The 72089-nt window shown below is 36.9% G+C and overlaps 1 protein-coding gene across 1 annotated transcript; it reads right to left on the bottom strand.

Annotated features, from left to right (window-relative positions):
• Window positions 1-28303: 28303 nt before the first annotated feature.
• LOC144364965 (uncharacterized) lies at window positions 28304-61814 on the bottom strand. Its single transcript, XM_078015371.1, is given in 5 exon segments — window positions 28304-28609; window positions 28612-30540; window positions 43019-43145; window positions 50381-50451; window positions 61695-61814. Coding segments are annotated over 4 exon segments (2178 nt in total). The 5' UTR covers window positions 50384-50451; window positions 61695-61814; the 3' UTR covers window positions 28304-28490.
• Between the last annotated feature and the right edge of the window lie 10275 nt (window positions 61815-72089).

The raw sequence follows: 72089 nt of genomic DNA, 5'->3' as shown, positions 1-72089 counted from the left end.
CAGCAGCACAGGAGGCTGAGGCAGGAGGATGGTGAGTTCAAAGCCAGCCTCAGCAACTTAGTGAGACCCTGTCTCAAAATGAAAATCTGAAAAGGGCTGAGGATGTGGCTCTGTGGTTAAGCACCCCTGGGATGAAACCCAGGTACAAAAAATAAAAATAAAAAAGTGGGGTTCCATCCTGGTAATGTTTTATATTGCGACAAGTTCTTCCTGATGTATGGTGGGGGTAGAGAGGAAAACATTGTTCCAACACAGGCTGCTCTGCCCACCATGCTCTCCAGGAGTAAGCCCTGCCCCTCCTACCTTCTTTGGCCATGGACCACCTGAGACCACGTCCCTGCATTGAGGATACTGGTAGTGTTTCAAGATATATATTCTTCCTTCCACTTGATCCCTCAATGCAAAACATAAACATCACCCAGTCCTAACTTAAAAACCCTGGCCATGTTGGTTTGTTGGGAGAGACCCAGGGCAGGTAGGGAAGGGGTCTCCAACATGATACCTACCTGAGACATAACAGATGCCTCCTTCGGGGTGTCCATGCCCCCACACTCTCTCTTGCTCTTCTATGACCCTGTCTCATTTGTCATCACTGACTGGATGGTCCCCCGTGAGTCACCCTATGACATAGAGCTTCTGAATATATATATATATATATATATATATATATATATATATATATATATTTTTTTTTAAATTTTATATTGTTTTAGGAGCTACCAGGGATTGAACTCAGGGGCACTTGACCACTGAGCCACATCTGCAGCCCTATTTGGTATTTTATTTAAAGAAAAGTTCTCACCGAGTTGCTTAGCACCTTGGGTTTATTTAAAATTTTTATTCTTTAGTTTTAGGTGGACATAATATCTTTATTTTTTTATGGTGATGAGGATGGAACCCTGTTCCTCACATGTGCTCAGCGAGAGTTCTGTAACTTGAGCCACAGCCCTAACCCTTAGCACCTCGCTTTTGCAGAGACCAGTTTTGAACTCACAATCCTCATGCCTCAACCTCCCGAGCAACTGGTATTTCAGGTGGGCATTACCGTGCCTGGCTTTATCTTATGTTTGAGGCAAGGTCTTGCTTATGTTGACCAGGTTGGCTTCCAACTCCTGGGCTCCAGTGATTCTCGTTGTCTCAGCCCCTTGTACAGCAGGGACGCGGGGACTACAAGGTCATGCCACCATGACTGGCTTCTTATTTTTTAAACAAGGCTGTTCTGGAGCTGGGGCTGGGGTTCAGTGGTAGAGCTGCTTGCCTAGCTTGCGTGAGGCACTGGGTACAATCCTCACCAGTACATAAAAATAAATGAAATGAAGGTTAAAAAAATACAACAACACTATTTAAAAAAACAGACAAACAACCAAGATTGTGCTGATGTCCCAATTTTACAGAAGAAGGCTTGGAGGCTGGGGCTGGGTAACTTGCTGTAGCAGATGCTGTGGGTGCTCCACCCATGACCCTCTTCCATCCCACTCAAGGCCCTGGCTGTGGGGGTGGGGGGGATGACAGAGAGCCGAGTCATGTTATTGGTATATGCTGGGACACATACGCTGGCAGAGACTCAGCCACTTTCCTCAGTTTCCCCACTTGTCCTGGGGTGTCTGTGTCTTGCAGCATGACAGATGAGCCACGTCTCACAGGCATGGTGGACTGTGTGTGGACAGTCAAGGAAGTGGGACTGGAATGAAGGTGAGCAGGAGGAAATAAGGTCCCTGCGGCCCCCAGAGGGAACCTCAGTTTTCCCACTGTCATTACTGGGTTTGGACAGCCTAAGCCATCCTGTGTCACAGAATCAGAGCCCCAGGCCCAGCACCACACTTACCATCCCAAGCAATCCTCCCTGGGAAATCTCCAGTGAGGTGTGCTGGCTGGGATTTTTGTTGTTTTGTTTTGGTTTGGTTTTTCAAACACAAAGCAACTAAAACAAACACATAGCAATTAAAACCTCCAAGTTAGGGCAGCCACTGCCCTCAGGCAAAGAGTGGAGCAGAGTCAGCCCCTGGGAAGCTTGCCCTATTGTTCCTCAGTGGAACATGCTGGTGGCCAGTGGACTTGTCTGTGTGTCAAGTTTCAATGAAAACAAGTTGACTTACAAAGTACTAAATTCCCAGATGCAGTGTCGCATGCCCGCAATCCCAGTGACTCGGAAGGCTGAAACGGGGGGATCGTGAGTTCCAGGCTGTTCTGGACAAAACTCAGTGAGGTCCTGTCTCAAAAACAGAAGGGGCCACACAGGTGTGGGAGGCTGAGATAGGAGAATTGCAAGTTCAAAACCAGCTTCAGACTCCGGGAGGGGCTAAGCAAGTCAGTGAGTCCCTGTCTCCAAATAAAATACAAAAGAGGGTTGGGGAGGTGGCTCAGTGGTGGAGTGGCCCTGAGTTCAATCCCCTCCCCCCCCCAAAAAAAAAACAGAAGGGGATGAGGGTGTGGCTATGTGGTCAAGTGCTTTTCTAGCAGGTGTGGCCCTGGATCCACATCCAGTACCAAAAAAGAAAGAGGGAAGAGAGAGAGAGGAAGGAAGGAAGAAAGCAAAGAGGGAGGGAGGGAAAGAGAAAGTCCTGAAGTGGTGCTGAATGAATAGGTTTGGAATCGTTTCCAACACTGTCCGCAGCACGGTGCGGGAACAGGAGGAAGATGTCTGCATCTGTCACGCGTGTGGCCGAACACACAATTGCCTAGAACCAGGCAGCAGAAACTAGAACGACGGTGGCCTCCAGGAAAGGCAGGTGGGTGGCTGAGGGCTGTTTTTAATTTTATCCAGTATGCATTCATGAGCAGCCAGTGTTTTTAAAAGTGTGTGTGTGTCCTCCTTACAACCCTCTGCCCCATCCCCAGTGTGCCCATGTTCCCTTGGGGACAGGGTATTGTGGTGCTCCATCTCAACCTCCTCACTCCAATCTGTCCCTGCTGGGTGGTGGGGCCCTGGAGACATTCTTGGCCTCTCTGGACTCCCATTTCCCTGTGATACAAGGTGAGACTAGACCAGGTTACCCCCAAGACCCCTCCCATCTTAATGTCCCATGTGCTATGACTTGCTAAATGTCAGGGGCAAGAAGGTAGTTACACTCTTACCGTCGCCTGCCTCAACAACTTATAAATGATGTACAAACTCTATCAGGAACCATTAAAGATTTACAGGACCAAATAGACTCCCTGGTAGAAGTGGTCCTTCAAAACAGATAAGGCTTAGATTTGCTGACAGCTAACCAGGGAGGTATTTGCTTGGCCCTAGGGGAACGATGCTGCTTTTATGCCAATAAATCAGGCATAGTATGCACTAAAATTAAGCAGCTTTAAGAAGATCTAGAAAAGAGATGAAGGGAACTATTTGAAAATCCCCTCTGGACTTGGCTTAATGGATTTCTACCCTACCTTCTAGCCCCTGATAGGTAAACCCAATCCAGGGCCAAAAGTTGCCCTGATGGGCAACAAACCTCTCCACCCAGCCTACCCCACAACCCAGACCTGGGCCTCTGAAGTCTCCCAAGATGGCGGGACAGCACAGCCAAACAGCAGCAGTGCTTGGGCAGGTGTCCCCACCTCCAGGCAGCCTCTGCCCCGCCTGTGCTACCAGCACCCTCACTGTGCCTTAAGACCCCCCTCACACTGTGTGGACCTTGAGGGACTCTCCCTGCTAACCCAGCATAGTGCATATGCTTCCCCAGGCCCTGGTTCCACAGCCCAGGGATGCGGCGACAACAGGACAGGGGCTCTCCCCACGGTGGAGTTCCCTGGAGGGTGGTCCATTCCTTGGTCCCCTAGGGTCTGGAGCACCCAAGCCCTAGTCCTTCTCCCATCCATCCCAGCAGCTCTCCCCCAACCAGGAAATTCCTCTTTGGCCTAAGTTGTCACCTCTGTCGTGTGCAAACCCTGGACCCTGATGGACAGGAGAGCAGCCCTGTTGCTAAGATAGCAGCTGAGACCAAGCGTGTCTCCACCCTCATCCTACACAGGAGCCACCTTGGAAGGGTGATCTCAGCAGGCCTGAGAGTGCACAGCCCTCCACTCTGCCCTGGAGAGTCAGGCCCAGGCCCCATCTGGGGGAAGAAAGCAAGCTCTTCCTTCCTGTAGGTTGGTGGGGCTCACTGAGCACCCACTTTCTTCCCTGGAGCCCAGAGCGCTCAGGAAGCAGCTGGTGCAGGAAGGGCAGCCTGTGCCCAGGGACTGGCTAGAGGCTTCCAGGAGTCCCTGGCTGGGTCCAGGCTCCCCCAGCTGTTGCGAACCCAGGCCTGGAATGGATGAGGCCTTGGAAGCAGTCACAAACCCAGCCATGAGCAGCAGAGAACGTTGGCCAGAGCCTATAACATTAACCTTTTCAGACATCACCTATAAATGGGGGGATTCAGCCCCTTTCCCCAGAGGAGCTGCAGAGGGGGTGAGTTGCAGGGGGAGCCTGGCAGGGGAGGTTACCCTTGTCCTTTCCATCAAAGGGACACAGGCTGGGAGTGGGCATGGACAGGGGTTTTCCTTTCTCAGATAGGAGAACCAAGGCTCAGACAGGACACGCTGGGTCCTGAGAACTACGAGAACTCCCCATTCTCCAGGTTCATCCTAAAAAACCACAGCAGCTGTCCAGGCTGCACAATGTGGCCTATGGAACTCGGTGAGCAATTATTACACCTGCAAAGAACCACAAGGGTCTTTTGGCTGGATGGGCCTTGAGTGCATCTCCCTACCCCATCTGAGGGCACCACACAGCACCACTGACCCTTGCTGTGCAAGAACTCAGTCAAGGGCTGCCAGATCTCCTGATCACCTGGAGCCTGAGAGCACAGCCCGGGTCAGCCCTGGGGGAGGGAAGCCTGGTCCTTAGCACACAGCCAGATGGGGACTTCCCTGATTGTGCCGATGGCCTGAGAAGAGGACTAGTGCAAGAGGTGGCAGGGTCTCCCCAGGGCACTGGCCTCCCCTTTGCCGCAGGCACCTCTCTACACCCACCTCCTCCCAAGCCAACTAAGGGACAGAAACAGTAGTTAGGGCCCCACTGTCTGCAATGACACAAACCCGGGCTCTTGGCCACTCATAGCTATGTGACCTCTGGCAAGTTACTCAACCTCTCAAAACTTCAGTTTCTTTTTCTGTAAAACAGGGGAGGAGAGCCTCTCTTTGTAGGAGAATATTCTGTTCAACAAATCTCATCATTCTTATCAATAAACACATTATGGTTCCAGAAGCCTTGGTGCATGCCTTTAATCCTAGCAGCTCAGGGGGCTGAGGCAGGAAGATCACCAGTTCAAGACCAGCCTCAGCAACTTAGAAGACCTTCTCTTAAAAATAAGGAGGTGGAGGCTGGTGATATAATTCAGCAGTAAAGCACCCTGGGTTCAATCCCCATTACCACAAAAGAAATAAAAATAAAAAGGTCTTGTCCCTTTCCTGTTCTAATACACCTCACGCCCCTGGCTATGTGGTTAACACAAGTAGTTACCCGGGAGTTTTCTAACCCTGGAAAAGCAGGGAGTCACCTAAGCAAAATCTGATTTCCGGGCCTAATTCAAAAAGGAGAGAAGGAATACAAGGCAGCCCACATCTCAGCCTTGTCCTGGCTTAAAGTGGAAAACCACTGATCTAGTCTACTGTCCTCTAGACAGATAGGGAAACTGAAGCACAGAGAAGTGGGAAACTGAAGCACAGAGAAGTGGCGTAACTAGAGCAAAGTCACACAGCAAGCAGGAAGCAGGGCTGGACCAGAAGTTTCATGCTGACTCCTGCGTGCTGCCCCAGATTATCTAACCCTTAGTGTGTTAGCAACACTCAAGGCCTCCAGGGCCAGATACAAAAGGGGAAAAGAGGGCTCACCTGCATTCAGGAGTCATGGAAACTGGCAGAACAGCACCAGAGATCCTTGCTATGTGAGAACTCAGTCTGGAGCTGCCAGGTCTCCTGGTGACTTTGAAGGACAGTTAGAAACCTGAGTTTTTGTGCAAACTTTCCTGAATCTTAAGAATTACGTTCTAGGGTTGGGGTTGTGGCTGAGTGGTAGAGGGCTCACCTAGTATGTGTGAGGAACTGGGATCGATCCTCACCACTACATAAATATAAAATAAAGATATTGTGTCCACCTAAAACTAAAATATAAATATATAAAAAAATTATGTTCTAATTCCAAGCAAATTTTTTAAATATTTATATTTTAGTAGTAGTTGGACACAATACCTTTATTTTATTTATTTATTTATTTATTTATTTATTTATTTATTTATTTATTTATTTATTTTTATGTGGTGCTAAGGATCGATCCCAAGGCCTCGCATATGGTAGATGAGTGCTCTACCGCGGAGTCACAGCCCCAGACCCCAAGCAAATTTTAAACCTGAGCAACCAACCAAAAAATACCTGGAGCCAGGTGCGCTTCTTGGGTTACCAGTTTGCAACCTCGGTTCAGAATTTCAGGGTTGGACTTTGGGATGACTTTTTGGCACCGAGTCAGGATGACATGAGAGGTTCTTGGAAAGTATCTTTCTGTATAAATCAGTGTCTGGTCCTGGTGGCTCAAATTCTTCTGTTAGCTATTTGTTCTCGTGAGCCAAACAGTACTCTCACCAGATATTCTTGCCAAAAGATTTCAAAGAGTTTATTACAAATATCTTTGTCTAGAGGACAGATCTAGGTACTGTCCTGGACCTGGAAGAACAGAAAACAGTAATATAGACAAGAGCAATTGTACGACACGGAGCAGTTCCGATGCCCCAGGTTCCACCCCAAGACCTAGGGACACAGAGTACCGCCAAAGTTTCTGAGAGGTTGAAGCAAGGCACATGTCTATTCTAGATAAGAAGCTGCCAATATCCCCCCAATATACCACCCATGAGAGGCTGAGATCAGAAAGCTGGTGTCTTGCCAACCAGGAAGCATCCGCCACATTTGCCATCTCAAAATAAGTCTGGCATCTTCCAGGAACAAAACTTTTAGCTGTCAAATGAATCACCGGGGCTCAGCAGAGGCTCTGGCCACCTGAAATTCTGCCCAGAGTCCTCACAGTGCCGAGAGGAGGACAGAGGTAGGTGGGCAGGCATGGGAATCTGTGTCTCGACACTTTTCCCTAAAATGCTGATCTTAGGTCTAGACAACAGAAAAGATGCTGCTAAAATTACTACAAAGCCTTTCCCCAAAAGGTATCCGGTTACCTCGGATTTTAAAACTGCACTGATGGAAGCCTCTCCTCTTGGCATGTCCTAGGTTTCCACACGAGGGCTCTGGAAGAGGACTCCAAGATTAGGGACACAATTAAGGAGAGGCAGAGGCTTAGAGGATTTCCCAGGAAACAAATGGGGGTGGAGGGAGAGGACCAGATTCTTTACAAACTTCCTTCTCTCTATTCAAACATGATGAGTTCATCCAGTGTGCCAAGACCTTCCCATCAGGGTGCCTGGGGAGCTTTGGACCATCACCACCAACGCCCCAGCCCCCAAGCCCATCCACATCACCTCTTTACTCCTTAGACCCAGCCCTACAATCCCTTTTTCTCAGGAGTGTTCTGTAGTCTGAAATTCATTTCCCCTGCTCCTAGCAGCACTCAGTCCAACCAAATTGCTCTGTAACATCACACCTACTGAGAGCCACAGCCAAGTCTGTATGGCTCCTGGGCATTTTGCCAACAGTATTGATTGACAGGCGAGGCATTATCCGCCTCTGCTGCTACTTTTGCGTTCTTGCGCTATTTTTGGACTTCTTGCGCTATTTTGAGTTCTCACGGGGATTCCCCTGGCGTTCCCGTTGGTTGGCGAAGTGCAGGAGGAGGGATTTCCCAGGGAGCTATTGCCGGCTGGGGGTTTCTGCAGGAGCCTTGTGGCTTTTCGGGAGAATTCCCCAGGAGCCTGTGTGAGGTTTTTTTCTGCAGTTAAAAAATAAAGTTTGTTCCTGCTTCAGTGGCTCATGATTTGTGCCCAGCCAGACTGCGGCATTTCGCGGCCCGCACGGGGAACGTCTGAGGCTTCTTCGGGATAAGTGAAATTGCTTGCCCCTAAGGGAAGGCAAGAGAATGGGTGACCATTTTAAAAAACAATATGTTCTTGCTTTGATTTGTTTTGTTTTTGTTTCAAGCTGCCTATCCCTAGAATTTTCTCAGGCAGACTGGGAAAAATGGTTGGCTCAAGGTTTGAAGTTGTTTGCCCCTGAGGAAGAGATAGAAATAGACCACAAATGTACATATCAAGAAAATAGGAAAATTGATACAATGATTTTTTGTTCCATTTTTGTTTCATTCTGTTTCGGTTTTGTTTTGTGTTATCTTATTGGGTTGCGTTATCTTTGTAACAGATTAGAAATTAGTAAAAAACAAACCGAAAGAGTGTTAAATAAATTGTTAGAGGTTCAAACCATGGAGAAAGACAATTTAGATCAAGCAAAAGAGAAGGTCTCTCAAGCTAGTCAGACAGAGGAAGAAAATTTAAAGGAAGAAAGCTTAGAGGAGAAACAGCTATTAGGGAAAAAGCTACAACAGGAGGCTGCTACTAACACCGTTCTACCACCAGAGGGCGTAATTCAACCAACAGCTCCACCTATGGAGATAGCTGAGTGGCCCTCAACCCCCTCAACCCCTGTAGTTGATAGATGGGATCCTGAGACAGGACCTCAAAGATTTGCATGCCCTGTACTTGAGCACGCAGGAGGGCAGCGAATTCACTGTGCATTAGAGTTCAAAACAGTGAAGCAGTTAAAGGAGGCTGTAACAACCTATGGTCCTCAAGCACCCTTCACTGTAAGCATGGTTGAATCCATTACCAACTTGGACATGACTCCAGCAGATTGGGATAGCGTGTGTAAATCTGTGCTAAATGGAGGACAATATTTGTTATGGAAGGTTGCAAATGAGGAATTTTGCAGGGAGACAGCTAGGCGAAATGCAGCAGCCGGTTACCCTCAAAGAAATCTAGATAGGTTGTTAGGAAAAGGACCTTATGAGGGTCAACGGCAACAAATTGAATATGATCCTGGCGTATATGCACAAATCGCTGTAGATGCGGTTAGGGCATGGAAAACTTTACAGGGGCATGGAGATTTACAAGGTCAATTATCTAAGGTAATACAAGGAACTAATGAACCTTACACTGAATTTGTAGATAGGCTTATTCAAGCAGCTTCCTGAATTTTTGGGGATACAGAACAAGCAATGCCATTTATAAAACAACTGGCTTATGACCAAGCAAATCGTTGCTGCAGAGAGGTCCTTAGACCATGGAGACATGAAGATTTAAACACATATATTAAATTATGTAGAGACATTAATGAACAAGGACAAGTCTTGGCAGCAGTACAACAGGCTTTAGATGCCATGCCAAAAACATGCTACAATTGTGAACAAACAGGACATTTTAAAAGGAGTTGCCCCATAGGAGGAAGGTTTAACAAAGTTAGGTATCAAAGGAATAGAACACCGAATATTTGCCCACGATGCCGTAGAGGGAGACATTGGGCTAATGAATGCCATTCTCAAACCACCATAGAGGGTACTCCATTATCAAAAAACAGACAAGGACCAGGTGGTTACCCACGATATCATGAAGAAAGGCATCAGGCTCCATTGCCAAAAAACGGACGGGGGGCCCAATGCTCCGGGGCCCACAACCACAAATGTACGGGGCACTGGAGGAACCCAGAAACAGCATGGAGGAACCAAGCAACACCATCAGGGTAGTGCCCAGGACACACTATCCATCAGATCTCTCATCAGACGAATCAGAGGGAGCGCAGGGTTGGACATCTGCGCCTCCGCCAGAGCAGTACTAACACCAGAGATGGGAGTTCAAATCATTCTCACAGGAGTAAAAGGACCTCTTCCCCAAGGAACAGTAGGCTTATTGTTAGGACGCAGTTCTTCTACGCTAAAAGGACTTATGATAAGTCCTGGGGTAATTGATCCCGATTATGAAGGTGAAATAAAAATTATAGCTAGTTCTCCAAAGGGTATATCAGTAATTTCACCAGGAGATAGAATAGCACAATTATTAATAATATCCAGCCTACATGATAAATTTTCCAGTAGTACTATGGAAAGAGGTTCCAGGGGTTTAGGCTCCACAGGTGTAGATTGGGCTATGCTGTCTTTGAATTTAGATTCTCGCCCAATGCTAAAACTAAATATTCAAGGACATGAATTTAATGGGCTACTGGATACAGGTGCAGACCTTAGCATCATATCTCGTCAAGAATGGCTAAAACATTGGCCATTACAACAAGCCACTCAAACGCTTCGAGGCCTAGGAGTGGCAACTAATCCCCATAGAAGTGCAATGGTTTTACATTGGAAGGATCCTGAAGGATGTGAAGGAACTATACAGCCATATGTATTGGATCATCTTCCTATAAATTTATGGGGACGAGATATCCTAGATCAATTAGGTTTGACATTAACAAATAACATCAATCCAAATATGCCCACTATTAGGGCTAGACAAGGTTTCAGGGAAGAAAAAAGATTAGGAGAACAAGGTATAGCAGCACCGATTCAAATAGATCAAGGAATAAATAGACATGGACTGGGTTTTCAGAAGGGGTCACTGAGGCAATAAAAATTACTTGGAAATCAGAAAGACCAGCATGGGATCCTCAGTGGCCCCTGACTAAAGAAAAGACACAAGCAGCCCATGACCTGGTCAAACAACAATTAGCGGAGGGACATATACAACCTTCTGTATCTCACTATAATACTCCCATTTTTGTCATTAAAAAGAAATCTGGTAAATGGAGATTATTACAAGATTTAAGAGCCATTAATAATGAGATGGTTATTATGGGACCTGCTCAATCTGGGATTCCCCAATTGTCTGCTTTACCAAAAACCTGGTATGTTTTAGCTATAGATATTAAAGATTGTTTCTTTTCAATTCCAATTCATCCTGAGGATAGTCCACATTTTGCATTTACTATCCCTGCACTGAATCATGAAGGTCATGATCAGAGATATGAATGGAAAGTGCTCCCTCAAGGGATGGCTAACAGCCCAACTATGTGTCAAATTTATGTTAATAAAGCAATCCAGCCACTTAGAAATCAAAATCCTGAACTACAAATATTTCACTATATGGATGATGTATTGTTAGCACACAAAGATAAAAACACATTGCTGGACTGTTATGCCACACTTACAAATTTACTAAAAAATTATAATCTAGAGATAGCAATAGATAAAGTACAATTAAATTTTCCAATTAATTATTTAGGAGGTCTATTATCCTCAACCATGGTCCGTCCACCTAAAATTCAAATATGAGTAGATCAACTCAGATCACTTAACGACTTTCAAAAGTTATTAGGAGACATAAATTGGATAAGGCCTTATCTAGGCATATCAACAGGAGAGTTGGGACCTTTATTTGATATCCTAAAAGGTCCATCAGATCCAAATTCACCCCGCATATTAACTCCTGAAGCAAGAAAGGCATTAAAAATTATTGAAACATATATGGAAAATATGCATTTGGATAGAATTGATATAAGTTTGCCTTTATTATTTATTGTACTACCAACAAAAAATATTCCTACAGGAGTATTTTGGCAAGAAGGTCCATTATTGTGGATACATTTATCTTATTCTCCTAACACTATTCTTACTAGGTATCCTGAGGCTGTGGGACAATTAATACTCAAAGGAATAAAAGCAGCAAAGGGAGTATTTGGAATTTCTCCCAATAAAATTATTACTCCATATACTATGGATCAAATTGATGAGTTAGCTAATGAGTTAAATACTTGGGCAATAATCATGTGTAAATCTAATGTTTCATTTGATAATCACTTACCATCTAATCCTTTGTTGTCTTTTTGGTCTAAGCATCCTGTAGTTTTTCCAAAAATGACAAGAAAAACCCCTATCATGAATGCTCCAAATATATTCACTGATGGGTCAAATAATGTTACAGCAGAAGTAGTTACCCCTGATTAAACTTTTACATTTTTAGTACCCAAACAATCAGCTCAAAAGGTAGAGCTTAATGCAGTTTTACAAGTTTTTGTGATGTTTAAAGATTCTGTATTTAATTTATTTTCTGATAGTCAGTATATAGTTAATACTGTAGTATCCCTTGAAGATGCTGGTAGGATTTCCCCTTCCTCTACTGTTTTCTCTTTGTTTTCCACTATACAAAGTCTAATCTGGGACAAAAAGGATCCATTATTTATAGGACATATCAGGGCACATACAGGATTGCCTGGAGCCCTTAGTATGGGCAATGATTTAGCAGATAAAACTACACATGACATACATATTTTCTCTACACTAGAAGAAGCTACACATTTTCATAAAAGGTTCCATGTCAATGCTAATACTTTACAAAAGCATTTTAAAATAACTAAGGAACAAGCTAGACAAATAATAAAACAGTGTCAAAATTGTGTGACCTTTTTACCCAAAGTTAATCTTGGAGTCAATCCTAGAGGACTGATACCTAACCATATTTGGCAGATGGACGTCACACACTTGCCAGAATTTGGAAAATTAAAATATTTGCATATTACAGTTGATACCTTTTCTGGATTTTTGATGGGCTCCCTTCATGCCGGAGAAAAAACTAAAGATGTTATAGCTCATTGCTTACAAAATTTTGCCACTCTAGGCATTCCAAAACAGTTAAAAACAGATAATGGTCCTGGTTATACTTCTACCTCTTTTAAATGATTTTGCTCTTCATTTGGCATTACTCATATAACAGGAATCCCATACAATCCTCAGGGACAAGGCATAGTTGAAAGATCTCATCAAACTATTAAAATGTACTTATTAAAGCAAAAAGAGGGAATTGGAAAGGGGTATATATCCCCCAAAGATAAAGTTAAAATAACCCTTTTTACTCTAAACTTTTTAAATTTGGATTCATCAGGGCTTAGTGCTGCGGAAAGGCATATGTGTCCAAAAAATGTACATAAGCCTAAGGTACTTTGGAAGGATATTCTAACAGGACAATGGAAAGGTCCTGACCCAGTGATTGTCTGGAATCGGGGGTCTGTTTGTGTATTTCCACAGGGAGAACAGCAGCCGATTTGGATTCCAGAGAAACTAACCAAAGTGAATTCTATGGACCAACACAAAAACAAAAACAAAAAAAGGTGATTTGACTCAAATCCATAACAGCTGATATCCAGAGCTCCAGTTTGGCTATTCTTACATCTACAACAGTGATTAACCAGGATGCTTTTTTCAATATTTATTTTATTATTGCCTTTTCCCACATCATAAAGTTCTATTTTATTTTTGAGCTCATACAGACCTAGGTTAATGTTTTTCTGATCAGTTTTATTTTTTTTGACTGTGGAGTTTTTAAACATTGCAATGGAGATTTCACCTAGGTAAAGCTACAAGGCCTTTACTATTGTCTTATGTGTTGTATATTATGTGTGCACACTTCTGTTTTGTGTTGTATGTCTGTATGTGAGTATGTCCATATATCTTATATGAGGAGCGCTCATGAATAAATGGATCCGAATTTTTTTTATTATTCACGTGATTTTAATAGTTTAATTTAGATTGGGTAAACAGCTGTTGAAAATTGTTTTAATATGTGAACAAATAAGGAGGTTAACAGATCTGTTTGCTTTCACCTTTTCTTCTCATTATATTTAATAATTCTGTTCAGGATAATGTAAATTGTTCAAAAAATTGTTTTCTTAGTGCCTGTTGGAATGTTACATAATTTTTTTCCTAGCATCATTGCCAGAATTCCTATCTTCATCCCAGTGCCGGTGAAGACAAAGATAAAACCAAACTACAGCTTCTTCAGTAGTTATCACAACAAACTGTATAAACTGATGCATCAGTGAATAATAACTCAACAAGTAATGCTCAATCAAGGAGTCGATTTACTTTGGGAGGAAATGGACATATTGACAGATTCCTCTACTTTGAACTGCTTGCAGAACTTGCCTGGACTATATGTATCACTTGTATGCATTGTGCACTATCTGTTGGTGCAGCAAATTGTGGTAGTGCTGGAGTATTTTTGCTGATGGTGTCACTGGTGGTACAATTTTTCAAAAGAGCCCTCAATTGGCTTGGTGTCATGGCATTTTTCATCCTCCTCCCTTCTATTAGTGATGGTCTAAAGTTTGGGGGCCAACAGAGGTGAGGCAAAAAACCTCACCCCCCCACTGGCACCAAGGCCAAATTTGGGGGCCAACAGAGGTGAGGCAAAGAACTTCACCCCCCCACTGGTGCAAAGGCCTATCCACAAGTATGGCTATATGCTGGACCGGTAGTCAGTGACGGGTATAATCCGATTGCAGTGGTACCAACCTAAGACAGGAGGCTGACGCCTAGAGGTCAGTTCATCCGATGACGGGTAAGGACCATATGTTGAATTGGACTACCTAACAGACACGGTCCCTAAGCCACATTACTTGTTGTTTAATTAAACAGAAGGGGGGAGATGCTGAGAGCCACAGCCGAGTCTGTATGGCTCCTGGGCATTTTGCCAACAGTATTGATTGACAGGCGAGGCATTATCAGCCTCTGCCGCTACTTTTGCGTTCTCGTGCTATTTTTGGACTTCTTGCGCTATTTTGAGTTCTCACGGGGATTCCCCTGGCATTCCCGTTGGTTGGAAGTGCAAGAGGAGGGATTTCCCGGGGAGCTATTGCCGGCTGGGGGTTCCTGCAGGAGCCTCGTGGCTTTTCGGGAGGATTCCCCAGGAGCCTGTGTGAGGTTTTTTTCTGCAGTTAAAAAATAAAGTTTGTTCCTGCTTCAGTGGCTCGTGATTTGTGCCCAGCCAGACTGCGGCACACACCCACTGCCAAGCTAGCCTGAGCAAAGCTGCATAAAAATCACCCGGAGAGACTTTGCAATTTCAGATTCCTGGTCTCCACCCACAGAGATTCTGGCTCAGCAGATCCAGGGGCCTGGGTTCCCAGGTGAGGGTGATATCCGGCCTGCACTATCCATGACAGTAGCCATTAGCCTCCTGTGGCTACTTAAGTGAAAATAAAAGTTAAATCAAATTAAAAATAGTAAGCCAGGTGAGGCAGAGCCCATGTCTATAGTCCCAGCTACTTGGGAGGTGGAGGATGGCTGGATTTCAGGAGTTCAAGGCCAGCCTGCGTAGCACTGATGAGCAAGAGCTCATCTCTAACAAAAGTAGTAACACTGGTCACATTTCAAATGCTCAACAGCCACATGGGGCAGGTGGCAGCCATGCAAGACGGTCCAAATGGAGAACATTCCCCTGTCTGCAAAGGTTCTCTCAGGTAGCACTGGTCTAGACTCCAGAGCACACGTCATGTTGGAAATCGTGGGCTTCCCTGTGAGTTCCTCAAGGCTGTTGTCTCGAGCAATCAGAAGGCAGGATTCCTGAGGACAGGGACTAATGCTGTGTTCAGCTCATAAGAAGAAATATTTTTTGAAGAAAAGGATGGCTAAATACTGGATGGATGGAGGGAGAGACTGATGGTCAGCTGGACACAACTCCAGAAGGGTTACAGAAACTTGGTGGCCTGAATCCTCATGGGGATTGGATCCACACCTCCTTTACTGACTGGGCATGCTCTCTCCATTCAATACCAGAACCCTGTCCCCAGACTCGAGCAGCCAAGGACTGTCCCCCAGGTCCTGGATAGCCATGCCCTGCTTAAAACTTAGAGGAAGCCACTGATGGAAAAGAAAGTCGATTTTAAAATGCCTTTACTATTTTGAGTTCCTGGCTACCGAGCAAAATGGGGCTGACAATCTGCCTTTAATGGCTTCAGCTCTGAGTGTCTTAAAGACATTTATTTCCAACTAAGTAACCCAAATTACTTTAGAGACTTTTTTTAAAATAAGGATTAAAGATGCTAGAGGACCTCAGTTTTCACCCACAATGTGGGGCTCCACCCTCTGGGCCAGCTGAGGGCCCTGCAGTGGGATGTGCATCTGTAGGAGGAAGGAAGAAGGAACAGAGTCCTCTTTGCTCCACGGACTTGTCTTTAAACACTCCTGTGATTGGCTGAAGAGGTGGCTTAGCAGCAGATCATTCGCCCAGCATCGCACACACAGAGTCTTGCGGGGGTGACTGAGGCAGATGAGGTGACCTTTCAGCCCTGACACCAGGGAGGCTACTGTACCCAGACACCTGTCCCCACAGGGTCCGCCCATGCTCTTGCTGGAACTGTCATTGAGCCAGCCACGGTTGCTGGAGCACTCCTCTTGAGTGTCTTCCCTGCAGTGGGTGAGGAGGTGTGGAGATAACTGAACATTCTCTGTTGGAGGCCAAAAAGCCCAACTGGAGGCCTCATATGCATCCACCAGAGGCCCTTCCGTGAGTGTGTGCAACAGACCACATGCCCTTGGAGCTGCAGCCCTTGAGGCTGAAGAGGGACTGGGGCTGGGGGAGGGTGTAATAAATACCTTGATGCTGTTGGAGCCCTAAATGGCCTCCTTCCCTGGGCCTGAGTGACAGCCAGTCTAGGCCTTTGCACTCCCAGGAGCCAGAAGGAGGGAAAGAAAGAGAGCTACAGGGGCAGAAGAGGGGTTGCCAGCCAGGGACAAAGGCAGAGACAGAAACAAAGGAAGAAAAATCCCCTCTTGTTATAACCTGTGATTTAAAGAAAATTGTGGCTTGCTCCCCCAGGAGACCTCGAGTGCAATCTTGAGTCCATCTGATGCAAGGCCAGGCTCTTCTCCTTTGCACACTACACCTCAAGCCCAGGTGTGACACGGTGTCCTGGGCATTCTCCTAGGCCGGAAGCTCCCCAGGCCTATGTTCAGAATCAGATGGAGTCAGAGCCAATCATCTCCAGCCAGATTTGGGAGCAAACAGTTTTCTTTCTGGATTTAAATAATTGCATTGCATCCCCAGTTCTGATTCTCTTCTAAAGCCAGCCCAAAATGACGTTTGGCAGGCTAACGGTGGTCTGGCTTTTCACACCCCCTCTGCCCTGTGGGGTTTTCTCAGAATATTTTCCTCAATGTCTGGGTAGCTTCCATTTAAACAAGTTTATTCTTTTTTAGATCAGGTCTCAAATTATATTAAATTTAAATTTTATTCCATTTCAGGCTATAAAATCTCCAAAAGTGGCTTTGAAAGTGAACAGGTTTTGGCATGCTGGAAATAGGTTACCTCCAATGCAAATAAAAGAGTCTAGCTTTTGAGAAGAACAAGGCTCTAAGGGTTGGGAAAATGTGTGGAGTGGTTAGAGACCAATTTAAAAGCACATATATTTTAAATGAAACATTCTGTGGACATATGAAACCAATATTTCTGCCAAGAGCTCAATTCTAGGGATCAAGTCTCAAGAACTAAACTTCAGTCTTTACTACCCAAGGTGATTTTAAGCGGATAAAAGAAAACTCCTTTTTTGGTTTTTAGTCTAAGGCGAATCTTTATACATTTTTAAATTATTTGGCATTTTGAATTAATTTTCTTAGAATGAAACAAGATTCTTAAATTGGGGTCTTTATTTATTATATATATCACCAATAAATTTCTAAAAATATAATTTACACCTATTTTTTTCTAATCCTTTTTATGAGTTCTCTATTTTCTTGATTATATGAATTTTTTAAAACTGATATTAACTTGATAATCTGTATCATTTCCTGGTTTACAAACACTCATTGATTTTTGCATCTTTTTATTTATACCTGGCCTCCAGTAACTAAGGGAAAGACCCCTTTCTGTCTGCTCCTCCCAGCCTTGCTCCAGCCTCTCAGCTTCCCAGACCCTCATGCAGTTGGTTGTAAATTCTTCCAGAATTTTTTATTATCTTTCAAGACAAAAAAAAAAACTTTAGAAAATACTTTAAAAAGAAAAATGTGAAGGGAGGAAGCATCAACACGTTTTTTTTTTTCAAAATTAGGCTTTTTAAATTTTTTTTTTTAACATTTGTCCATATTTAATGTGGGTCAGCCACTGATACTTCATCAAAATAACAGTTTCTTTGCTGAGTTCAGGTGACCAAGTTATAGCCACACCTTTGGAATAAAACAAAACATACACATACAAAAAAAAAAAACAGAATCATCTTTAACCTAACTTTTTATATGGTGTTTCAGATCCCCTTAACTTTGCAAACAAGATTCTGTATTCAGTTGAATTTTAACTTTTTTTTATTTGAAGAGAGTGTGACTATTGAACTTGAAACCTTTTATTCTAAACATCTTGTTGGTTTCTAGTGAGTTTAAGTGGGTGAGAGGGTGAAGAGAAAGTGGGGGATTCTTTTATATCATATCATGAAGTTTCCCCCACAGTCTGCTCTCAGGTGCCAGACTTCAAGTTTTTCTTACAATGGTATACTTTGATTATTCTTACTTCCCCTTTACCCATAAGTTTTAACAGAATTTGATCAAACTGCACTTATTAAGAATAATTTTAAAAATATATTTATAGTTCACTTCACCAGTCTGTACTTATTACTTATGGTTTTACTCACCTGTTATGCCTGTTTTTGGTGTCTGAAAAACAGACATATTATTTTACATATTTTACCCAGTTTCCTCCATGTTTATACTGGAAAGAAAATCAGGTCTGGAAATACTCCACTTTGATTGAATGCTATAATCAAGAAAATAAATTTTAAATATGCTAACTATATCTCCAGAATTTCTCAAGTAGCTATGCCTAAAACAAAGAGAATTTCCTGAAAAGAAAAACCACGGTTTGTCTGAATGCCTGTAACTTTAAAAGTAAATATTATTTATAGGAAAAAAAAAAACATGGTCAGTTTCAAGAAAGCATGAATAGAACCCAAGTATTTATCACTAACGATAGATTGTAGATGATAAAGACAGAATACCCTCATGATTTAAAGGAAAACTAGTATTCAACATGGTATTCTAAAATGAAACAGACTATCCTTTAATGATAAATAAAAATAGATTTTCATAAATGATAAAATTCTAAAAAGCTGTTTTCTGTTCCTCATTTCAAAGAGAGTTACTCAATATAGAAAAAAAAATAAAACAAAGGGAGCAAAGTTTGTGGATAGAAACAGGGCCTCTAACTACAGGCTGAAGAAAGTTATGCTGAATAAAGTTATTCTGCAGTAGACCTTGAAAATAGCTTTGTTAGCATACCCCAGTCCAACTTTTAAAATGATGGTTTAATAGAAATATTAGCTAGTGAGTAGTCAAGTGATTGAATGTAGCAAAAGTTAGAAGATTCTAGTGATCTATTTTCCTCAACACAAAAAAAATTAAATATTAGAAAATACAGAAAAAACAAAGTAATGGAAAAGAAAGTAAAATCCCACTAAACACAAATAAAGGAACATTAAGTTCTGCATATGAAACACAGTAAAATGTGCCTTTTTTGTAACATTTGATGGCATTGAAGAAAATAGTATTTTTTTTTTAACTATTCAGTGCATGTGCAAGAAGATCCATTTGTTTTCATATTCAAAGTAAATAAGATTGTTTTAAAATTATTTAATGTTGCTTGCCTTCTTAAAGTTTTGAACTCTTAATATCCTGCATTTGAAAAGTGACAGGGCTATTTGAGTATTGATTGTTCTTGATGGGAAGAACATCCTTTCATGAGAAGCATTCAAGTCCTGATATTGGATGTCAGAAAAGCTAATAAATTAGAGAAATAAACTATTCTTACTTCTGGTGTGTGTTTTGCGATGAAAACTATTTTGAAGTTAAGTTTGTGAAAATGGTTATTTTAACCTTCATAAATTTTCTGTAGACAAAGAATACAATACATAATTATTTTTAAGAGAGAATAATTAACTGATGAAGCATGAACACAGGCACTTGTAACTATTAAAAAATAGAGTGGGGTGTAGAGTCCTGTTCAAATGCTGATGTTCAGAAATAATAAAGTGTCCAATGTTGATTAAGCAGGAAATCACAGAACACATTTCATTATGATTACATAAATGATAAATAATTAAACACTAAAGCCTTTTAATATTTGACTCATCAAGACTGAAGAGAAAGAAGTGGCCCCATAATCTAAATTGGTTTTCCTCCCTCTCTCACTGCAATTGGAAAAAGTAATGGGAACACCTAATACATTGTGAATGGTCTCCTATGTATATATTTAAAAATTATGGTCAATATCATACAACTAGTAGTAGGTATGGCTGAATTTAGTTTTCTTTTAGAACTTTACATAGTTGCAGATATAGTGGAGGCTGCTGATTTGGGTGTAAATTTTGGAAACTACTGTTTTATATAGTCCTGGGAATTAAACCCAGGGGTGCTTTATCATTTATCTATATTCATTATTCTTTGATATTTTATCATGGAGATCTGGTCTCAGTTACCAAGGCTGGCCTTGAAGTTGTGATACTTCTGCCTCAGATTTTATGATTTTTTGAGGTTACAAGTATGTACCACCACATCAGGCCTGGATACTACCTTTTAATGTTTTACATGAGTCTAATAATCAAAACTATTTTAAATATTCCTGCCTTTTCTTTTATATAAAATATTCAATACTACCTTTCCAAATTGTTTTTCACCATCACATTCTTTTTTTTAAAAAAGAATGGCAGAGTTGAACACCTCCAGACATGCCATGCAATTGTAAGCACAATGATTTGTGCCCGACGCTCGTTAACAGCTGCTGTAACTAGTCCGGCCTACAATAGTGTGATTTGTGTAGGACCTCCTTCATCAGTTCAAAACCCCTAGAATACGTATACAGATTATACAAGTAGGCATAAGATTTCTCACATTTCTGGGCTCTTGTCGACCCCTGTGCTAGACTGTGGAAAAGGGAGTGTTACCGTAGTACTCGACACTGCTGTTGCCTTATTAGTTATAACATGATAGGTGCTGAATTGTGATTCACAATTTAAAACACAACTGTAATCCAAACTTTTTTTTTAAACTGTAGATCATGCATGTGATTGTAAATGTAAATTTGTACAGTGTTGTTACAGTAGAGAAACACACATGCCTTAAAATTTAAAAAGCAGGGCCCAAAGCCTATTAGTTTAAATTAGGATATGTTTAAAGTTTGTATTCATTTGTAATAGCTCTGTTTAGAAAAATCAAAGACCATGATTTATGAAACGAGTGTGTAACGAGTCATTTTAAGTGACTGGCTAGATGTGAAATCAGAAACGGCACCTTCAGTTTTATAATATTGGCTTTCAATCAAGCAGGCTCAAATCTAGTGGAACAGTCAGTTTAACTTTTTAACAAATCTTATTTTTTTATTTTGAGTGCCACTATTAATAATGTAAAAAAAATTAAAAATTGGGGGTGGGGAGCTCTAAAAGAGTCATGATGAAACTTAAATAGATATTCTTTGTCCTCAAGATTTTAGGAAGAGTGTAGGGAGTAAGTAGGCCATTTTTAATTTCTGAAGTGCTAAGTGTTTTTATATAAGAAACAGAGGTCCATTTTGCTTTACCCAGTGAGAGAGAGGTTGGTATTTTTTAAGAGATGATTGAACATTTACCATTTGACAGAGTCCCATAGATGAACTGGTTGATAGGGTCCAAATTTGGATTGGTTTCTGTACTGCTATCTGTTTTGACAGACTTCCTTTTAAATGTGCCTAGTTTACCAAAATTATCAAAGGAGAGGGGAGAACCTTAAAAAAATTAAGGTAAAATTATACAGATAGCTACAGCATAAGAGAACTGGGAAATTGGATGGAGAGATAACCTGTTTAATGTAAATCTAATAGCATCTGTAATTTTTTTTTACTTAGAATTTAAAGATTTGTTTAGAACCACTTGTTTAAAAACAATAGACTGCTTATCTAAAATCATGTCTTACACTTCAAATTGAGGCAGTGGTCAAACAGATAAGGACTTTTATGTTTCATTTAAAAGTATTGGAGTTTAGTCTCTGAGTACTTTCTCCATTTGGGAAAAAAAATTCATTGAACCACTCATGACACATCTTAGAAGGTCATTGACAATGTATAAACTAATTGTGTGTTTGATATTTATGTAAATATCAGTTTACCATGCTTTAATTTTGCACATTCATACTGTAGGGAGCCATTTGGTTCTCTTATTAATCTTGTGGGTTTTCTGTTTGGAAGGAGTCACAGCATCTGTTTACATTTACCTTATCAAATCTAGAATGTGTATATTTGTAAATGTATGTCTTAATTCCTAGGTACTAGTTTGCAAATGTCTTTACATATTTCAATACAGAAACTATAACATTCAATAGTGTGCTTGTCAAAGTGTGCTTAGCTCATCTGGATATACCCACACTGTTAAATAATATCTAAACATTAATCACTAAAACATTTTGGATTACAAAAAAAAAGTACCTTCCTCTTAGTCATCATCAAAAGAGGAAGTAAGGGGTAAGGAAGAAGTACACAAGTGGAATAAATGTTTTACAGTAGAAGTGGAGAGAGAAGAGGGGAGGGGAGGGGTGGGGGGATAGTAGTGGATAGGTTAGAGAGCAGAATTCATCAGACACTAGAATGGCAATGTGTAAATCAATGGAAATGTAACTGATGTAACCGATGTGATTCAGCAATCTGTATACGGGGTAATAATGGAAGTTCATAACCATTCTGAATCAAATTGTGAAACGTGATATATTAAGAAAGATGTAATGTTTTGAAAGACCAACAATAAAAAAAATAAATAAATTAAAAAAAAAAGAAAATAGGAGGAAATTTAGAAAAGTCAAAAGCTAAGATCCAACAGTTGGCTAGTTGATTCAACCAGATGTTTATGATTTTATTGTTTTCTATTAAATTACTTATTCTGATTGCTCTGATGGCTTTTCCTATGATATTTTATAGTCAGCTCAATTTAAAAGCACTAGTTTATGTGAAAAGTGGATACTAAGGGAAATAAATATCTGGAACAAATTAATATTACTCAATGTTTCTCATAATTATATACAGCTTCCTCCTATCATACTGGGATTGCAATACATAGAGATTTCAATGACTTCTATTCCTCACTATATTTCACAAATCAGCATATGCAGAAATAATTTCTCAACAAATTTATATTAAATAAGTAGCAATTTAGAGAAAATTAGATATAATTCACACCTGTAAAATTAAAACAATATATGTGGCAGTTTGCCAAAGAATACTTGGCATATTCAAATAATAAAATAAATAACTGTTGCTTTCCTTTATGTGATAGGGAACAATTTATTGTCATGTTGTTTCAAAAAAACATTGACAGTTTCCTTATGAAAAAAAATAGTTGTTATTGTTTAACATGGATTTTACTTGAATTTTTTCATTTTTATTTTTACCCATTTATCTTGAACACTGAGAAGGTATTTGCTGTGGTCAAACACAGTGAGATACTGATCAATTGATTGTATTTTCAAGTAATGTTGTAAAATGCATCTCTGAAACATTTGCAATTGTTTTCATTTTATATAATAACATTATGCACACTCAGCACGAGAAGAGGTTGCTCGTTAATTTTGGTATCAATACTGTGTTAGGCACATTGAAAAGATGTTGAGAAAAATATATCTATAATGGTGGAATCTCCCAATTCTTTGTTTTCATTTTTCCTGTGGTGCTTCTGCTATTGATATTAGTATGTTAACTTTAATTTGAATTTTTCATACAGTTTCTTAAAACATAAGACACTTAGAATTGAGGATATTACATATACCATATTTCTTTCATAAACTTATATAAGATCTAGTGAAAGACTTCAGCATTATTAATGTACATTTTATCAAAATTCCATTAAGTCACAATGTAAGAAACAGTATTAAAATTTTATATAACTAAAGGATTTTTAACAATGAGCTATAGGCACCCTAAGCAAGTATGTAGTTCCAATTATTCATTTACTGAACTTCGTTCATTGATAATATAATAGTTGGTAAAAACCACACATCAGAGTGTCTGTTTTTGAAAAAATTGTTTGGTGAATTACTAACAATGCAGCATGTAATTGGTATTTGTCTTTTGTTCATCATACCCACATCTTACCTACATAAGATTGTTATAATACTCAATAAGTTGTAGCTAAAAACATGAAAAACCACATACCATATTGTACAGATTATATAAATGCTCTTTTTAACAGAAATTTACTATATGCTAATTAGAATTAAGTTCATCCTAATTATTTCAGATATTAAAAAAAGAAACCTACAAGTCCTCATTTGAAAAGGACAAAATAGATTTCAGAAGTAACTACTGTTTCTCTAGTGAATAATGTGTATAGAAATCTGCTATGGTATTGGGGTATGAAAATATATTTGGGATGCATCAGAGAGTGCATATGAAAAAACATACTATTGATCATATTATATAAATGAAGTGAAATATTATACCAAAAGGTTAAAAAAAATTAACTTTTGGGGAAAAAAAAGCAAAAGAGTGCACTAGTATTTGAAATAAGGTAATAATTTTTTTTTTTTTTACTATAAGTAGTTGTTTCTGGGTGTCATTTCAGTCTTTAATTATCCATGCATTTTGTTAAGTACCCCTATAGGTGTTTTTGGAAAATATTGGCATTCAGTCAGTAATGCCACCAATTTTCTGTTCTGCAATATTAAAGAACTATTTCAGATTTATTGCAACGAATAGTTTTGTTTAAAAGTAACAGTAGTGTTCCAATGTAGAAATTACTAAGGTAAATTTGGATGTTCTCAAAAAGTTCATAACAACCATATTTGATAAACTTTTTGTCATAGTGTATAAGAAATGTTGCTTCCATACCCCAAACCAGACATCATCGGAATACCCTTGTGTAGTATCAGCATATACAAGTTTTGATGAGGCCTTTTGCATATTTTCTCCTTTTACTTCCCACCTACAACATGGCTTATTTTTTATAAGCAAATTTCTATGCTTGTTCAATCTCTCACACATCTCGGAATTCACTAGGAGGGATCCCTGACAATCTAGAAACAAACATATCTGAGATGGTGTATTGATTAATATATGAAGAAGTTCAAGAAAATATTGATCTGGCCATGAGATGGTGTGGTAACTATATAGAAAGCTAAAAAATTGAAATTGAAAGGTAGATAATACTCCTGAGAATTACTATGAATTATGTAGTCTGTGGAAGTAGATATTTTAAGTAGGCAGAGAAGTGTACATCATCACAAGCAGAAAAATTAAATACAAAAAAGTGCAATTTGCCTTATGCTAAAAAGACCCCTTCATTTATGTCCTTTTCTTTTAGCTCTCAGGTTACATATCTTTGGGCTCAAGATATTCAACAAGAAGAAAGTGGATTTGTTTTATGCTAGAGCAGTTAAGAACTGATATAATTAGAATGTAAAGATATTTTGATTGGGGGTTCAGTTGTTTCAAGTATGACAGCTTGCCCAGGAAAACAATACAGGAGATTTTGTCCAACACTTGATCCAAATTGCATGGAAAAATTATTATCTTTTAAATTAAAAGTGGAACCCACAGGCAATCTACAGCAGGTATTGAAAGGTCATGATGAGACACCAAAAAGCAGTTTTTTGTGTGTGTGTGTGTTTTTTCTTTTTTTATCATTAATTGCTGTGGAATTTGATTTGAATGTTTGAAATATAAAACCTATATTTAAAAATAAACATAAAATATTCTTTTGTATTTTAAGGCTCAGAGCCTGAGATCATAATACACAGTATAATTACCTCATATTTTTCTAATGCAATCCCAAGACAAAACAGTTGGGATATATTTTTCATTAAAAAAATATTTTTACTACGTAAAACTATGTTGTTCAATGTATCATACTTTTCTCTGCAGTAAATGTTTGGCCTTAAAAATTATAAAAGTGAATGCTTTGATGGGGCTGACAAAAGGTTTATATTATCTTGTCCTGGTGAATATTGTGGCAGAATATATGGAGCATGAACCAGGAGACTTCTGAAATTGTGTATTGTTGTGGCTGGAAACACCTGAAAGGTACATCACTGTTATTAATAAAAAAAAGTCTTACTAAAAATAGCAATGTTCTTTTAGCTGTACAGAAGTGAACAAATTCTTTGTTATGCAAAAATGCCTTGTGCATCCAGAGATCACTGAAATACATTATACAGAGACTCTGGAAATCTCAGTTCTATTTTTTACCTCTAACCAGTAAGTTTTTCTAGCTCAATAAATCTTTATTCCTTTTCTTGCTTTTAAAACCAGAGGAGAAACACTTTTCTTTTTTTAACTTACTGGATTGTTTCTCAATTTGACTGAAATAAAACATGCAGGAATTTTTTGGAATATATTACAAAGCATAAAAAAGGAAGTCAATAATCTTTGCTAACATTATGATTCTTTTTTTTTCAAATGCTGTTCTAGCTCAAAGTGGGTAACTTATCTTTCTTCAATTACCTATGATTATATAATGATTTTCCCCCTAGAATTTAGAAGCCACACTTCATCCACTATTTGTCTCTTGCTTAAATCTTTACAAGTTTTTATTTGTATATGGTTGTGCTTTGATCCAATTTATTTTTCTTCTTATTTAGTGTAATTTGATGTACAATTGGTATAAATATGTCTGTATTGGAGAGTATACAATGTCCCCAGGCATTGTTCTTAGCCATATATTGTTTTAAACTCAGTTCTAAATAAATTATATGTAATATTAATAATATTGTGAATGATATTCAATGATTTTTGAATGGATTCCATGCATAAAAAGCCTTTGCCCTATTGTAGTTGGTAAGCCAACATTTTATGATAAGAAACTTAATCTTTACATAAAACCTTCTCAGTTTACCTGTTACCACTTGGTTCACAGAAAATAAGACTATGAAGCATAGCTTATTATTTTTTCATAAGTATATGACCTCACTCAACCTTGACTCCACATCCATTTCTCTGATTCCTGCCCTAAAATATCACTGCCTATAGAATAACAATGATGTCAGAATTAACTAATGTATATGAAAACACTGATCATTTACCTCATTCACATAAAAATGCAATGTTTTCAATGAGGTTGTAGTCTAGAAGTGCATTATGCACACACAAGAAAGATAAAGCACTTCTCTCTTGCAAGAGCTACCTTTAAGGTTGTGGAAATTCAGTCTATTCAAATCATTATGAAATGTTAAAATGTTAAAAAGTTAAAATGTTAAAATTTGTAAATATAGATGTGAAAATCTGGGGTTTATTTTCCAATATTTATCTATGTCCTTTCTATAAATTGTAATTTCACCATGAAAAAAAAAACAGAAAATAAATTACAATGATTTGATTATGCAAATTTAACTCCACATTAAGTTTGATTAAAATGTGTAAAAGTATTAAGAGATGCTAGAGTATTATTTACTCAATAGTAGGTTTTACTGTTGCATAAAATATTTAATCAAGTGGAATACTGTGATATCTGTCTTTTAATGACACAATGCAATACATGAGTCTTAACATATACAGAAATATTCAGTTATAAAGACATACTGCATACATAAATAGGTAAAAAATAATGCACTGTAAACTGGGCAAGATGGTCCATGCTTGTAATCCAAGCAAATTGGGAAGCTGAGTAGTTTCAGAAGTTTAAATTCAGCCTCAGCAACTTAGTGTGGATTCACGCAACTTGGCAAGACCAGTATCAAAATTTGAAAAAGCGGAGAGAGGACATAAGAATGTGGCACTGTGTTTAAAAATCCCTAAATTTAAACTGCAATACAAAAAAGATTAAAATAATACAATTCAGTGTTAGACATCAAAAAATAGATTCCTTATAATTGTTTTCTCTGGTACTCAAAAGTGAAAATAGTATTATTTGATTTAGAAAAAAAATATGCTTTCAACGGTGAGGTTTCTGCATTATACATGTATGATATTTATGACTGACATTTCTACCAAATAACTTGATAATGCTTAATAAATTTAATCAAAATTTAAAGACAGGTACTTATATTCGATATTTAAATGAATTGTTTCTTTACTGATCCTCATATACATCAAGGTGTAATGTATAGATAATGACTTCACTATACTCTCACATTTGTCAAGGTGTTGATTATAAATGTTTCATTGTTATGTAAGGCATACATTTTGGACAAAATCTGTTCAGTGTTCACTACTGGTATGATTTTTCAGATGTTCAATGAATTTAAAATTTGAATAACTTTGGAAATATTATTTAACTTTTTAGGGTTTCTGGGCACAATGTATTCTTCAAAAATCACTAGTGTTTAAGAAACATGTGGCTATGAAATGTTGTTTTTTTTTCCATTTATATTCTCTCTAACCTGTATGTATCCACTGGTGCTGAGTATTGATGAAAAAATTTTGAAGGCATTGTCACAATGTCGATTTTCACATTTCAAAACTTTCTATCTGCTATGATTATTGTGGTGAGGATTAAATTTTAACCCTTTCTTAGAGGAATGGTTCAATGGTCTCATTTATAAAGCTTCTCTCCAATATATTTTCTCTGATGTCTAGTAATGTATGATATATAATTCAAAACATTTCTACATTCTCTATATTTTTATGTTTTCTTTTCAGAATAAATAGCCTAGTGGTGAAAAAGAATTGATTTTTTATTAAAAGCTTTGATACATTGTTTTCATTCATAGGGGTTCTTTCCTATTAATGAGGTTTAGTTTTTCTTTAAAAGTATTATCACTTTATTTACATTTCATATTCACCAGGGTGTCTACTGCTGTGGTGAATAGTTTTATTTTTTTATTAAAAGTTTTGCCACTTTATTCACATTTTTCGGCTATTCTCCAGCGTGAGTTCTTCTATGATGAATAATGCCTGTTTTATTCTAAAAGCTTTGCCACAATTGTAGGGCTTCTCTCGAGTGTGAATTCTGTGTTGCAAATAAGGTGTGATTTTCGATTGAAAGCTTTGTCACATTCTTTGCATTGGTAGGGCTTCTCTCCAGTGTGAGTTCTCCTGTGGCAAATAAGGTATGATTTTCGACTGAAAGCTTTGTCACATTCTTCACATTTGTAGGGCTTCTCTCCACTGTGAGTTCTGCTGTGGTAAGTAAGTCCTAATTTTCGACTGAAAGCTTTGCCACAATCTTTACATTTGTAGGGCTTCTTTCCACTGTGGGTTCTGCTGTGGCGAATAAGGTCTGTATTTTGACTAAAAGCTTTGCCACATTCTTTACATTTGTAGGGTTTCTCTCCAGTGTGTGTTCTCCTGTGGCAAATAAGGTATGATTTTTGACTGAAAGCTTTGCCACATTCTTTACATTTGTAGGGCTTCTCTCCACTGTGAGTTCTCCTGTGGCAAATAAGGTGTGATTTTTGACTGAAAGCTTTGTCACATTCTTCACATTTGTAGGGCTTCTCTCCACTGTGAGTTCTGCTGTGGTAAGTAAGTCCTAATTTTCGACTGAAAGCTTTGCCACAATCTTTACATTTGTAGGGCTTCTCTCCACTGTGAGTTCTCCTGTGGCAAATAAGGTGTGATTTTCGACTGAAAGCTTTGTCACATTCTTCACATTTGTAGGGCTTCTCTCCACTGTGAGTTCTGCTGTGGTAAGTAAGTCCTACTTTTCTACTGAAAGCTTTGCCACAATCTTTACATTTGTAGGGCTTCTTTCCACTGTGGGTTCTGCTGTGGCGAATAAGGTCTGTTTTTTGACTAAAAGCTTTTCCACATTCTTTACATTTGTAGGGTTTCTCTCCAGTGTGAGTTCTCCTGTGGCAAATAAGGTGTGATTTTTGACTGAAAGCTTTGCCACATTCTTTACATTTGTAGGGCTTCTCTCCAGTGTGAGTTCTCCTGTGGCAAATAAGGTGTGATTTTTGACTGAAAGCTTTGTCACATTCTTCACATTTGTAGGGCTTCTCTCCACTGTGAGTTCTCCTGTGGTAAGTAAGTCCTACTTTTAGACTGAAAGCTTTGCCACAATCTTTACATTTGTAGGGCTTCTCTCCACTGTGAGTTCTGCTGTGGCAAATAAAGTGTGATTTTTGACTGAAAGCTTTGCCACATTCTTCACATTTGTAGGGCTTCTCTCCAGTGTGAGTTCTTCTGTGGCAAATAAGGAGTAATTTTAGACTGAAAGCTTTGCCACATTCTTTACATTTGTAGGGCTTCTCTCCAGTGTGAGTTCCTCTGTGGCAAATAAGGTGTGATTTTTGACTGAAAGCTTTGTCACATTCTTCACATTCGTAGGGCTTCTCTCCACTGTGAGTTCTGCTGTGGTAAGTAAGTCCTACTTTTCTACTGAAAGCTTTGCCACAATCTTTACATTTGTAGGGCTTCTCTCCACTGTGAGTTCTGCTGTGGTGAATAAGGTCTGTTTTTTGACTAAAAGCTTTGCCACATTCTCTACATTTGTAGAGCTTTTCTCCAGTGTGAATTCTTGTTTGGTAAATAATGTTTAATTTTTGACTAAGTAGTTCACCATATTCTTCACATTTGTAGGGCTTCTCTTCAGTGTGAATTCTGCTTTGCTTAATAAAGATTGAAATTTCTTTAAAAACATTCTTCCCATTGGTAAGGCATCTCTCCAGTGTGGTTTCATCTGTGGCAAATAAGACCTTTTTTTTACTAAAATCTTTGCCACATTTTTTATATTTGTAGGACTTTTCTCCAGTATAAATTCTCTGGTGGTGAACAAGACCTGATTTTTTATATGATTTCTGGTTTTCACTCTCACTTGTAGTTTTCCTTATTTTCTTTTGTTGTAAATAGTCAAAATCACAACTTCTGTATTTCTCACTTATCACTTTGTGAAATATATGTTTTATACCCTTATCTGGTGAATATTCTTGGGTGTGCTGAGGAGTCATGGCTGAAATAAACAAAAATAAAAAAATAAACAATACCTACTAGACAGGGATAAATATATTTTGCATACATAACATGAAATTGGGGTAGAATAAATACATCAGGAGTGTAGAAGATTAGTATGTCCAAGTCATCCTAAATCAAAAAATATATCAGTTCAATAAAAAATCACAAACAAAATAACCTTCAGAATATTACTCAAATTTTTGTAGAAATCACAGCATCCAAGAGGAGTATATCATTAAGAAGAGAAATATAATAAAGAGAAGGTAAGTATGTTACTTTTATCATCTACAGCCTTTTGTTCTCTATAAGATAGCATTGTGTATTTAGGAAATATCTACCAGCTACCTTCACTCTCAGTAGAACAAGAGAAATGTAAAATATTCAAACATTTGTTGCTTTTTCAAAGAAAGTATCTAAAAACTGGCTTTGGTCTACCATGACATACAGACATAAAAATAACTAGTATATTTTGAGGGATAATACCACAAATATGAGTGGCTGGTTGGGGCCAGAGCCGGCCCCACCCCCAGTGCCTGCAAAGTAGGAGAACCGGCGACCCACAGGCAGGTCAGGCCCAGCAATCTGCGAAGAGACAGAGCTGACACACGCGCCTGCAGGGAACAGGGTCCTGCGACCCACCAGCGGCCTTCTGTGGGGCAGGCCCGTCCCCTCCCCCAGTGCCTGCAAGGTAGGAGGGACTGTGACCACCAGCAGAGCAGGCCCAGCGGCTGGTTGGGGCCAGAGCCGGCCCCACCCCCAGTGCCTGCAAGGTAGGAGAACCGGCGACCTACGGGCAGGCCAGACCCAGCAATCTGCGGACAGACAGAGCTGACACACGCGCCTGCAAGGAACAGGGTCCTGCGACCCACCAGCGGCCTTCTGTGGGGCAGGCCCGTCCCCTCCCCCAGAGCCTGCAAGGTAGGCGGGACTGTCACCTCTAGCAGATCAGGCTTAGTGGCCTGCTGAGGGGCAGGACAGTCCCCTCCCCCAGTGCCTGCAAGGTAGGCGGGACTGCGACCAGCGGCAGATCAGGCCCAGCGGCTGGTTGCGGGCCGGAGCCGGCCCCACCCCCAGTGCCTGCAAAGTAGGAGAACCGGCGACCCACAGGCAGGTCAGGCCCAGCAATCTGCGAAGAGACAGAGCTGACACACGCGCCTGCAGGGAACAGGGTCCTGCGACCCACCAGCGGCCTTCTGTGGGGCAGGCCCGTCCCCTCCCCCAGAGCCTGCAAGGTAGGCGGGACTGTCACCTCTAGCAGATCAGGCTTAGTGGCCTGCTGAGGGGCAGGACAGTCCCCTCCCCCAGTGCCTGCAAGGTAGGCGGGACTGCGACCAGCGGCAGATCAGGCCCAGCGGCTGGTTGCGGGCCGGAGCCGGCCCCACCCCCAGTGCCTGCAAAGTAGGAGAACCGGCGACCCACAGGCAGGTCAGGCCCAGCAATCTGCGAAGAGACAGAGCTGACACACGCGCCTGCAGGGAACAGGGTCCTGCGACCCACCAGCGGCCTTCTGTGGGGCAGGCCCGTCCCCTCCCCCAGTGCCTGCAAGGTAGGAGGGACTGTGACCACCGGCAGAGCAGGCCCAGTGGCTGGTTGGGGCCAGAGCCGGCCCCACCCCCAGTGCCTGCAAGGTAGGAGAACCGGCGACCAACGGGCAGGCCAGGCCCAGCAATCTGCGGACAGACAGAGCTGACACACGCGCCTGCAAGGAACAGGGTCCTGCGACCCACCAGCGGCCTTCTGTGGGGCAGGCCCGTCCCCTCCCCCAGAGCCTGCAAGGTAGGCGGGACTGTCACCTCTAGCAGATCAGGCTTAGTGGCCTGCTGAGGGGCAGGACAGTCCCCTCCCCCAGTGCCTGCAAGGTAGGCGGGACTGCGACCAGCGGCAGATCAGGCCCAGCGGCTGGTTGCGGGCCGGAGCCGGCCCCACCCCCAGTGCCTGCAAAGTAGGAGAACCGGCGACCCACAGGCAGGTCAGGCCCAGCAACCTACGGAGAGACAGAGGTGCCCCTCGCGCCTGCTGGGTAGGCGGACCTTCGACCGGCCAGCAGAGCAGACCTAGGGCCCGCCAGCGTGGTAGACAGATCGCACCAATTGGTGGAGGATCACAGCCACCATCTGTCCTGCAAGGGAGACTTTTCAACTATACAAGAGCAATATAAATAAATAGAGGGAAAATCTCAAAAACACAACAGCTTCACCAAGCAGAAAGAAACGCCAGCAGTATGAAAAGACAAGGAAAGAAAGGACCACAGGCAATGCAGGTCAACTCAACTCTAGAAGAGGTAATAGCTGCAACAGATGGAATGTCAGACAGAGAGGTCAGGATATACATGCTTCAGATGATCTGGAGTCTCAAGGAAGACATGAGACAGCAAAATCAGACAATGAAAGATCACATTGACAAGGAACTTCATAAACAAATCCAGGAAGTAAAAGATCAATTTCACAGGGAGATAGAGGAAATAAAAAACAAACAAATACAAATCCTAGAAATGCAGGAAGCAATAAATCAACTTAAAAACTCAATTGAGAAAACTACCAGCAGAGTGGATCACTTAGAAGATAGAACATCAGACAATGAAGACAGAGTATTTCAACTTGAAAAGAGCATAGACAGCTCAGCAAGTCTGCTAAGAAACCATGAGCAGAACATCCAAGAAATATGGGATAATATCAAAAGACCAAACTTAAGAGTCATTGGGATACAGGAAGGCACAGAGCTCCAAACCAAAGGAATAGACAACTTATTCAGTGAAATAATACGAGAAAACTTCCCAGACTTGAAGAATGAGACAGAACCCCAAATCCTAGAAGCCTACAGGACGCCGAATGTGCAAAATCATAAGAGATCCACACCTAGACACATTATAATGAAGATGTCCAACATACAGAATAAGGAGAGAATTTTAAAAGCTACAAGAGAAAGGAAGCAGATTACATTTAGGGGTAAACCAATCAGGATAACAGCTGATCTCTCAACACAGACTCTAAAAGCTAGAAGATCCTGGAATAACATATTTCAAACACTAAAAGAAAATGGGTTCCAACCAAGAATCGTGTATCCAGCAAAATTAAGCTTCAGGATGGAAGATGAAATTAAAACATTCCATGATAAACAAAAGTTAAAAGAATTTGCAGCTAGAAAACCATCTCTTCAAAAAATCCTTGGCAAAACACTACAGGAAGAGGAAATGGAAAACAACAATGAAAACCAACAGTGGGAGGTAGGACAGTAAAGGGGGGGAAAAATCAAAGAGAAAAACAAATCAGGTTTAACAGCATTAATAAACAAATATGGCTGGAAAAACAAACCATATCTCAATAATAACCCTAAATGTTAATGGCTTAAACTCACCAATTAAGAGACACAGGCTAGTTGAATGGATCACAAAACAAGATCCAACAATATGCTGCCTTCAGGAGACGCATTTGATAGGAAAGGATATACATAGACTGAAGGTGAAAGGTTGGGAAAAATCATATCACTCATATGGACTGCGGAAACAAGCAGGAGTGTCCATACTCATATCAAATAAAATAGATTTCAAACCAAAGTTAATCAAAAGGGATAAAGAAGGACACTACATACTGCTCAAGGGAACCATACACCAACAAGACATAACAATCATAAATATATATGCCCCAAACAACGGTGCTGCTGCGTTCATCAAGCAAACTCTTCTCAAGTTCAAGAGTCTAATAGACCACCATACAATAATCATGGGAGACTTCAACACACCTCTCTCACCACTGGACAGATCTTCCAAACAAAAGTTGAATAAGGAAACTATAGAACTCAATAACACAATTAACAACCTAGACTTAATTGACATATATAGAATATACCACCCAACATCAAGCAGCTACACTTTTTTCTCAGCAGCACATGGATCCTTCTCAAAAATAGATCATATATTATGTCACAGGGCAACTCTTAGACAATATAAAGGAGCGGAGATAATACCATGCATCTTATCTGATCATAATGGAATGAAACTAAAAATCAACCATAAAAGAAGCAAGGAAAAATCATGCATGACTTGGAGAATGAACAATAGGTTACTGAATGATCAATGGGTTTTAGAAGACATCAAGGAGGAAATTAAAAAATTCTTAGAGTATAATGAAAACACAGACACAACATATCGGAATCTATGGGACACATTGAAAGCAGTTCTAAGAGGAAAATTCATTGCTTGGAGTTCATTCCTTAAAAAAAGAAAAAACCAACAAATAAATGATCTCATACTTCATCTCAAAATTCTAGAAAAAGAAGAGCAAAACAACAGCAAAAGAAGTAGAAGGCAAGAAATAATTAAAATCAGAGCTGAAATTAATGAAATCGAAACAAAAGAAACAATTGAAAAAATTGACAAAACGAAAAGTTGGTTCTTCGAAAAGATAAATAAAATTGACAGACCCTTAGCCATGCTAGTGAAGAGAAGAAGAGAGAGAACTCAAATTACTAGCATAAGGAATGAAAAAGGCAAGATCACGACAGACACTTCAGAAATACAGAAGATAATCAGAAATTATTTTGAATCCTTATACTCCAATAAAATAGAAGATAGTGAAGGCATCGATAAATTTCTTAAGTCATATAATCTGCCCAGATTGAGTCAGGAGGATATAGACAACCTAAACAGACCAATATCAATTGAGGAAATAGAAGAAACCATCAAAAGATTACCATCTAAGAAAAGCCCAGGACCTGATGGGTTTACAGCAGAGTTTTACAAAACCTTTAAAGAGGAACTAATACCAATACTTTTCAAGCTATTCCAGGAAATAGAAAAAGAGGGAGAACTTCCAAATTCATTCTACGAGGCCAACATCACCCTGATTCCGAAACCAGACAAAGACACTTCAAAGAAAGAAAACTACAGACCAATATCTCTAATGAACCTAGATGCAAAAATCCTCAATAAAATTCTGGCAAATCGGATACAAAAACATATCAAAAAAATTGTGCACCATGATCAAGTAGGATTCATCCCTGGTATGCAAGGGTGGTTCAATATACGGAAATCAATAAATGTTATTCACCACATCAATAGACTTAAAAATAAGAACCATATGATCATCTCGATAGATGCAGAAAAAGCATTCGACAAAGTACAGCATCCGTTTATGTTCAAAACTCTCGAAAAACTAGGGATAACAGGAACATACCTCAACATTGTAAAAGCAATTTATGCTAAGCCTCAGGCTAGCATCATTCTGAATGGAGAAAAATTGAAGGCATTCCCTCTAAAATCTGGAACAAGACAGGGATGCCCTCTCTCACCACTCCTGTTCAACATAGTTCTCGAAACACTGGCCAGAGCAATTAGACAGACGAAAGAAATTAAAGGCATAAAAATAGGAAAAGAAGAACTTAAGTTATCACTATTTGCAGATGACATGATTGTATACCTAGCAGACCCAATATGGTCTACAAAGAAACTGTTAGAGCTAATAAATGAATTCAGCAAAGTGGCAGGTTATAAAATCAACACGCATAAATCAAAGGCATTCCTGTATATCAGCGACAAATCCTCTGAAATGGACACGAGGACAACCACCCCGTTCACAATATCCTCAAAAAGAATAAAATACTTGGGAATCAACCTAACAAAAGAGGTGAAAGACTTATACAATGAAAACTACAGAACCCTAAAGAGAGAAATTGAAGAAGACCTTAGAAGATGGAAAAATATACCCTGTTCATGGATAGGCAGAACTAACATCATCAAAATGGCGATATTACCAAAAGTTCTCTATAGGTTTAATGCAATGCCAATCAAAATCCCAACGGCATTTCTTATAGAAATGGAGAAAGCAATCATGAAATTCATATGGAAGAATAAAAGACCCAGAATTGCAAAAACAATACTAAGCAGGAAAGGTGAATCAGGTGGTATAACGATTCCAGATTTCAAACTATACTACAGAGCAATAGTAACAAAAACAGCATGGTACTGGTACCAAAACAGGCGGGTGGACCAATGGTACAGAATAGAGGACACAGAAACCAACCCACAAAACTACAACTTTCTTATATTTGATAAAGGGGCTAAAAGCATGCAATGGAGGAAGGATAGCATCTTCAACAAATGGTGCTGGGAAAATTGGAAATCCATATGCAACAAAATGAAATTGAATCCCTTTCTCTCGCCATGCACAAAAGTTAACTCAAAATGGATCAAGGAGCTTGATATCAAATCAGAGACACGGCATCTGATAGAAGAGAAAGTTGGCTACGACCTACATGCTGTGGGGTCGGGCTCCAAATTCCTCAATAGGACACCCATAGCACAAGAGTTAACATCTAGAATCAACAAATGGGACTTACTCAAACTAAAAAGTTTTTTCTCAGCAAAAGAAACAATAAGAGAGGTAAATAGGGAGCCTACATCATGGGAACAAATCTTTACTCCTCACACTTCAGATAGAGCCCTAATATCCAGAGTATATAAAGAACTCAGAAAATTAGACAATAAGATAACAAATAATCCCATCAACAAATGGGCCAAGGACTTGAACAGACACTTCTCAGAGGAGGACATACAATCAATCAACAAGTACATGAAAAAATGCTCACCATCTCTAGCAGTCAGAGAAATGCAAATCAAAACCACCCTAAGATACCATCTCACTCCAGTAAGATTGGCAGCCATCACGAAGTCAAACAACAATAAGTGCTGGCGAGGATGTGGGGAAAAGGGTACACTTGTACATTGTTGGTGGGACTGCAAATTGGTGCAGCCAATTTGGAAAGCAGTATGGAGATTTCTTGGAAAGCTGGGAATGGAACCACCATTTGACCCAGCTATCCCCCTTCTGGGTCTATTCCCTAAAGACCTAAAAAGAGCATGCTACAGGGACACTGCTACATCGATGTTCATAGCAGCACAATTCACAATAGGAAGACTGTGGAACCAACCTAGATGCCCTTCAATAGACGAATGGATAAAAAAAATGTGGCATTTATACACAATGGAGTATTACTCTGCATTAAGAAATGACAAAATCATAGAATTTGGAGGGAAATGGATGGCATTAGAGCAGATTATGCTAAGCGAAGCTAGCCAAGCCCTAAAAAACAAATGCCAAATGTCTTCTTTGATATAAGGAGAGTAATTAAGAACAGACTAGGGAAGAAGAGCACAAGAAGAAGACCATCATTAAACAGGGTTGAGAGGTGGGAGGGAAAGGGAGAGAGAAGGGAAATAGCATGGAAATGGAACGAGACCCTCAGGTTTATACAAAATTACATACAAGAGGAAGTGAGGGGAAAGGGAAAAATAATACAAGGGGGAGGAATGAATTGCAGTAGTGGGGGTAGAGAGAGAAGAGGGGAGGGGAGGGGAGGGGAGGGGGGATAGTAGAGGAAAGGAAAGGCAGCAGAATACAACAGACACTAGGATGGCAATATGTAAAGCAATGGAAGTGAAACTGATGTGAATCTGCAATCTGTATAAGGGGCAATATGGGAGTGCATAACCCACTTGAATCAAAATGTGAAATATGATATATCAAGAAATATGTAATGGAGGGGTAAGACAAGATAATACAAATGGAAGAAATGATTTACAGTAGAAGGGGTAGAGAGAAAAGGGGAGGGGAGGGGAGGGGAGGGGGGATAGTAGAAAATAGGACTGACAGCAGAATACATCAGACACTAGAAAGGCAATATGTGAATCAATGGAAGGGTAACTGATGTGATACAGCAATCTGTATACGGGGTAAAGTTGGGAGTTCATAACCCGCTTGAATCAAACTGTGAAATATGATGTATTAAGAACTGTGTAAGGTTTTGAACGACCAACAATAAAAAAAAAAATAAATAAAAAAAATAAAACATATCTATGCAAAAAAAAAAAAAATAGTGTGCTCTAAATGGTTCTGGGAGTGTTTATACTGGCTCTGACTCTCCTGGGTAATGTTTCTGTGAGTGATATGATCAGATAACAAGTGGCACTATTTCTCAAGTATTGATATTGTGATATCTCCTGTAGTTTTATTGCCTGGAGTAGCTGATTTTCTCTTAAGTGGATCTGTAGTTCTTTGTATCTATTTTTAATATTTTTTAAAGTGGTTTATAAACTTGTGCACCTTTTCTAAGTGAAAAAAAAAATACCACAAATATTCTACAAGGGTAAAGAGGCTATGGATTCTTACAAAGAAAAAATGAAAAAAAAATTTACTAAGAAGTATGCACATATATGTCTATAAAATTTTCCATTAAAACATTTTAAAAGACTATAAAAACCTTGCATAGCATATGGCCATAATAATTGGATGAAGTCAACCCATAACAATCAAGTATAATAAATTGATTTTTATATTTTTAAATTCATGAGATATGATGATTTCTTTCATTGACAAATACACCTTTGTTTATTTCCTAAATATATCATGGTACTTTATACTATATATACATACAAGGTAAAATGACTAAATATAATGAATTAACACAAAAATAATGAATTAACACAATTATTATTTTAGATAATTATCAGTTTTGTTCTTACAAGGTATTATATTTTTTCTATTAGTATTTATGAAGAATATAATACACTCACCATATGGTAAAACAAAACTCTTGACTCTCTTATGCTCAATAAAATAAAAATATGTAACTTTGAGTATAATATCAACCCTAAACAAAACACAGTACCTGGTGAGCAAAATTTTACCCACTAAATTACTGACTTCCACATGTGAATCAAATGTACCTGCAACTTAATCTCTGCATGCCACATTTCTTTAATGCAAAGTCCTGCATATATTTCTTATAACACTTTAAGAGACAAAATATTTTATAATTAAATAATAATAGTATATAAGTACAATATTTTTACACATTTGGTCATTGATAGGCACATACATTGAGCCTATAATTTTAATACTGAGAACAAAGTCTGCACTAAACACAAAAGATGAGGTATCTCTTCAGTTTTCTGATTTAATTATTCATGGATACATATTTAGCACTGGCATTTCTCAATCTTTAGGTTATCTAACTTTTAATTTTTCATGTGTGGTGCTTGAGATTAACCCCCAAATTCTATATCACTGAACTACAACACAAGTCTTTTTAAAATTTTTTGACTCATGCTGTTTCTAAATTTCTATGACTTCCCTCAACATGAAGTACTTTTGCATGGCCTCCCAATTAGCAAATATTACAAGGATGCAGCACTGCTCTTGCCTATTTTTATTTATTTAAATGTTATTTTATACTTTTTTACAAAAATGAACTATATAATCTACTGTTGGCTCCTTTAATGAACAAATAAAAATAATACAGCAAATATAAACAAAGAGAAGCATGGCTTAATCCAAGTGACAAGAAAGAAAAAAAAATTAAAAACTGAAAATTAGGATACTGGCAGTTATTAATTACAAAAAGAACATTAAATAACCATTTAAAGAAAGTTTTGAGAGTGAAATTGAGACAAAAAATATAAATATAAATAAGCATAAATTGTGTATTTGAATAATTCTTTTAAAAAATGAGAGGGGCATCTCTAGTGTGCAAACCTGAAATTCTACCAATATGGGAGAGGCTTATCAAGCAACACCAAGTTTAAGACAAGTCTAAGCAACTTGTGAAATACTGTAAAAATTAAAAACCTATAGAATATACAAAGATAAGTGGAATACACACACACACACACACACACACACACACACACACACTACACTTGAGGGGATATAAAACATATATATATATATATATATATATGTAAAAAATCCACTCATGTCACAATAAAAAGCAATGATCTAGAAATTAAATCATTAATCAAAATAGAAAAATAAGAAATATAGAAAATAGCTTACAAAGCAGAAGTATAATGAGTTATAAACTTCAAAATACTTACGATTATTAATGCATTATTAAAAAACACAATAAAAAAGAAAAAAATACTAACAAAATTGAATCTAAAAAAAGAAACTTCCAAGTCAATACCAGCATTGAGCATGAAAAGAAACCAAGCATGATCTGCTCCTAGAGGGCCTATTTGTTTAAAGATGGATAATACCTCTGCATTTACATCTCATCCTTTTGCACAATGTTTAATGAATGAGATTTAGTTTTAAATTATGAAATTTCTCATAATCATTTTGGGCAAGCTTTTGTTGAGTGAGTAAATTATATCCTGATCCTTGCCTTTTAAAACAGAAACAAACCAAGATCTAGCCTCTCTCATATTAATATGCATTAAATAATGTTTTATTTACACTTAATGTGCTCAATATACAACATAAAATTAATATTCAAAATTGGTCATCTGCATTGAATAGGCATTTTATTCTCAAACAGCCATTATCTATCTATCTGTCTATCTATCTATCTATATCTATCTATCTATATCTATCTATCTATGAAAATATATATAAGATTCCACCTTATTACCATGGCAAGGTACTATGCCTTTGATCACATGGGGAAAAGTATAGACTGTTAAACTTATGCCAAAATGTTCTTTTTGATGCATGAAATATAGCAATTATAAATGTATATCAGGGACTTGACAAGCTGATTTGTAAGATTCATTTAACCCTAGAAAAGAAGAGTCCCTCCAAACAAGAGAATAATCATTCTCCTTAAAAGAGGAGAAACATTAATAGAGGAACCCAAGATACTATAATTCCAGATTCTTGGGGGGATATAAAACCATTAATAACCTCAGATCAAAAGGAGTTGGCTCAAATAGGTTAGAATGCACTATGGATAACTTAGTTACTGCTTTGGTTGCTAAACTCATACAAAACTCTGTTAATGCTTTGCTCTGTTTTTGTACACCACTTGTGGGAAACTCAGTACTGTCAGATCCTGGACTTCTACAACCCATTACAATATCTTGACTCACTTGGATGAAATCGTTATATACCTGAAAAAATGTCTCATGGTATTCATTGTTGTGTTAGCAGAATAACTGTGTCCTTACCATCCACATAGTATTTAATAGGTCACAATCCTGCACAATATATTCATAAAAGGTCTATTCCTCTTGATAAAAACTGTGACAATTCAGTGAACATTCTCTCCAAGGCAGAATTTGATGCTCTGACATTTTCCTTAGTGGGTTTCCCTGATTAGCTCTATGGGCTTACAAAACTACAATGAAACTCACCTATGCTATCATAAAAAGTATTAGTCATGCCTCCATGGCTGTTAATATGCTTAATAAAGAACAAAAACAACATTGTCAAGCCATACTTAAAATTCATGATTGCAATTGATTGTGTGGTATTGTTATATCATAATGGATGTCAGAAGTTTAATAACATGTGTTCCTTCAATTTAAGTGATAATAGTAATTTTATTTCGAAAGAGTTAGATTACCTTAAAGATATCATTAATAAGGTACAACAAGATGATTGATGATTGACTTGTTGGATTGGCTAACCTCATGTTTACTCAATTTCATCTGCGTCAAAAAATATTCATAGTTGGATGTTTACTGATGTTGGGACTTGTTGTTTTCTATGGCTGCCCTATTTTTTGCCCCCACCAGCATTAAGAAGATAAGTAATATTATTTATTCAAAAGGCCTTAAAAAAGGAGGGGAGGGGGGCTTTAAGTATTCTGACCTTGGAAATAGAAAGTGTGCAGGTGATGGAAACTGGCACCCTGAGTCCCCCAATAGTAAGTCCCAGCAGTTTCTCTCTGAAGCTATTAAGACAACTTTACAGGTGCACTATCTAGTTTCTGTGGTAATGTCCTTTGGGAGAAGAGACTCTTTGTTTGTATTAACTGTACGCTATCTTGGTTAGCTAACACTTGGGGTTAAAATAATACTAGGTTAGAATGTAGTCATTGCAACAGAAGCTATGTAATTTGGGGGCATACTATGTACAGCCAAGAAGAGGAGTGGCCAGTTTTTTTTTTTCCTTTTCACTGAGATTGATACTCTCTATTCTTTTTGCTTCTTTAAAGGTTTCCTCACAAGAAGAGTTGTAACACATCATGCTGGCCCTCACAATAAAATGTAAGTATTGATAGTTAATCTGAATAAACTGGGACATCACTAAAGAAGAAAATGGAGGATCACAAAGAATTTGAAAATGTGATAAATGTAGGGCAGTATGTGTTCAATGATTAAAATCAAAAGAAATATACCTAAGCTTCTAAAATGTTTTCATTTCTGCTAAATAACTACTCTACCAACATTTTTTAGATTGGTTTTCTCCATTTGAAGGTATCGCTGTGTCCCCTGCTCTGTGTAGGCTACAAGAGTTTACATCACTAAAGTATGCTAGGAACTACTTATCTAAAGTGGAGAATGTATAACATACCAAGAAAGAGAGAGATTAAAGAGTAACAATATATATTAAAGAGTAAATTATCTGTACTAAAAATGCCCTTTATCTTTGAAACACAAAACTGAAACTCATTCTTATTGAGAAGTTCCCAGAAGATACAACAGAAGTACACTAAATAATAACTATTAATTAAAAATTTTAAATGAAAATTAAACTTACCAAGGAAGGCAAAGTTTCTATAGTTCTCTAACATCACATCTTTATATAAGTTTTTCTGAGCAGGCTGAAGGCATTCCCACTCCTCTTCAGTAAAATCAATGGCTATATCCCTGAATGATAAAAATAACTGTAAAAAGAATAGATAAATAAATAACACATTGACCACATGAACATTTGCACAGTCCGTAAGGTAAATGAAGTTAAAATGAAAGTTAGTAGACTATCATGTAGGTGGTGTTCTGGAACAAAATGATACTATTTTCTACTTCTGCAGAAAAAGTGATTTAAGTTCCAAAAAGTATATATATTCCACATTTGTAAAACACAACATAAAACTCAGGCATTACCACAAAAATATATAATTTTTGATATTTTATATCATGATCTAAATTATGTATATTGTTCAGATGAGAAAAGTATTGTAATTAAAAAAGGTAATCCTCAAATTTTAATTGTACAACCACTAATCAGAGATTTACTAAAGTGTAGAATCTTATTTTTTATTTCTCTGATTGAGCTGGCATTTCTGAAAATGTAGTGATATCTCTAGTAATCCCAATACCAATGGTATAAGAGAAATTTTGAAATATAACAAGGTAGACAGACCACTTAATGGAAATATTTAACAGTGAATTTAAGTTCAAACATTCTATGGTATTTATGAATGTTATTAATATAAAAAATAACAAAAACAATCCTGTTTGCATATTCCATTTTATAATTTTAACAATTTTTAACATACAAAATAATATATGCTTTTATATATATATAAAATTTGATGCATATATTGTATGATGTTTATAATAGAATATACATATAGCTTTTCAAAATATATAATTTGTTTTTTTTTCTTTTTTTTTGGTTCTTTCTAGTTCTACCTGAGAGTAGAATCAATTTTTATGGTATTATGTAAGCATGGGATATATCTTATCCTAATTAGAATCTTGTTCTTGTTGGTGACTCTGATGGTAGGATTTCTATATATCTTTAATATTTCTATCTTTTTCCCTTTTATTTATTTATTTATTTATTTTTACCACTGTGCAATCTACAGTTCTTGTTTTCTTACCCTTCCCCACTTTATGAACTTTAGATTTTACATATCAGCAAAAAAATTAAACATTCAGTTTTAAAGAAATGGTTTGTTTTACTAAGCATAACACCTCCAGATCCATTCATTTACTGGCCAATGTCATAAAGTTATTCTTCTTTATGGCTGATTAATAGTTTATTGTGTACATAAGCAACAATTTTTTATCTTGTCATCATTGAATGGACCCATTTCTCATTGAATGTTTGCTTTTGTAGCTTAGCTATTGTGAATTATGCTGCTGTAAACATTAATGTGGCTGAGTCAATGTAGCATTCTGATTTTATGTCCTTCGGGTTTATACAGTACAGTAAAAAACCTGTGTTAAATTGTCTTTCAATTTCTTTAAACAATATCCATACAGGTTATTATGTTTCACTTAGACCTCTATGCAGCTGCAAAAATTAAAATTCAACTAAACTTGAGGTTGAAAATAAAACATACAGAAAATAATTAGTAAGCCATAAAATGACTAAGAATTTATTATCAAATCTTTGATCCCAAAAAAAAGTAAATTTTATAAACTAAAAGTAAAGAAAATCTTAAGCAAAAGAGCAAAATTAGAAGCTATTAAAGATAAACATAACACAGAGACAGTTACCAATATCCATGTTGGTGCTTTTAAAAAGCAAATGAGCAAGGTCTAGTGATGGAAAACTATAGTTCCAGTGACTGAGGAGGATGAGGAAAAAGGATCATAAATTTGAAGACAATATTATATATAATATTGTCTTATCTATATTGTATTGAGTAACTTAGTGAGGCACTTAGCAACTCAGCAAGACTGATAAAATAAAATACAGAAAGGACTGAGGATGTGGCTTCATGGATAAGCACCCCTGGGTTCAATTTACAGTATAAATTTTAAAAAAGCAGATACAATTAAAGAAGCAGTAGCAAATTTGAAAATTCAACAAATAATAATTATTTTAATTATATAGTATATAATTTCAAATATATGCATATATAATGATTTCTCATTTGATGGAAATACACTCTGATGAAAATTTTATCCTAAGAATATTCTGCAATTTTTTATTTCTCTGAGTATAATGACAAGAATCTAGATATCTGGATAAGATATTTGCTATTTCCACTGTTGTACATAAAGTCTACTGCTGATGAAAATATCATGATGCCACATGATTGATGCTATGAAGTTAAATCAATCAGGGTAAACCTCATAATAAAATAAATGGCAGAACTACAGAAAACAACAACAAAAACAAAACTTTTAATAAGCCTCTTGTTATTTAGGCAGTGATATATAATGAAGATTAGAGTGCAGGGAAGAGGAAAAATGGCATTCATTCCAAAGAAAGATGCTAGGATATTGGGAAAACAGTGTGACAATAAAATGCAATTTTATCCCTTTATTCATAAAACATAACAACATATAGACACATTAAATGCTGAATGTAAGTTATTAATAAATAATACTGAAATATATAAAAAGTTCAAAGCTTAAAAATTTACATACAAAAGATAGGGTACATACTACATTTACAATAACTTCAAAAAAATAAGATACTTGGGAATCAACCTAATGAAAGAGGAAAAAGATCTATACAAGAAAAACTACAGAACCTAAAGAAAAATTAAAAAAAAAACAGAAAAGACCTTAGAAGATGGAATGATCTACCTTGCTCATTAATAGGCAGAATTAATATTATCAAAATGACCATGCTATCAAAAGCACTATACAGATTTACTGCAATTCTAATCAAAATCCCAATGGCATTCCCCATAGAATTAGAAAAGCAACCATGAAATTTATCTGGAAAAATAAGAGACCCTGAACACCTAAAGCAATCCTTAGCAGGAAGAGTGAATCAGGTGGCATCACTATACAAGACCTTAAACTATACTACAGAGCAATGGTAACAAAAACAGCATGGCATTGGCAACAAAACAGACTGATATACAAATTGTACAGAATAGAAGACACAGAGACTAATGCACAAAATTACAATTATTATATATTAGACAAAGGTGCCAAAAACATGCACTGGAGAAAATATAGTCTCTTCAACAAACCCTACCTCTCACTATGCACAAAACTCAACTCAAAGTGTATCAAGAACCTAGGAATTAAACCAGAAACTCTGCATCTAATAGAATAAAATGCAGGCTCTAATCTTCATTGTGTAGGATTAGGCCCCAATTTCCTTTACAAGACACCTATAGCACAAGAATTAAAACAAATAATCAATAAATGGGATGAAATCAAACTAAATGTTTATTCTCAGCAAAAGAAACAATCTGTGAGGTGAAGAGAGAGCCTACATCCTAGGAGGAATTTTTTACCCCTCACACTTCAGATAGAGTACTAATCTCTATGGTACATAAAGAACGCAAAAATCTAAGCCAATAATAATAATAACATAATAATAACAAAAACAACAACAACAATAACCCAGTCAACAAATGGGCCAAGGATCTGAACAGACAATACTTAGAAGAGAATATACATTCAATCAACATTTTTTCTATATATCTGATAGGTTATGCTGCTCCCTTTTCAGGACCAAGCATAGTTCTTGTTCAGTTTTTAAGGAAGAAATACATGAACCAGAAGTATTCTCAACTCTCCTTTATGAATTATCAAATACAATTTTCTATGTCATTTTCTAAACATAGGTGGACATGGGAAATAGATACTTGGAGCAGAAAACCTTTTTTATTAGAAACACAGTGTAAAAGAAAGACAAAAAAAAAACATAATTATTTGCACCACTTTGAAGCACAAAAGAAATGGGCCCTGGAATTCAGAAAAGAAAGATTCATACTTATATACTCAGGAATGTGGATGACATGGATGCCTAAAGTGAAAAGGTTATTACAAGCTTTTGAAATACATTTTATGTGAGTGCCAGATAATTGTTAACTAAATAGTATCTGCACAGTGTCTTCCAGGGGCTTTATCAGCTGTGCACTACAGAACATACAGGTATTCATAGCCTCCATGAAGAGCATTATTTATCTGTGTCCTCTAAAATTATTCCCACAGTACAGATAAAAAAAACATGGGTATTTGTATACTAAATGGCAATTCAGCAGCCCACATCAGACTACCCAGAGACAGAACCGTATGAAATTTCTTCAAAGACCATCAATGTATTGTTAGCTCCTGACACAGGGATGTCAGTCTGGGGAAATATTATTTCCTTTCCATTTGGAAGAGAGTGCATTGAGAATACATTTCAGGGGCAACACAAGTACTTTTTTTTTTTTTTCATGTTAAGAAACTATTCAGAAACAGAGCTCCCAAGACAGATTTCTTAGAAGGGTAAATGCCCGGAGATTACAAAATGAAAAAAAAAAAAAAATCAGTGGCCCTGAGAGACTCAGTAAGGGAATAAATATAAAAGGCTTATTAGAAACTGAAAAGCAAAAAAGTAACTATTTCTAAAAATAAATATGCTTATTAGTTGCTATCTCCTCAGCATGTCATTAAGTAAACAACAAATTATGTATAAATATTTCTAGGATTGACCAAATTTTATTCCATATGATTTTATATTAAACACCAAAATCCAGATAATAGAATTCATGATTCACTGCCAAAAATATTTAAGAAAAAAATCCCTTAAGGAGTGGATGTTTAGTAAATATGTCATTTAACAATTTAATTACCATATGATTTTGAGGAAATTTACTCATTTTCCTGCAGCCATAGTGTTGAGATATTTCTTATTTATTTTTTCTGTAGTAACTTCCAAATATAAACCCTAGAATCCACCTTAAATAACCTACACTTACAATCACACAAGAAACCTATAATAAATGATGAGGATAAAAAAGGCAATTTTAAAAAATAATTTAAACCTTTTTCTTTTTGTTGAAATCAAACTCAAGCTGCATTTTTGGATCCATTTTCTCTTTTAAGCTAAAAATCATAAAAAATATAAAGTCCAAAAATTTGAACTGCAAATTTATACATGAGTTATGTCTATTAGATTTAAAAATTCAAAATTTTTAGAAATTAACAAATGCAAAATAAAAACCCATTTTGGGAAAAAATAATAATATTGATGAACATATAGAACAAATGAATAATTATTAACTAAAAGGGAGTTTAAATTAGTATCTATTTGTGGAAAATATTTTGCTATTGAATATACATGATACTCCCCATCATAGAGACTTAGTGAAATTAGAGCATATGTGACCATGATAACATATAAGTACGCAATGGTACTCATCCAAACACTTTAATTCCAAGGGCATGGCTCAATACAACACACATCTTGGAAGAGAAAAATAATAATCTGTAGGAAAAATGGTCACTAGGCCGGTCACATTTCATAACATATCCAGTTTAAAAAAGAGCATAAAACACTATGTATAAATTTTACATAGGTGAATTATAAAAGTGATATTTTACATGTGTAAATTTTTAGAAATAAAATATGTAGAACTTATAAGAAAATAAAAATTATGAGAAGCACATTAAAGACTGAATTATACATCCCATGTATAGATGATAAAACTCATCATTATAAAGGTGATAAATTTCCCCCAAATTAATTCCCAATACATCTCACCAAAATTGCTATGTACAAATATAAATATATCACAGTAAAGTCCACTTTTATGTGTTTTCTATAATGCAATAATTTTAAAAAGCTATAAATAAATATACAATAAAAGAAAGTAGGAGAATAGGGAAAGGGGAACTACTGGATACTGACGGGTAGCAAAGTATATTCCATGTTTTATGATTATGTCAAAATAATCCTGAGTATTAAATACAACAATAATGCAATAATTAAAAAAAATCAAAAACATTTACTTTAAATGAAATAAGTAACCAAATCATAAATTTTTAAAATTAATCTACAAAATTATATGTAGGGGCTGGGGATGTGGCTCAAGTGGTAGCGCGCTCGCCTGGAATGCGGGGGTCCTGGGTTCGATCCTCAGCACCACATACAAACAAGGATGTTGTGTCTGCCAAAAACTAAAAAATAAATATTAAAAATTCTCTCTCTCTAAGAAAAAAAAACACAAAATTATATGTAACTTTAGCCAAAAACCTTTTCAATTATAAGAGCAAAAAAAAAAGAAAAAAGAACTTATCATGGCCTACTATTCATATATATTGAGAAATCATAATATTACAATAATCATGAAAGTATCACAATACAAATAAAATCCCCATATGAATATATTTGTATGTAAATCCTGTATGCTTTATTGTGATAGTAAAGTCTAGATATATCAACCATAGCAAAAATAATCTCAGCAATTTAGCTATGACCTTTCTCAAAATAAATTTAAACCTACTATTAGGGCTATTTACTGGTGACAAGTCCTTGCCTCCGCAATGCTGAAGTAAAATATCAGAGAAGCATGCCAAGGTAAGTTTAGAGTGGTATGTTGAAGCTTTATTAAAGGACAGTAGAAAAGACTTCTCTTCAGAGAAAGAAGGGGACCCAAAATGAGAAATCCATGAAAGGGCGAGATCTTCTCTTTTTTATAACTAAGTTCTTCCTTCAGCTTTCCCGCATTCCTGTCGAATTTCTGTCCTTTGATCTGTCATCTTGCAGTTATGAAATGTACATGGGAAGGCCCAAAGGCTGGGGGACAGGTGGGCTGAAGCAGTAATCTGGGCAGGAAGGGCTTTTGAATTAGCATCTCCCTGTTTGCTGGGAGCTGCTTCATTAACATTTACTTGGAATGGGCTCTGGGCCTTGGGGACATTTTCAATTCCCCTTTTCCTGGACTCCATTCTCAATATAATGTTCATTCTTCATTTTACTTGATATTAGACCTGATTTACCTAATGACACTAACTACCTAAATAATAATAATAATAATAATAATAATAATAATAATAGTAAAAATAAAAGAAAGTCAAAATAAAAATTAGCTGGCTCAAGAGGAAATTAGGTGCCCCAAAACAACAGCTCCTTTCTTCAAGAAAATGGCCTGTGGAGATTTGATTTTGATAATTATTCCACCTGTCAGTCTCCAGCATCTGGTAGGACAGTGGGCTGCAGAAACACACCTGACACATAGTATTTTAGGCAGACTGAAAATGTCCTTTAAGCATAAGGAAGACAGCAAAGAATCTCTTCCACTGACATGTTCCCCACCTGGTTGGCCAGTAGGACTGAGGACATAGTGGCCCAGTGGAGGACTTAAGCCTGCAGAAACTGCCCAGAGTCGCAATCTTCTAGCTCCTGTTTTCACCACTGCCAGTCTTAGTGGTTCCAATAAATAGTCTTTCTCCCCCAGCCTACCTCACTAGGCCAATGCACACTCACCATTTCCTGGTTCCCTGCAGTTGGGCCTCCTTGGGATCCTCAGTTTCTGCACAGCAGAGCAACCTGTGACTCTGAAGTATGAGATTCAAATCCAGACAAATGTCAAAAAAAAAAAAAAGAGGACTTAGGAGATAAGAAGTAACAGTGAAAGCCCAACCTCCTCCTCCCTGACAACACACAGAATTGAACAGTTCCCACAAAATGCTCTTTATTGGAAGGGGCTCCAGATCATGTATATTGCATCTGAGACCAGAGAGCCCTTTGTGAGTCATCACTAAAGTTTCAGGGAGGGTTGTTATCAGGGAGAACAACCCTGATTTTTACAAGCATAATACAAAGGCAGGTACAAGGTTAGTGGTTTAAAATTGTTCATCACTTAGGGAGTAAGTTTAGATCACAACATCAGAATTTATGAGGCACTACTAAGGTTTCAGAGAGGGTTGTCATTTGGTCAGGGAAAGCCAGAATTTATGAGTCATCACTAAAGTTTCAGGGAGGGTTGTTATCTCATCAGGAAAAACCAGACATGGGTGAATTCAAGGCACTGGCAGACATTTCAAGCAACTTTAGAAATCACAGTAATTTATAATGAAGCAGAAATTAACTTTTCATGCCTGTGTGATGAGATGGCTCCCAATCTTAAGAATTTAAGCTGGATTTTTTACTTGCCAAAGCCATAACTTTTAAAGTATATCTTTCATACTTTAACAAGTATGAATATTAAATTATTAATATGAATTACTACAAATTATATCTTAAACAACAATTAAAATAGAAACTAAGATTTGTTATTAAGTGGGTAAAAATTTTGATTAATATATTGATGATATAAATATGGAAAATTGTGACAATGATAAAAAGACATTTAATATAATGGCTTCAATATTATAAGTCCCTATGATTAATGTTCAGTGGGTTAGTTCTTCAATTTTTTTTTATTCTTTAGTTCATTTTGAATTACAGTCTTGTAAATGTTTGTTAAGTATACAAATTTCAGATTTTGTACCTGTAAAGTAGAAAAATGGCACATTTGAGCCCCTGTGAGGATTTTAAAACTTATAAGCCACGTAGGGCATCTTAGCACATTTTTTTTTATATTTGTACACAGTACAATTCTAGAGAGGAATGAGTTGGAGATATAGTCTACTCTTCTGAGCAAAAGAGAAAATAGCCTTAGGCTATTTCTAAAGCTTTTAACTTTTTTAACTTTTAAGAATTTTTGGTAATTTGAAAAACATTTTTAAAATGAATTGTTTGAAATTAATTATTTATCTTTCCTGCATTCTTTTTCACTTTCATTTAATTTTTAGAAGAACTAACAGAACAGAATTTTAAAAATGTTCCATGTGAATATAAATGTATGTTTCTAATGATCAAGATAGAAAGCAGAAGCAAAACATCATCAAGTTTGATGGGTCTGCCTCAAACTAGAGAGTTACATATCTATTTCTGCCATTCTTCAAGAGACTCCTGAGGTTGAAAAAAATCACCAGCCAACAAAGAGAAATGTGGTTTTTGTTTGTTTATTTCTCACAAATAATTCAAGCTAAAATACAGTAGTATCACTGTAGTTTCAGAACAAAGTGTGTTTTTAAATAATAAAAATTATATATATATATATATATATGTTAGATAGATATTTTTTTGCCTGGATAATCATCTTGTACATATTTCCCTTTAGACACAGTTCTTGGAAAAATGTGTCACAAATAAGACATGGATCCTACATTGCTACACAGAGTAAATAAGGCATATACTAAGAGCTTAAATAAAACTTGGCATACAGACATAAATAAGTAGAGAACACCATAGAAAACTATATCTAAATGCTAAGCAGCAAATTCATAGTCTGTAAGTACATGAAGAGACAAGTTATCATAGTATATTTTATGATTGAGTTGCTGCTAATATACAGAGATAGAGATATTTATTAAGAGATGCATATTTTTTATTTAAAAAGGGAAAGATCAAATGATGTAGGTGACTTAAACATGAGCAATTAATATTTTTCTGCACTCAGTATCTTTTTTAGCAGATATATAAATTGTAATTAATTCCAACCAGTAAAATGGAGAAATGGTATAAAGATTATCCTCTATGAGTAAAACTACTTAAAAATAGTACCATAACTTCCATTAGTGTCCAAATGTTTATTCCTGACCCCCCCCAAAAATACTGCTTCTTTAGAACAATTTCTGTAGATATGATTTTTTATAATAAATATTTTTGTGATTTTTTTTGCACATTACTTGATATAGTTATGCTTCACATTTTCTCTTCTGTGCAAAATATAGACCTGAGAAAGACTCAAATCTCTGCTGCCTCCTCTGCAAAGACTTTTGATTTCTCTCAGCACATGTTCCATCTACCTATTTTACCACCTATATTCTGAAAGAAAAAATTTCTAACTTCTAAACTCCCTTGATATTTGAGCTATCTTTTAATTTTTAAGCTTATATCATTTCTATAATGAATACAGTGCTTTCAGTAAAAATGGCTATTATTATGCACCTGGTTCATTTATAGGAGTTTTGTTTTGTTCTTTAGTTTTATTTACAATGAAGTTTTAAAAAAAAGTTAATGTTGAAAGAGAATACAAAGAAAAGACCACCAACTCCAATTTGAAATTAAATTAAATCAAGATTGTATTGTGTACACAAACCTGGCCAGAACTGTCTCTTACAAAACTCCATGCTAGAGATCACCCCCTGATCTTCAGGAAAAAGTATTTTCAGCACAAAATATTACAAAAAAGGTGGGTGTCTCGGGTACTATACAGCTAACAAGTTTTTTACAAGCATAAAACAAAGGCAGATAGCAGGTTAAGGATCTACATGTCTCAACATTTCAAGGTAGGGAATAAATTCAACTCCAGACACTAGAATTAATGAGCTGCCACTGAGATTTAGAGAGAGTTGTTATTTGGTCAGTGGGAGCCAGGATTTATGAGGCACCAGTAAGGTTTTAGAAAAGGTTGTTATATGGTCAGGGATAGCCAGGCATATTTGAATTCAAAGCACAGGTAGAAATTCCAAACAAGTTTAAAATATCAAAATATTATTAGGCCAAAGAGAATTTTTAGTTTTCTTACAGAAAATAAAAATAAACTTTTTATAGCTTTTTGACAAGATGTCTCCCAGTCTTATACTGGAATTAGTCTGGTTTCATGATTAATACTGTTCAGAGTCAAAAGATTGTTTTAAAATTCCAGGCCTTTTAAATATTTTTTATATTATGCCATTGAAATATTCATACCAATGGTGATCACACCAGGTGAAAAGATTAATATTTGGAAAATAATTTCTAATACAATAGTAAATATAAAATTGTTATTTTTCCTCTTTAAAAGTTCTTTAGCACAGTTCATGTTACCAACATTTGTTGTATATTTTCTATCTAGTTTTAAGATTAAGCCTTACATTTACTTTGATAGGGAAACTAGTTAAATTTGATTTCTTCAAATGGACAATGTCAAGATTCAATTAGATATCCCAGCAGAGGTTGGCATGAAGCACTTGTGATATGTTTAAGGAAGACCTCTAGAAGACTACAGCTGCTTGTTCATGTGATTGCTTTTGTTTTCCTAAAATAAATAAAGTTTTGTATGGTAAAACAATAAAATTATCAAAAAAGTAAGATACAAATTGAATTTTTAAGATGAAATATATAGCTCACAGTCATAATTTTTTTGACTCACCTACAGGCAATATGTTACAAAACAAATATTTTGCAAAGTTCTGATAAATGATATATAAAAACATTTTTTAAAACTCAATGATAAAGAGGCATAACGAGGTGCACAAAAGATTAGAAAATGGTTCATAAAAAGAAGATGTACAGAATATCAGTAAGAACAAAAAAAAGTCTTCAGATAAATTCAAATTAAAATCCGAATGGCATATAGTTACATATTTATTGGACTGGTTAAAATACAAAAGGCTAATAGCCTCTCATGTGGGCAAGATTGCAGAGCAACTGGAAATCCTCTGTGATATTTCTGAGTATATATAATGGACCCAACATTTTGAAAAACAAACTTGTATTTTCCATTTTTGTTTCTAAAATTGAACATAGACACCAAATGTGAGTCCCAAAACCTCCACTCTGAAGTTTTACCCAAGATAAGTGAAGACATACATCACAAAAGTAGCATTTAGTAGCATTTTATTCATAATACCTAATATTTGTAGTTTGGAGTCTACAAATAGAAAATTAAATACACTCTGGCCAAATTACCTATACATTGAATAGCATTTAGTAAAGTCCTTCAATGCCTTACAGTTAGATGTACAATGAATTAATAATAAAACAAGATAACTAAAGTTCATTTAAATAAAAATACATAAACTCTTGTGTTTTATATAAAATTCTAGCACAGACTATTATCAGTTGAGAAAATATAAAAATAGTGATTGCTTCTGGAGTGATGGAGTTGAAATTGACTATTGTAAGAAATTTGGGGGTTTTGGATGATTATAAGGCATAAAAATACAATTATGGGAGAGGGTCTCATAAAAAAAAATATGTTTCACTGTGTGTGGTGGTGCAAGCCTGTAATTCTAGAAGCTTGGGTGAATGAGGCAGGAGGATAACATATTTGAAACCAGACTCAGCAACTTAGTAAAGTTGTAAGCAATCTAGAGGGACCATGTTAAAAAACAAACAAAAAAAAAATTTAAAAAAACTGGGTATGTGGCTTAAAGGTCAAGTGTGCCCTTTAGTTCAATTCCTAGAGAAAGAAAGAAAGAAAGAAAGAAAGAAAGAGAGAAAGAGAGAAAGAGAGAAAGAGAGAAAGAGAGAAAGAAAGAAAGAAAGAAAGAAAGAAAGAAAGAAAGAAAGAAAGAAAGAAAGAAAGAAAGAAAGAAAAGGAAGAAAGAAAGAAAGAAAGAAAGAAAAGGAAGAAAGAAAGAAAGAAAGAAAAGAAAGAAAGAAAGAAAGAAAGAAAGGAAGAAAGAAAGAAAGAAAGAAAGAAGAAAGAAAAGAAAAAGAAAAAAATAACACCCTTCACAGCCCGAAACTGCCCAGGGGATTATGACAAAGAGCCATAATCCAAAAGTTGAGAATTTCAAGTGAACTCATGGGGAAAAAGAGAGTCAGAGAAAGTGTCTCTGGAAATTATTTGCCCAGGTAATATAGCTAATAGTATGGCAGGGGTTATAAAAATCTGAAGGGTGGTATCACCTTGGGGTCTCTTAACCACACTATCTTTTAATTGGACATTAGATGCTAGGTGCCCAAAGAAGGTGGGATGTGAATGGTGAGAATTTTTCTACTTTTATCTATATTTTTAAAATAATTAGGGATAAATAAGTTTGGATTTGGCATTCATGAGCTTTTGAACTAATCGTATCCTGTCTTTAGTGAAGACGTAATTTAGGAGCAAACACATGGAGCGACCACAGACTTATCTGAAGCCACTCAAGAACAGGAAAAATTGAAAATTAGAACAAGGAAGAGACATGCTAAGCAGGGCAACAAAGACCTGCTGGAATGCTGGCAGTTATTTTGCAAGATTCCAGGGTCCTTGGATGATAGGACATGACACATCACAGGGACATTTGGAACATGTGAGTTAGAGCCTCAAGTGAGACTCTACTCCTTCCCAACTCATATCCATGAAGATTGAAATGGCTGAAAATAACTAACAACTCAAGGAGGTTGGAGACAAGACAGTGGAACAGAAAGAGTCAAAGACAACAAATAAAGGAATGTAACTAGGGAGAAGATGTGAGGGAGAGGGTCACAGAGTATCAGGTAGTGATCTGATCATGTGATGCACAAGGCCTCTAGGGCTGGAACCCTGTTAAAAAAAAAAAAGAGCCTCAAGTGAGAGAAGGTGCCCAGCAGGGACACAAGGGGCTGCACCCACAGGCTGGGACATAGCCATCTGGGGTACTAGGGGCAGCTTAGGTATGCACAGTGGAGTGGGATTAGCTGAATATTAAGGGCTCTCTGTGTATTGACATTTTGATCATCTTCTTGGACTCTTGAATATAGATAAGTGCTGTCTAGGGTGGCAGGGTCTCTGGCCCTGGAAGTCCCATGGAGCCCCTTCCTGGAGTTCGTGGCCTCCTCATTCATGACTGTCCCCCTTGGTTAGCTTTCTATGTTATACCCAGGGCCCTTGCCATTCTACTTCTATCTCTAGAACTTTCCCGTCCCCACTTATCACATGGATACCCACTCACTCTCTCTGGATTTTGCTTGGACATGAGCTTTTCAACAGTCTGGAGGTTCCCCCTCCTCATCCCTGTCTCTAACAGACAATCTCTGTGCCCCCCACATTGTGCCCATTGCCTTTACCTTTCCTGATCTACTCTATATTTACTTTTCTCTCTCCCCCCTTTCAAAATTATAAGCTCCAATTACATTGTATCCCCAATGCCTAGAACAGAGATGCTCAATAAATGTTTGTTCAGACAAATCCTGAATCAACATCTACCACAGGAACTCAGCACATACCACCCAATTTTACTGACCCTTTTCTCCACCTAAACTTGTTTCTGAAGAGCTGAGATGTGAGGCCATGTTTCCAACAGAAACCGTAATGTGTAAGTGGAATCTCATCATGACTCCCAAAGAATCCACTCTCCTTTCACTGGTGAAACAGATCACATGACCAAGTCTGAGGGCAACAGAATCTAGGCTGGACTCTGCCCAATTAGAAAGATAAAATAATCTAATTTATGTCAGCTGCTAACATTCATCATCGTCACATGGTCATCATCCTCTTCATGACATCATTCTCATCAACATTATGTCACTATCATTGGCATAACCATTGCTGTAATCACCATCATAATCATTTTCATCATTATTGCCACTTTCATCATCATCATCACCACCACCACCACCACCATAATCATCACCACCACCACTACCATCATCACCACCATCATTATCATCACCATCATCACCATCACATTTATCATCATCACCATCATTGCCATCATCAGCATCACCAGAAACTCTGAGGAGAGACAACAATTCATAGAGTCAGCCCCTTTCATCAAGTTCATAAGTAAAGGTGGAACAAGAAATTTTCATGGCTAAGAATCTAGTGATGATGTGGTTTTGTACATCCAGGAAAGATGGGTGTGAAGTTCATGTGTGAGCACATGAGGGCCTGGTGAGCACATCATGATAAAGCCTGAGAGTGACCTGCTGTGCCCACTGAAGCAAGTATCTTTCTCACAGGAAAATCAATCCGCCTGAGGAAGATAAATGCACATTATGGGTAAAATACAAATGTGAGATAATGAAGAGCAGAGCAGTAACAGATTTAGGGTCAGGCAGTAAACTTTACTCTGTTATTCACTCTAGTTTGAAGAACAACGTAACATAATTAACAAGGTTGCATGTTTCTTAAGAATGTTTTTAACCTGATATCCTGAAATAATGACTGTCATCTCTATTTCAAAACTTACTGGGTAATCCACGTGAACTTTCATTGTTTCATGAGGAAAGAAATCCATCAGCTTGTTAAAGCTAACAAGGGCCATTGATTTTACTTATTATTTGAAGTTTCTTAACTAGTTTTTTGCTTTGGTCTTTTTGGTGTCTCACATTTTCTCATGGGGATGAGTTATTGCCCCACAGGTAGCTGTCTTGGAGGAGATGCCCAGTAGTGAGTCAAAGTGATGGTCAGGATAAAAAATAATGGGACATCAGATATCTGTGGACCAAACACAGAATTAGCCTCACTGTACAAAACAGAGGTGCTCCTCAAAGTGCTGCCTGGAAAAATCCCTTGAATGGGTAATGGTTTGGAAAAGATCACTTTGTCTTTTAAGGTTCTGTCCTTCATTTTTCTTTGGCCTCCAGTGGGCAGAGGCCCCTGCCAAGTGAGCGTGAAATGCATTCTTTCCCTGGCTATTAGGAAGATGGCTTTGCCTCCCACCACCCAATTCTGCAGAAATAGACATCACATGAAGTGCTTTGTGAGACTGCCATATGTCACTCCACCCTCTTATACACTCTGCAATAAGTAGACTTTCCCAAAACCAAGGAGGGACATGGTAACAGGATAACACAGGAGAAAGAGAGTGGGCTCCATAGCATTCATGGCTCAAATCACAGCTGTATTTTCACATGGCCTCTGCATTTTGTTTTAGTGTCCATGCCTCAATCTCCTCAAACTTAAAATGAGAAGAGGATTCATCAGCCAGGATGATGCAATTGACATTGGCAGGGCAGTTTTTCCATGAAAATTAGCTTGTGTGTTCAGATGTTCAAAGCTGGATATTACTGCCTAGGTGTACCAGTGAGACACAAATCCTCATGTGAAGTTGAGTGCAGTTTTGCCACATGGAGTTGGTCCAAGGCTCCTCAGCATTGAGGCCCTGGGTCTCAAGCATGTGGTCAGCCAGGATGCTATTGGTGGCTAGTGGACTTAACCTGACTGCTTAATGACCTGAGCACAGGACCACAAAGCACCAGCTCCCCACCCCCCGACTGCCTGATCTCAGCAGCAGCTGTGAAGTCAGATTTGTTCTCTCCAGAAAGAAATGGAGACAGGAGTCCAAGAGGTCAGTCCCCTCCTCCCACACGTAGCACTGTTTAAGGACCAAATCCAGATTGATAGTCACACTTCTTATCCACAATACATGGTACCTCAAAAATGCCTCCTTCAACTTTTCCAGGTAAATTCAGGCAAAAGGACTGGGCTTCTTACCCTCTCAGCAGGTCTTTGACCACTGAGTTCCCAAACAGAGCCTTCTTCCAGTCCAAGTGAACTTGGTCCAAGGTCATATTTTCATGAAATACCAACAGCATTCCTTCTTTTGACTCTGGTAAGACAGTGCCAGCCCTACAAGTATGAAAGATCCTATGCCCAGAAGGGCCTCCAGTTGTTCTGCTGTGCTGTTCTCATCATCTAGAAATACTCAACAATTTCATCCTTGAACCTGTGCTCTGAAAGTGCAGCCTAGTGGAACAAAGGCAGTCCACAAGCACAGACTGCCTGCATCAGGCATGGCCATCCTTCCTCACCTTCCCAGCCACCTGCAGAGCCTGCAACACACCAGGAGCACATGAGGCTAGGGCTGGCAGAATGCCTTGTCAGCCAGCAGGATGCATAGTGAGTACTGCAGGTGCATCATGAGGAGGCCGGAAAGACAAGCTGCCTCAACAAGTTGCTCAGTACCTAACCACACCTAGCTTTGAATGCAAAAAAAAAAAAAAAAAAGAGCAGCAGCATTCTAAGAAATATGACTGACCAAAGAGCTGCCTAGTGGATTTCTGTTACTCATCAGCATACCAAAAATCTTTCACTTTAGCAAACTTACTCAAGTATCTGCTCCAAAGTCACCTTTTCTTTTGATCTTTACTCTATGTAAACATGACTGTAAAAGAAAATTACTATTGGATAAAAAAGTAAAGAAATTTGTCTCCCTGGATTACACAGTTGTCTGTTTACTGGCTTCAAATGAAGTCTGAATGTTTAGCTAAACTACCAGTACTGAAGGCTCAGTCACTGAATACTGAAAACATTACTTTTGCAAGCTGCCCTAAAGCAATTCTCTAATTCAAATAAATATTTACTGCACATGTGCTCTCTGCATGGCACTGTTGAAAGGGCTGGATTTCATGCAGAATAGACAGTACTAAATTACAAAGTTATTCCATGTCTTCTTTTGAAATAATTTGTAAAGTTTAGAGACACTTAAATCACATGATGAAAGAATAGCAATGGAAATAGGCCATAGCCTAGAACATTGACTCTTCTAATTAAAGGTTAAAATATTAAATTTCAATGATTACATGACTGAAGAACTGTATCCTAACAGCTTAGAATTCCAAAATGACAAGTATCACTCACATTTTAAGTGAACTCAGAAAAAAGATTAAAAATTATTCTACACAAAGCAATTATGGAGTCTACCAGCTCTAAGAGGTCATTCTGGCTTAGAAAAATAAAAAGATGTGAAGACAGACGCCAAATGATTTTTTTAAATACCAATAACTAACAGGAAATTTTAAGTAAATATTCTAACAGCTGGTATTAAAAATAACCCTCTAACAGCATATTCTTCATTACTGAGCTCAGATAACTGGACCAAGAATGGAAATTACTATATCTTATAGAAGATACAACCTTAATTATTCATTATAAATATAACCATCCATAGCTCTGCCACAATATTCAAGACATTTTACAGCTTAGCAAGCATATCCATTTGAAAACCATCCACTATCTTTTTCTCTTGCAATGATACTACCCTTTAAGGTTGTTTCTCTAAAACAACCCAACACCTGCTTCATTTATGTACAATGAATTGGAGCATTTTCTACTCTCATGTATTACTTATAAGAACTAGTTAATAATTTTTTTAAAAAAGAACCCAACAAAATCATGCCATATCCACCAAAATCTATAAAAATCAATTGTCAGCGATAACTGTGGATGGCATGTGCTTCGGATTCCCTTAGAAAGTTACTCTTCTAATTTTTTTCAGGTTCTTCAGAATTGTCATGTTTTGTGTTCTCAAAGGTACAATTTTGCTAAACAATAAGCTTTTAGTAAATTTTGACTGACATGATTACTCTGAACGTGTTCCAAACACATCATACCCAAATTCATATCTACATTAAACACTACTAATTCTGAGTGTTCAGTAACCATGGAACCTAGACCATGAGCTCTGCAAGCACAATATCCAAGTATTCTCACCTTCACTGAGAAGCAGTATCCACTAAACAAAAGATGAAACCAACCATAGTATACAGTTATTGCATCTTATATTTATTGATTTTTGGAGTTTTACAAATGAATATGGCTTGCTTTAGGTAAATTGGTAAAAAAAAAAAAAGCACAGAAATTTAACTGCTTATATTTAAAATTATGAAAATTTACATCTCACCTCTGATACTGATTTTAATTAAAATTGTGAAATAACACCTACTACAGCTTGAGTTCCATTGAAGATAAGAGCCAATTTGTTCCTTGTGATACCTCTGCTGTCAATTACTGCCCTCCTGTTGCATTTTACTTTGAAGAAAAACACTGTTGTGTGGAGTAAAATCTACTTATAATTTGAAATGATCTTGGCACTGTGCTTAGCAGTTGATATGCAGCAGCTCTGCTCATCCTCACAACAATGCTATAATGGAGAATATTATAGACAGTGTCACTAACCTTAATATACTTGTCCAAGGTCACTGAGCTACTTCCCATTATTAACAGCACAGAGTATATCCTGAATTTTTTATCAAGAGGGCCCCAAATAAGACCACACCTGCCAGAGAATATGGATTCATCCCACCATGGGTACCTTCCATTTAATCTCAGCAAATTTATTTTTCTCGAATTCACCTTAATCTGACCATCTGCCTTGGCATGGAGGAGCAGAGCTGGTGTGGGCAACAATTTATCTTCCAAGTTTTGGCATTTAGGTAGCCTTCATTGTCATATCTTGCAAAGCTAGAAAAGATGAAGATCTCTTTAGTAAAATGACATATATGGAATGGCCTTACCAGCAATGCTATTATTAATCCTGACAATGTTTAAAGTGACTTTAAATATTTTAAATATTCAAAACAATTCTGATCTTAAATGAAGCAGTGTTTATCACATAAGCAAATGATTTGTGTCATGTTATAACACATAAGATATATAAATGAGTAATTTATCCTTCATTCCTCCAAAAATGACTTTGTATTTCATTAATGAAAACAGAACAATGAGTTGTCTGTGGAACTGAGTATCACACCCAAGGCCTCACACATGTGAGGCAAGCCACATCTCCAGCCCAGAATGCTGGTGTTTGAATGATGCTGTTAGAGTAACAGTGTAGTGCCAGCCCAGCCATCCACTGTCCTCTGACAAAAATTCCTATTTAACTGCTACATACACTGATGTTTCATGGATTACATCCAGAAAAAAAGTTTACAGAAACCATATAACTTCTACCTTTTTAGAATTACTGTACACTATATTGTACTCTTTGAGATGCAGAAAGAAATTTCAATTCAGACTTCACTAACATAGGAGCAAGAACAGTTAAACAGCATCTACTGTTCTTTGTTAATTAAGGAAGACTGCTCAGCCAGGTTGTTGGCACACACCTATAGTCCCAGTGGCTTGTAAACATGAAGTAGGTGGATTGCAAGTTCGAACCCAGCCTTAGAAATTTAGTGAGGCTTTCAGCAACTTAACAGAACTCTGTCTCAAGAAAAAATTAAAAAAAATTGTTGGGAATGTGGCTCAGTGATTGAGCACCCTGAGCTCAATTCCTAGTACAAAAAAAAAAAAAAGTCAAAAAACATAGAAACAGAATAAGCTGCACTGTAAAAAAATTTAATGACTTTATCTAAGAGCTAATAAAGGTACCTCTGAAAATCCATGCTAGTCTCTGGAAAGTCATAGCAAAAAAAATTAACCAATCCCTAGAGAGGCATCTATTAGTGAATGAAGTCAAGTGAATTGTAACAGAAACATAACATCTTGAAAGTCACATCCAAAACTAAGCTGGTCTAAAAGTGAACTCTGTTTACTTCCTGCATTCTAGTCTACTCACTTGTGAACCTTGTTCTTGCACAAAAATGCTGTCATCATGGTCTACCCAGGCCACAAACTTCTGAGGCATTCCCAATCTTTATCTTCAGATCTTAACATCTGCTCAAGCCAACTCGAATAACCAAAGAGGAACAGATGGCTCTGCTCCACAATCCTTCCCCAATTCTGGAAATGCTAGTGATGAGGGCACGGAGCTCTCAGCAAAGCTTCTGCCCGAACAGGGGGCACAAAACCCAAGGCTAAGAGTGCTCTTGGGGGCTGGGGTTGTGGCTCAGTGGTAAGCAATAGCCTAGCATGTGTGAGGCACCAGGTTTGATTCTCAGCACTACATAAATATAAACAAAATAAAGTTCATCAACAACTAAAAAAAATTATAAATTAAAAAAAAAAAGAGTGTTCATGGGATTTTAAAAAGCACAGCTGGAAGGAGACCCTCTTTCCTCCCTCTTGCGGAAGAGCCTGAGTATGGCCCCTGCTCTGTCCCTTAGCCCCTAAGGCACTAAAATCATGCTGGCTTCTGTAGCATTTCATTCCTTTGAATCTTTCTTCAGAAATCTTCTTTCTTCAGTAATCCTCCTTTTAAATTATGATGGTTGATTGAAGCCAAGCATCCTGACTTGCACCTTCTAAACATTTTCAATCTCTGTGTTCACATCTATCAGCAGTGCCCTAGCTCAGGTTCTCATTGGCTCTTGTCCCACAGCCCCACAAGTCTCCTGTCTCTAGTCCTCACAAACAGCTTCTGTGGTACAGACAACAGGAAGGTCAATGTTCCCCACACACACCCAAACCCATCAATGGCTCTCCATTATTAAAGAAAGATCTAAATTCCTTAACAGGACTCACCCAAATCTCTATATACAATCTTCCCTCCAGTCAAACAGCTGTTCCTCTTTGACTCACATTTTAGCTCTGACTACCCAAAATTGCTTAGGTTTGGTCTGGAGCTCAGATACACACACCACACCGAATTAATTAGTAAGTAGAAAGTTCCCATTCTTGAAAACCTAAAGAAATCAACAAAATGTGACTTTCTTCCAGCTTGCTTCTAGGTATCAAAGTCATCACATTGATGTCTACATTTCATTACATCAAATTCCTAAATATTGCTGTTACAAATAACTGGTGCCAATGTACATAACACACAGCAGCAGCAAATGTCTGAAAGGAAGAATCATAGGCTATAACAAAAGGTTCTGATCACCGATGAATCTCTGCAGACAGAGCACCAGCACTGACTCCCTGAGAGGCTTTCTCACCCAGACAGTTTCCCTGTTTCTCCAATGGTGCCACTACCCTCTGTAGAAATCTGTAGCCTGGCACATGACCTCTGCTTCCTTAAGGACAGGACCATGTTCCAAGCATCCCTGGATCTCCAAGACCAGTCCTCAGAATACATTAGTAAGGTGCACTGGATATCAAGTTAGAAAACTTGGGCTTCTTCCAATAAATGTGATGAAAATATTTGAAAACAAAAAAATATTTTTAATATCTCTAACCCATTGTGTAGTTAACTAAATGATTATTGTTTCTGTAGAAAAAAAAATATTGGAAGATGTTGAGAAATAAGGTCTGTTTTTTTTTTTTTAACTTATAGAAAATTTCAGAGAAAACTGCATAAGCAGTCAAAAAACTGGTAAATTGGACTTGAACAAAAAAACCTATTGGCCTTATAAGGATGAAAAGACTATAAAATAAGAAAAAAAAATTATACTTCATATATCTGATAAGTGTACATTTGTGTATATCCAGAATACAGAAGAACTATTAAAACTAAACAAAAAAAGGACCGCTCAATTTTTAAAATGGGTAAAGAATCTGAATAGGAATTTGTCTAACAAAGATAAACAATGGCTAACAAGTACATGGAAATATTGAATATCATTAGTTATCAGGGAAATGCAAATAAAAACCACAATGCAATGCCACTTCATACCCATTAGGATGACTACTATGGAAAAACACCATGGCACAATGTTGGCAAAGATATGGAGAAATAGAATCTTCAAACATTGCTGATGGGAATAAAGAGTGGTTGAGTCACCTTATAAAACAGTCTGGCAGAGTTTCTTATGGCCCATAAATTTCAATCCTAAGTATCTACCCCCCAAAAACACAGAAGTCAACTCAAAAACACCAATATTCACAGCAGCATGATCATAAAAACCACAAAGTGAAAGTCACTCAAATATCCATCAACTGATAAATGGATAAACAAACTGTAGTGTATCTACATAACAGAACACTATTTAGCAATAAAAGGAATGAAGTTTTGATATGTGCTACCTCAAAAACAGGCTAAAAAACCAGATACAAAGGGCCATATATTGAATGATTACATTTATATATATCATGTCCAAAACAAGTAATTTCACAAAGAGAGAAAGAAGATTCATGACACATGGAGCAAGAGTGAGTGGAGACTGACTGCTAAAGGGCATGGGTCTTCTTTGGGTATGACAAATGTGTTTCAGTATTATATAGCTGGATAGGCACACAACTGTGTGAATATACTAAAACTCAGTGAATTGCAATTTTAAGGAGTGACCTTGATGGTAATGTCAATTATATATCAATAAAGCTGTTATTTTTGAAAATGGCTGCCCAAATCCTATACTAACACCTCTGCACAAGGGTCTGGTTGAATCAATCTGCTTGTTACAGAATAAGCTGTTAGAAGAACACACAATCTATTCAAATCAGAAAATAATCTATGTTCCTACCAATAAATCCCTATTTCAATCCCCATAAAACCAGATCAAAAGTAGACAGAGCAAAGAACAAAAGAGCATGCAATTCAACAATTAGCTGGAAGGTTATAGAATAAAACTAACCAAAGATTGTCTACCCAACTTTCCAATCAAATGATCACTTACTCTGCCAGTCTAATTTAAACTTTATGCCTAATATAGAAAAAAACTGTTTCAAATACAGAAAATCCAACCCACTTAATATGTAATAAAGTCTTTTCTTTTTTGGGGGGGGGTAGTTTTTGATGGACATAATTGCTTTATTTATTTATTTATTTGTTTGTTTGTTTGTTTGTTTATTTATTTATTTATTGTGGTGCTGATGATCAAACCCAGTGCCTCACACATGCCAGGCAGGTACTCTACACTGACCCATAATCCCAGCCCTGTAATAAAGTCTTAATATTTATTTAAATGTAGTATAAAAAGTTTAACAATTGCAGCTAACAGAAAAAATAAAGAAAAAGGCCTTCATTTATAATTACAAATTCTGTTTAATCCTTCACTTTCCAGGAATATTTTTAGTAGTTTTTATGGCAAAAAGTTAAAGAAATTAACTCATAAGTAAAATGAAAGGCACTGTATAAACAAATTCCTGTACTCCCCCAGAAAAGATTCAAAAACATGAAACTTCAATATTTTAGAAAACAAACAAGATTACACCATTAGCCACAATAAGATAGCAGAAGGAAAAGTCCAGGAAAACCTCATTAATTTGGCCTAGTATTGAAGACTCAGTAATTTAAAGTCTGCCTTGATTTAATTTCAGACTATGTATTAAGAAATATTTGCTAGGGGCTGAGGTTGTGGCTCAGCAGTAGAGTGCTTGCCTGGCACATCAGGGCCCTGGGTTCAATCCTCAGCACCTCATATAAAATCAATAAAATAAAGGTATTGTATCCAACTACAACTAAAAAATAAATATTAAAAAAGAAACAATTTTTAGGCAAAATAAAGTGCAAATAAACTTGCTAGAGTATTATTTGATTTAAAAGTTTCACATGCAAATAACTTCTGCAAAAATAATAATTAAAACAAGTTACATGTATTCTTTAGAATCCTGCATTCTAATAGAAGTAAAGGGTATAAAATAGAGACTAAAATACTGCTTAAATCTGTTAAATCACTAGTTGTTCCATGTTTCTGTTTACTTTGGCTGTGAAAAACTGGTTTAGGAGTCAGAAAAGCTTCCCAGGCAAGTCTCAGACAAAAACTTATTCATTCTACTCAAAGTCTGGCAATCTAATTTTCTGCTTTTATTTTAAAAAATGTGAACCATACAATTATATTTAGTTTATTTTGGGGGCCATTTACTTTATCATTATTTTCAAACAACATATTGTGAAAAATATTGCCATGTCTATACTGAGAAACATAAACAGATCTTAAACAAGATCCAGCAGCATACTAAGTTTAAATACTTACTCTGCCCATTAAAAATAGATTTAAAATACAGGACTTATGTGATTCTAAAAACTAAATAAAATATAGTCCACATCAAAATTTGAAATAAAGTACCATCGAATGTTATGGCAGCAAGTGCCATAGAGTTATGCATATCTAAATTTAAAAGAAACCATGTTAGTCTTCTCTAAATTAAAATGTATACTATTCTCTTTTGCATCTTTAACTTAATAATGACAATATACATAAACCATTGGGAGTTTGAGGCTGAGGCAGGAGGATTCTACATTCAAGGCCAGTCTTAGGAACTTAGTGAGGCCCTAAGCAACTTAGCAAGATTCTGTCTAAAAATTTTAAAAAACATAAACAAAAGGGCTGGGGATGTGTTTCAGTGGTAAAGTGCCCCTAGATTTAATCCCCAGTACTATAAAATTAAACAAAGAAGTAAATAATAATTTGGGTGTCTGTGGATGCCTACCATTTACGTAGGTATTCAGTGCTAAATGAAAACTGGTGAATAAATCGCCAATTGGACCATATTGTCCCAGCCTAGGGTTATTCAGCAAACAAAGTTAATTGAAGTGAAAAAAAAAGCACTCTCAGGAAAGGCAATCTAGATGTACTTTATATATAGAAGACAGTTCAAAGAATAAACAGGAGATCAATGATAAAGTTGTGAATCTGCTTCATTTGAGGTCATCTTTATATGTAACTTTGATTGAAATAAAATGTAAAGCAAACATAAAATTAAAAATCATATTTACATCAGGATGTGATAAAATCTTTGGACAGAAGAGATACACATAATTTTAGAGATGATCACACAATCATATAGTTTACATAACTCATAAAAACTATATTATTACCCTATTATGGAAATAATATTCTGTATGCTATTCAGCCATTGGTATCCCTGTTTGAAAATTGTTAAGAAATTCATTTTGAAAGTTACTTTAGGCTTTCCTTCAGGTGAATAAAACACAAAAGTACTGCTCTTTGCAGAAGAAAACATTCTGTATTCAAAACAATTATAGCTGGTTGATCAAGTTTTCAAATATTGCTTTTAATATTTCCTTTTTAGATGTTTTTTTTTTTTTTCACGGTGGACACAATCTTTTTATTTTATTTTTATGTGGTGCTGAGGATTGAACCCAGTGCCTCATACAGTCCAGGCTAGTGTACTACCACTTGAACCACATTCCCAACCCTCAAATTTTCATATATTAACAATGAGTTAAAATCAAGGCAAAAGACCTAAAAAGAACTCAATATATTTAAATATTTTAATCATATTAAATGTGTAAGAATATCTGACACGTTCTTACGTATTATACTAGTATATTGTTAAAGAAGAGAATTCCTTATGTTAATAAGAATGTTGAATGAAAGAAATCTTTGAATAACACAAGTTTACAGTGGAACACACGTATAATCCCAGAAAATCAGGAGACTGAGGCAGGAGAATCACAAGTTCAAGGATAGCCTCAGCAACTTAGCGAGGCTTTGTCTCAAAAAAAAATTAAAATTAAATGTGCTGGAGATCTAATTTACTAGTGAAGTACCCATAAGTTCGATCCCCAGTACCAAAAAAAATGTTATCTCAAAAAAGTACTTTTTTTCCCTATTGGATTAGAAAAGATTAAAAAGATTAACAAAACTTGGTGTGAGCAAGGGTTTTGAAAATAGGATTCTCATGGACATTGAGGAGGACAGCTTTTACAGATAACAGCTTAGCTATATTTATCAATATATAAAATGTATATAATCTTTGACCTGGCAGTTTTACCTCTAAGAAGATAAGTGAATAAGTATACTATAATCAATGTACCATTATTAACAAGAAAGAAAAACAAGTAACAATCTAAATGGTTATGAAAGGAGTAGCTAGATAAAGTATGATGCCTCTAAATAATAGAAAACTAGGCAGGCAAGTCTGGGTTGTAGCTCAGTGGTAGAGCACTTGCCTGGCATGTGTGAAGAACAGGGTTTGATTCTCAACACTGCATATACAAAGGTCTATTGACAACTAAAAAAATAATTTAAAAAAACAAAACTAGGCAGCCAGTAAAATTATTACCCATGATTATGCACATCAGGTTCAACTCCCAAATGGAGATATATATAGAATACTATAAAAATGACCACATAGCTTCATATATAGAGAGAGACTGCTGTGTATTTAAAGTCTTATATATACTTTCATATCCAACAATAAGTTTCCAAAAGTGAGTTAATGGTTGCCATTTCTTTGTGCAGGAGTTGAGGGCTTACTTTTGTCATTATGTTGTTTTATATGGGTAAAAATTTTGCTATTATAATAAAAAATCACAACAAATTTTAAGAGAAAGAAGTGCCTCTATATCACCAAAATTACTTCAAATCTTTTCATCTTCCTATTTAAGAGAAAAGAATTCATTGAATGTTGCAAGTAAATGTAACACAGGATCTCCTCAGAACCACACTTTAAAATGACAAGATAATAGAAATTAAAATATTAGAGTCAAAGAGATAGGGAAAGACAGACATCATTATTCAAACAGCACACATTATTGGCATCCACCTTACTACCCAGAGGTTGTATAAACTCAAACACTCCTAAAACACTATCCCTTTTACACATTAAGGAAGCAGACTAAAATAATAATAATAATAATAATAATAATAATAATAATAAGAAGAAGAAGAAGAAGAAGAAGAAGAAGAATTAAAGAATTTTTTAAGATGTAAAATCATAAAACACTTACCACAGTAAAAATATTTAATTATTTTCCTATCTTACATTCTTTCATAGTACCTTTATTAAGAACCTGAAAAAAAAGTTTGGAGAAGTGAAATAGATTTTAAATGTATACCTTTAATCTGATGTTTATTTCCTTTAGATTTATGTTTTTCTGGAACTAGACAAAACAGTTCAAAAGTACTCATGGGAAAATAAGCAAGCAAGAATTCCCAGGAATATGAAAAGCAACAAGGGGAAACTAGTTTTAAAAGATATTAAAACTTTTATAAAACAACTAATGTGATACTGATATATGAAGAAAAAGACTAATAGAATTCAAAACTCAGAGACACCCCAATACCTCCAAAAGTTAACAATACCATAAGAGATTCAAAGAAGGGCTCTAAAAGCAACAGATGAAAATAACAGACACACAGAAAAAGATAAAGTTGAACCTATGCATCATTCTGAACACCAGAATAAATCCTAATTTGAACATTTAAATGTAAATGTGATATCATAAAAGTACTAAAACAAACCATGGGCAAATTCTAAAAATCTTGGAGGCCTTTCAGTGACTTAAACCTCAGATACCTGGGCTGGGGCTTTAGCTCAGTGGTAGAGTGGTTGCCTAGCACTTGTGAGGCATTGGGTTTGATCCTCAGCACCACATAGAAATTAAGAAATATTTTTTTAAAAAATCAAGATACCGTAATGATTAATATAAACTGTAAAATTTAAAGAAAAAAATGTAAGACTTTTGTATACCAAAATATGTGAAGGTAAATAAAAATAAGTGAAAATCTGGGAAAAACTAGAATTGATATTACACAGGGCTAATCTCTCCAATTTACAAATTTCTAGAAATTGATAATGAGAAAAAAGCAACCCAAAACAAAAATGTGAAAAAACTCATTAACAGAGAGTTCACAAGAAAAAAAAATACAATTAGTTTTTAAGCATAATATGCTCAGCCTTATTAATAATGATAGCAATCCACATTAAAGTACTCTATATTGATAATTCTCATCTATCAAACTGTTAACAAATTCAAGGGTTGTACACAGTACATTGGAAAGGTGCCAGGAAAAAATAGGAACTCTCTCATACACTGCAATCTGCCCTCTTGTATCTGTGGTATTCAGACTGGATTCAACAATCATAGGTGAAAATATTTTTTTTTTAATTGTCATACTGAACACATAGGAACTTTTTTGTTGTCACTATTTCCTAAACAATACAGTGTAACGACTATTTACATGGTATTTTTATTGTATTAGGTCTTCTAAGCAATCTAAAGATGATTTAAAAGTATGTGCAGAAAGTGCATAAGTTATATGCAAATACTATGCTTTTTACATAAGAGACTTAAGCATCCTTGTATTACAGTATCCACAAAGGGGTCCTCAAACCAATCCTCAGTGGATAATGAGGAGCAACTGTACTTGTGGGAGTTTAAAACAGTGCAACACCTAAGAAAAGAAGAATTTAACTAAATTATAAATGCACTGCCCACTGGCACAGCGATTCCACTTCTAGGAATGTATCCCACAGATGTACTTGCACATGTATAAAATGATATGTATACAAGCTGTTTCACCATAGTATGGTCTGTGGTAAAACTAGAAACAAACAAAACACCCACGGTGGGGGGGGGGGGCTGGCTGGCTAAGTAAACAAGGCACTTAATAGACACTGTTTAAACACAGCTGTTTTTTTTTAAAGTGTTTTTTTTATAAGTAAATATTATATTCTTTCTAAATAAATACTAATAGGAAAAAATCTCAAAAGCATATAAAGAAACAGCCATAGGATAGAATTACTTCCATAGTATTCTACGTTTTATATATATATATAAAAAAATAGAGTACATTGGCATTTTTCCTACCATAAAAGGAAACAATTGACATCTATGGGAAATAAATTAAAGGTGGTTATCTAAAAAAGAGGGATGAAGAGGGGGCAAAGCGGTTGGAAATCACATTTCCCAAGCATGCCTGTGCCATTTTAACTTTTGAAACATAAGAATATGTTATCTACATTAAAAGAATTTTTAAACATTAAAAAGAATACTTACAGAAAGAAGAGAAAGAGACACCCATAGATAAGACTTAAAACTAAGGTTTAAAGAGATTTTTTTTGCTCTGAAATTAGATGCTGAAAAGCAATCTTGGTGTGTTCATTGAAAAAAAAATGCTTTTTTTTCTTCAATCAAGTTAAAGAATATGATAATCTGTTTTTAAAAATCTATTTGAATGAGTAAGAACTTTGGAAAGGGAAGAAAAGTGTAAAATGAGGAGACTAATATAATGGTTCTCC

This window comes from Ictidomys tridecemlineatus, chromosome 1, assembly GCF_052094955.1.
Source record: "Ictidomys tridecemlineatus isolate mIctTri1 chromosome 1, mIctTri1.hap1, whole genome shotgun sequence".
In the NCBI taxonomy this organism is placed as follows: Eukaryota; Metazoa; Chordata; class Mammalia; order Rodentia; family Sciuridae; genus Ictidomys; species Ictidomys tridecemlineatus.
This window is presented reverse-complemented; position numbering and strand designations above follow the sequence as displayed.